This window comes from Poecilia reticulata, linkage group LG23 (genome assembly GCF_000633615.1).
Source record: "Poecilia reticulata strain Guanapo linkage group LG23, Guppy_female_1.0+MT, whole genome shotgun sequence".
Lineage (NCBI taxonomy): Eukaryota > Metazoa > Chordata > Actinopteri > Cyprinodontiformes > Poeciliidae > Poecilia > Poecilia reticulata.
The window spans coordinates 17,571,423-17,624,072 of record NC_024353.1 but is presented as its reverse complement, the minus strand read 5'-3'; the positions used below and the strand labels follow the sequence as shown (position 1 = coordinate 17,624,072).

At 38.4% G+C, this 52,650-nt stretch overlaps 1 protein-coding gene across 2 annotated transcripts; it reads right to left on the bottom strand.

Annotated features, from left to right (window-relative positions):
- Positions 1-3,516: 3,516 nt before the first annotated feature.
- On the bottom strand, positions 3,517-41,170 carry lmo3 (LIM domain only 3). 2 transcript variants are annotated; one of them, XM_008401543.2, is made up of 4 exons: positions 40,873-41,170; positions 36,324-36,537; positions 11,249-11,374; positions 3,517-5,571 (listed from the first exon to the last, which is right to left on the bottom strand). In XM_008401543.2, exons 2-4 carry the CDS (start codon positions 36,527-36,529, stop codon positions 5,466-5,468), a joined length of 438 nt encoding a protein of 145 aa, XP_008399765.1. In that variant the 5' UTR covers positions 36,530-36,537; positions 40,873-41,170; the 3' UTR covers positions 3,517-5,465. The 2 variants fall into 2 exon arrangements, with proteins under 2 accessions (XP_008399765.1, XP_008399764.1); XM_008401542.2 differs by lacking the exon at positions 40,873-41,170 and adding an exon at positions 39,057-39,494.
- Positions 41,171-52,650: the final 11,480 nt, after the last annotated feature.

The window sequence follows — 52,650 nt, the reverse complement described above, 5'->3', positions numbered from 1 at the left end:
TGCGTCGAGGTGAGGCCGACTATTTCTAGCCGGAACCTCTCAGCCTCGCACACTAGCTCCGGCTCCTTCCCCACCAGAGAGGTGACGTTCCACGTCCCGAGAGCCATCTTCGTTTTTTCCTCTACAAAACAAAATTATAAATTTTTCTACTTCACATTGTCTAAGTTTTCTCCACCTTCTTTTTACATATCTTTTCATTTGCCAGATTGTGAGTTATCTTGTTTTTAGATCCGCTAAATGTAATTTCTGTATTGTATTGACCACTACAAGTACTTTGTAGTATAGCTTTGTAAATATTTTTATCTATATAAACCTTTCAATGGCAATTCTTGGTCATCACATAAATTATAAACCTGATTGCAGAGAAAACCATTATGTTCAGTAGACATTAATATTGGTCAGTCATGTGGGAAAAAATTCCAGTTGTGCGAAACTGAGAGGATTAAACTCACAAATCCTTCATCAAGTAATAACACACAGCTTGGACAAAAGAAAATTCATCCTATGGCTCAGTTAGTTTCTTTAATTAGATCTCCAATTAAGAAATAACAAAGAACATTCAATAGCATTAACTAGATCAAACACTTTCCCTCTCCTCTTTGTGTCGAACACAAAGAAATTCAATTAGCTTAATTAGCTTGGGTATTTTGCTCTTAATACAATTTAAGAATTACTTTCAACAAGTTGACAGTAAAACATCAATCAGAATAGAGCCGTAACGATTTGTTCCTCATGTTCTGTTTGAATCAAAGATCAAGCTACAGTCAGCAGGTTAGAACTGAGTTGCTGTAAGGACCGGTCCAGTTTGGGTGTAACATCACACACAACAAATCAGCCATGGGAATACAAATGACTGGATTTACAGGCAGCAGAGGTTATAATGGCAGCAGTTGTGGTGTGATCAGACACTTTGGAGTTTTAGGGTTAGCTCTCTCAAACTTCATCAGGTGGAGCCAATTCTGCTATTGGGACTTAACTGGTGCTAGAACCAACTAAAGAACAGTTCTTTGTATTTCTAAAACACTAGCTGTCCCAGAGCTCAGAGCCAGCCAGAGGACAGAGCTGCTGCAGTCAGGAGCTGCAGCACAGCAGCCAATCAGCAGCAGCCAAAGACATATAAAAAGCAATCAGCCCTTTGCAGGTGAGTCTTGCATTGTATATGTTCAAAGGTCTCCATAAGGTTTATGTCAGCTTAATTTAGTGTGAGAGAAAAGGTTTTGATAAACACAAAAATCATCTCTATGGAGTCAATTTCCAAATCCAGGCTGTTCTAAAAACGCAGCCCAGGGATCTTCTAGAAGTTTTTCCTCTGGTATTCAATAACTCCCACTCTTTTCCTTCTCATTTTGGCTGTTGGCTTCTAACAGCCAAAACACTCGACCCATTAGTAAAGTTTTTGACCAACTTGAAAACATCTGGGGCCTCATGCATAAAAGACTGCGCAGTTTTGACACTAAAACTTGGAGTACGGAAAAATGAAGAAAAGTGCGCCGCACAAAAAAATAAAAATAAATAAATAAAAAAATCGGATGCATAAAGCCATGCGCACTCACGGCTTTGTGCATCATTTCCTTTATAAATCCTAATTTAATAATAGAGCACAACTGCTGGTCCGCCCTGTCGCCACCCATAAATACATATGTAAATTTGTATAAATACCCGGAAGTCTGCCACCACGTGAAGCAATAACCATGGCAACGTCCTTGTTTGAAGCAGTATAAGTATTTACAATAATAATAATTATATATTTCATTTAAAAGGTGCTTTGAGGGCACATAATGTCACCTCACAAAAATAAAAATTAATTTTAAATAAAAAAAATAAAATAAAAAATTTTAAATAAAATAAAGAGATCGTGCCTGTCTGAACAGTAGCGCGTTCAGCCAGGATTTAAAGACAGACAGAGTCAGAGAGTCCTTTGAGTGGGAAAAGTGGACGTTTATTCTAACTAGTAGAATCGTGTGTATATGTTGTACATTTACAGAATAATATGGTTTATGTCCATAAGGCGCATTCACAAAGCGGGCGGCTCAGCTGAAGGATGACTGCAGCTGGACCGGTACCGCACGCCTTCTTTAAGCTTTACTCAGAGGTCCAGGATGATCAGTTTGAGCAATCTAAACGCTAATAAACCATCATCAACATTTCCCAGCAGATCAATATGATCTCTGAACAAATGCTCCCTCTGAATCTTCCATTGGGGATGTTCTCCATCAGAGCCAAAAGGCTCCAAAATTACGCGGCACACCTTTGCGCAGCTACTTCTACGTGTGATTGCATTCACACCTTGATCACCTTAAAAATAATCAAACCTGTTGATTATTTTTAATCAGCAGGTTTGAGTTAATCTGCTGATCCAATCCCGTTTTCTTTTTTTTAGTGAGAATGAAATTACCCCGCAGATGCAATTCATGTGCTTCGGCTCACGGACCAACGTATTACATCTTTATGAGACAAAAACTGAGAAAAAGTATATTTACATTCGAGCGAGGTTTCCACAAACTTCTATTTTTATTTTCTTTATTTTGTGTGCGTGTTAGCTTATTGTCTGAGGATAAATGCGCGGCTCAGTTTAATCGTTTACGCTTAAGCAATAAAATATTAAAAATAATGAAAAACATCGGCTTGGTGCTGCTTCTTGGTCTAAATAACACCGAATGTAGTCAGACTTCAGTGTATTTAGGGGAGTTTTGACGCTTTATGGAGCTTTAGCGGAAGTTCAGGCTGGAAGACTCCGCCCCCTTCGTTCGCCCATCGACGTCATGCTCATCTCTGACCTCAGCGCTGGACCTCACCCGGTGCGTTCAATCAGCAATCAGGCTCTGCATAAAAGGATCCACACCCAAACCGTCAGCTGCTTCCCAGCTGCGTTCAACCCACCACCTCCCCTTCTCCACCCACATCCTTCGGCTCTAGGATGGCACCCTTTCCCGACCACCACCACCACCACCAGTGTCGGGCCCCGGGAGAGAGAGCATCCCTAATCAGTTATCGGGATGTTCATCGAGTTCACATCAAATCTCAGCTCAAATTAGCTGCCGGGGTCTGAGCGCCAAAGAACTGTTATTCATTCCTGTCATTAAATCTTTTAATTGTTCCCCTTTGTCCGTCTGATGGAAGTATGGTTTTATATCGTCCACAGAAAACGTTTGCTTGGCTGCCGCACATTTTCACGCCAGCGAAAAAGTGTGCGTATATTTACGCAAACCTTGACGCAAAGTTAATTTTTATACATGCCGATTTTTGCATAAAATATGGGACTTTTTTGTGCGCACGCACGCTTTATGCATTAGGCCCCTGGTTAACTCCTACACCCAGAGGCCATAAACGCATAGATGCAGTGGTAATTGTACAGATTTAATGAACACAATGCTTTGCTTTACCCTGTTCTGTAAACATATTTGACTGTTAAAACGTTAAAAGTTTCTTTACCAGTCAGTTACTAAATCTGGCGTTGATGAAAAAGGAGAAAATGAAAAATCACAAACTATTGAAATGAATGATAATAAACTCAGCCTTTCTTCAGATGCCTTTAATATTATGTTTTACTGCCTGTAAAAAGAATTCACCTCTTAGATGTTTTACTTTTACAAATTGACAAACTTTTAATGTCAAAGTGAAAAGTGATTTCTGACAACAGAAGAAGTGATTGCATTAATATCCACCCTCTGTGTGTATTTATCAGCTGGCTCTCTGTGTGGTTCGCTCTCAGGCTGCACTTCTTCTCCATTCTTCCAGATAAACTGCTCCAGCTGTCAGCTTGGTGATCAAACTTTTTAAACACCTGCCACTAGTTTTCTATGGGACACATCTGGGCTTTGACTGGGCCTTTACAAGGACAAGTCTGCTGCCAAGAAGTATCCCCACAGCATGATTCTGCCACCACCATGCGTCACAGTGGGGACAGTGTGTTTGTGGTGAACTTCCTTCCATTTGGCCATGCAGTCTCCCCCATGTCTTTGGCAAGCCCTGACTTTTCTTCAGTAGTGTCTTTCTTATTGGAACTTCCAGAAAGCTCTGACTGGTGAAGAACCAACAGTCAGCGTAGTCATGGTAACCTGGTGTCCCTCTCACTAGTGTCATATCCCTTCTTGATTTAATTTTCTTATGTCCAAGCATGACAAAACAATGGCTTCCTTTAAATTGAACTTCTTCACATGTAAACGGATGTGAGAGGAGCAGTCTGTTTTTGATATTTTGAGAGTATGGATGTGATGACGTGTTTTTAATTTTTTGCATGATTTTTACAAATTTTGTTAATGCATGTTTTTAGTATTTTTACAGTGTTTGCATCCACTGTGGACTCAAAGGAGACAGAAATGACAATTTCCCTGAAGGAGAATCCCAAAGGCATTCAAAACATTTCCATCTATACCAATATTTTTTTTTTATTAATATAGCTGTTTCAAAGATATTACAAAGACGGCTAATAGTCTGTCTTTGTGAATTATTTTGAAAATACAGATGTTGTACTAGCGCAACTTCCTGTTGGAGTGGTGTGATTTCTGAAGACCGACTGGACTTGTTGTGGCTTCCGAATCCGTTTTCATTTTGAATGCAGTGTAACTGCTGTCACTGCCTGTGATGGGTGTGTATTCACTGCTGAGGCCGAGCCGGGGTGGAGCCGAGCCGGACGCAGTGTAAATTAGAAACAAGCCACATCTGCTCAGGGCCTATATGTGCTCCTGCACTGTATATTTGCTGGTGTTTTTAGTTATGTTATTTGCAGAAATCAGTTTTCACTTTGACATTGGAGGATTTATTTATTTTATTTATAATGACCGATTTGTAGGAACAATAAAGGGGTAACACATCCAAAGGAGTGAAAAGTTTTAGTAGGTATTCTATTTAATGTTTTCAGAGTCTTACCAAAACAATATTTGACAGCTAGTAAAAATTTGACTTGAACTTTCTCAGGAGGATTATAGACAGCAGCCTGAGACAGGAGCAGGATGATAAGGTCAGCTTATGTCAACTTATTAAAGGATCACAGTGAATGAACCACAAAGAGTGTTTAGTCGTGAAGTTTTTAAAAATAAATAGCTGTGATTTAGGTTTGTATAAACTAATCTTGGTGTCAAGTTTAAGTGTTTGAATCCTGCAGTCCGGCGGGATGCTGTCTGTTACAGAGTACAATGAAACCAGTAAACTTTGAACCAGGAACAGAACTTGGTTAGCGATCACTCTCAGGGCAAAGTTAGTTTATTCTTTGTCAGGTAAAGAGAGCCAGCATCCGTCAGAGAGAAATAATGAAATATACAAACGTGAATTTACACCAGCTTTTTTTTTTTTTCTTGCCACATTGTCTTTATGGCCATTCTGTACAGTAGAGTGAGTCCCAGTTTATGTACATGTTGGGTACAGAACCTGGACAGGAGGCAATAGTGCATTTTGTTGTGTGATTGCATGCTCTCCTTCAGTCTCTTCATTTCACTTCTGCTCTTCCTCCTCCTCTGATTGGACGATCAGCGGACTTGTGGAGCATAGCTCTCCTTCATCAGCCCCTCCTCATAATCAGTCTGGCAGAGAATCATGTTGTTCTTCAGGAAAAATTTGTCTCCCACACAAAACCTGCAAAGAAGCAGAGGACAGGTGGCACTTAGATGATCACCAAAGCTTGAGTCCCATCATTAATGCTCCACAGTGAACCTGAGTTACTGCTACATTAGTCAGACTGTGGTGCTAACTCAGTCTCAACTTTTGTGACCTTGATTGTAATCATCGTGTATGACTGGTATCATTATGATACCTTTCATATGTGACATTTTTACTTCTCTCTGCAGGTCAGTCATACCGTCACTTCTAATTCCAGCTTGCAGGAAATTTTTGGTTGTAGTCAGGCTCGCAGCCGAGCAAGGCAGAGAATTTCTCTGCTGTTTACACAGATCGACTGAGCACTTCTATTTCAGAGGGAACAAGAGTTGAATTTCTTTCTTTCTTGCAATGTCCATAAATCATGAATTTTATTTAATTAATTGTGATAGTAAAGACCTTTCAGTTTAAGGTTAGACATCTTTGTCAATGTTTGCACAAACCTACAGTGTACAGGAAGTTCCAGGAAATAATGAAGGCTTTAAAACTCTGATATACATTTATCCCTCTGATGCATCCCTGAAATATTTTTCTCTATAAGCCCTCTTGAGGAAAAAAAAAAAAAAAAAAAAGAAGAAAAAACATGTTTTTGTGTGCATAAAATTTTATCATTCAGGATTTCACAAAAATCTGATGAAATCTGATAAATATTAGAGCTAAAAACTTTAAATAAAAATGTCTGCTGAACATTCTAGGGTCCAAACCATTTTTTCCCCAACTTTATTGAATTTATTGAATTTGACATTCATTATTAATCATTAGGACAATGAAAACACAATGATCGCAAATAAGAGATACAGAGAGAAAAAAATGAAGCTGGTTTCTCTATAAACCCAACCCACCCTGAACACACCACGATCTGGGTCCAAGCACAAGACTAACAATTAGAGATCCAGTCCCTGGAACTACACACACACTAACACTACATACACCAACACACCCACACATGTTCCAAGAGAGACAGGATATAACAAAAGAAAAATAAATCAGCAGTAAATAAATGAAGGAAGGAATACTCAATAGAAATAAACAAATGCTAAAAGTTACGGAAAATTTATAATAATTAAAGAAATATAAATAATAAATAAATAGGATAAAAGGGCCCACAGATAATATAGTTTTCCTCCGTATTAAGGAGCAAAGTGATAGCGCCTACCAAAGACAGAAGTTGTTTCCAGGTCTCCATAATTTTGTGGGCAGAGCCGATGAGTGTCAGCTTCACACAGCTGTGAAAGCTTAAGTTTTTCCAGTAGAAAACTTCTCACCCAGTTGTTATAAAATGAAGCAATGCTTAGTTTCCAGATAAGTAAAATAAGTTTGAGTATAAAATTTCAGTCTGGGTTCCGTTCTGCTCACAGCACTGAGACCGCTTTGCTGAGAGTTACCAACGACGTCCTCATGGCAGCTGATACTGGTTCTACTTCTYTCCTTGTCCTCCTWGATCTTACTGMAGCCTTTGACACTGTGGACCATAATATCCTCCTACACCGTCTTCATGTGGAGGTCGGTCTCTGTGACACTGTTCTGGACTGGTTTAAATCTTTCCTCTCCAATCGGCTGGAATGTGTTAGCCTTGGCAAGATCAAGTCCCAGGCTGTCTCTGTCTCCTATGGTGTCCCACAAGGGTCAGTCCTGGGGCCCCTGCTATTTTCCCTCTACATGCTGCCTTTGGGTCAAATCATTAATCAGCACAACATCTCCTTCCACTGCTATGCCGACGATATACAACTTTACATTAGAACTGGAGCATCATCATCACCATTTTCAATCACTGCCTTCACCACCTGCCTGGAAGAGATAAGGACGTGGATGAATCAGAACTTTCTTCAGTTAAACTGCTCCAAAACTGAGGCCACGTTAGTCGGAACACCTCACCAAGTTCAATCTTCAACTTTGACGACTATTTTCTTTTCTGGACAAGACATCCCCCTTTCCACTACAGTTACAAATCTTGGAGTTAGAATGGATTCTCATCTTACATTTGAAAATCATATCAAGCATCTATTTAAAACCTGTTTCGTTCATCTTCGTAATATCTCCAAAATTCGCCCATCTCTCTCTTTCTCTGGTGCCAAGACTCTGGTCCATGCCTTTGTCTCCTCCAGGCTCGACTACTGCAACTCTGTTCATTGGAATCCATAAAAAACATCTTCAGAAGCTTCAATACATTCAAAACAGCGCAGCCAGGATTCTATTGAGAGTCCGGAAATCTGCCCATATTACACCGACTCTGCATGATCTTCACTGGCTTCCTGTCACCTACAGAATTCAGTACAAAATTGCTCTCATTACCCATCAATGTTTAAACAGAACTTCACCGGATTATCTGAAGGACCTTCTCATTCCACATTCATCCACCAGATCTCTACGATCACAAGACTGTAACTTCCTCCACCTTCCTCGATCCAGATTAAGGACCATGGGAGATCGGGCATTCGCTGTGGCTGCCCCCCGTCTCTGGAACTCTCTTCCGGATTATTTGAGAGCTCCGCAACCACTGGATGACTTCAAAAGAGGCTTAAAGACTTTTTTATTTAAGCAAGCCCACTGTGCCTCCACATGATTTTTATGTTGATTTTATCTACGATTTTAGTTGAACTGTGTAGCACTTTGAGATTTTTTCTAATGAAAAGTGCGGTACAAATTACATTTATTATTATAGTTTTCCTCTGTATTAAGGAGCAAAGTGATAGCGCCTACCAAAGACAGAAATTGTTTCCAGGTCTCCATAAATTTGTGGGCAGAGCCGATGAGTGTCATCTTCACACAGCTGTGAAAGCTAAAGTTTTTCCAGTAGAAAACTTCTCACCCAGTTGTTATAAGACGAAGCAATGCTTAGTTTCCAGATAAGTAAAATAAGTTTGAGAACCAAAAGAGTGTTGACCAGACCATTTTTAGTCTAATAGGTAGAAGTAGAGTGTTTTTGTTGTCCATCCATTTATTATTTGTATCTTGATGTGGTGCCTTCTTTATCAAAAGCTTTCATCTTCTGACTCTCATATTATGTGCATGGTATTAATAAACCTGACAGTGATTTTTACCTGACACTGTTTGGCAATCAATATTTCCCCCCACAAGACTTTCAACTAGTGTATGGACAACATCATCCCAACTATGAAGTGTTTAACAGCTGAATGTCAATGACAGGCTTTAAAATCTTAGACTGCACTGTACATATGTCACAGTTTAAAATATATTCTTTTTTAATGTTACTAGCTGTTGTTTACCTTTTCTTCTTTTAAACCCCCAGCATTCCTAATTCCTGACAAACAGCACATGTTGTGTTCAACAGAATTAGTGTGAGGATCCAAGTTGTCCGATGTGAGGTTTTCCCGTCATCAACACTGACCTTTCCCTTCTGCTGTCACCCAGCTGGGTTTCCTGTGCCGCCATCTACACTGACCTTGACCCTCCAGCTCTTCCGGGGCCTCCGGTTCTTCAGGGCTGGATGATGAGGCTGGGCGACAGCTTCATCGATTAGCTGTTCCCAGGGCTGATCTGTGGCTAACTGGAGGCAGCAGATATGAGGATCTGCTGCCTCCACCCTGTCCTCTATCGCCTCAATATGCCGTCTATGTTTGAATGTAAGAATGCAGGAGTTCAACTTTTAATGCTTAGATAGAGAATGCTCAGATTCTGGAGAATTTAAAAACAAAAGTAACAGATATAATAAAGTAAGACATAGGTCCACTGTACATTATATTTTTACAAATATGAGTCATCCTTCCTAATGTTATGGACAAAGTGGGGAAAATGAATTGAAAATTGGGTCTCTTCTGCACAAGAAATGAAACAACTGTTGAAGCTTTTCCTTCTCTCTTCTCTTTGAAGCTGGCTTATCTGAAAATGTTTTGTCCAAAGGGGCCAGCAGAGGGAAGCCTGATAGCTTTAACTGCTAATAAATGTTAACATTCTTAATGCTTGACTGGTGGAAGAAGAGTTGATGAAATCAGATAATTAACAACATAAGGTTTCCATTACACATTTGAAAAACTGACATGTTCATTCATACACCTGTCACCACTAAAGAAATTGTGTCTGTCATATATTGTTTATATTCTATTGTTTCTGTTTTCTTTGTAGTAATAATTTTGTGTCTTCTTGATGTGTCAGGTTCTGTTAAGTCCAACATTTGTCCTTACCAAATGTGTGTCTTACACACTTGTATTGTTTTTATAAAATCACTACCTGGGGAACAGAGGTAAAAAAAAATAGGTAACACTTTATTTGAAGGGGTGTGCATAAGATAGGGTTGCCATCCGTCCCATAAAATACGGAACCGTCCCGTAATTGGCTGTTAAATGTAGCGTCCCGTATTGAACCAATACGGGATGCGATTTTTTCCCTATTCTACAAATGTATATGTGTAATAATAAAGAAGTGGTCCCCAAGTATTTTATATAGTAGGCTGCCCCGGTCATTGTTTGACTCACGGTGTTGGTGTTGCGATATTGTGCCCAACTGCTTTCTGGGTAACACACACTAACCGACACGCTGCCGCCACAGCCCCCTCCGCTTTACATATATTATATTACATATATTATACATATACGTATATACATATATCAACTGGTTCCTTATTTTAATTTCTGAAAGGTGGCAACCCTAGCATAAGACTGACATGACACTGTCATAAACATGACATAACATCTGTCATGAACATAAAGAAGTCTTTGTGAATGTTTATGACAGTTGTCATGAAGTGCCATTTGGTAAATAATGACACTTTTAATGCAAAGTTGTTCTAAAAGTTGCATTAAGAGTCCATTAAAATGCCAACTTTGCATTAAATTGTCATAATTTACAAAATCATGCAAAGTTGGCACTTTTAATGGACTTTTAATGCAACTTTTGGAGTAACTTTGCATTAAAAGTGTTATTATTTACCGAATGACACTTCATGACAACTGTCATAAACATTCATAAAGACTTCTTCATGTTCATGACAGGTGTTATGTCATGTTTATGACAGTGTCATGTCAGTCTTATGGACACCCCTTCAAATAAAATGTTACCAAAAAAATAGCTTTTTGGCTAATTCTGGCTTTTTAAAGTCATGAACTATCACAGATTTTATTAAATGACGCTGACCCTTTTTCCCCTTTCAAATAAATAAACCACATCAAATCAAGAATATTAAATAGTGAATGTCTTGTTTCTAAATTATGGCCTTCCATTAAACAAACCTTTTCTCTCTATAATCCTGGTTCAACACCTTAGATTCATTAATATCAGTATATTTCTGGCAATAATATTTCTAGAAATCAGCCTTAAATGATCCGAAACAGACACACAACTTCCAGACGCAACTCTTAGACTTTTGGCTGAGAGCCTATGAAGATCCATCAACACAATCCAGCCCTCACTGATGACATCACAGATGTTGATTTAGAAATAAAATACATGTTTCATGCTTCCTGTCCTTCTATACACTGCGAGCAAATAAGAACTGTAAGAATGAACAGTTCAAATGTAATTTAAATAATTTGTTATCAGATGTTGTCATTGTGGAGAGAATATCTGGTAATAGAAAAAACAACTGAATGAATTGAATTCGATCTGTCCTCCTGGTTTGTTCATTGGTGCCCAAGTTCTTCCTGGTCCCCATCAGCATGTGAGGATGGGTGGGAGGAACACACTCCATGGTGCAACTTACCTTTGATTGCAGAGCTGGCATGCAAAGCAGTCCAGGTGATAGACATTTTCTTTTGCCCTCATCACCATCTCGAAGGCTGGAATCAGCTTGCTGCAGGCTGCGCAGTTTCCTGTTACACCAAATAACCTGAACCACAAAGACAAACAAGATATGATTTAATCCAAAACAATACAAAATACAGAAAACATTAGAAATGTCTTAATTATTCCAAGACGGAAAGAGCATTATCAGATAAGTTTCAAAGCTGACTAATCATGTGGAAAAAAAACTGAATTCATCACAAGATCAATTAGAATTAATTAAACAATCACTTGTAATGATTAAGTGGTTATCTTCTTGAATAATCATTCAACATACATCTGGAACATGTGCATAGCGCTTCACTTTTTTCACATTTTGTTTTGCAACAGCCTTTTTCCAAATTGTAATGAATGAATTTCTTTCCTCACATTTCTACTTACAAATGATCCATCATGACAATATGAAAAAAAAATACATTTTCAGTCTTTTGGAAATTTACTAAAAGCAGAAAACAGAAGAAATCACATTTATATAAATATTCACAGACTTTACTTAAATTGAGCCGTTTTCACTGATCATCCCTGAGATGTTCCTACAGTTTAAATGGAATCCATCTGCGGTAAATTCAGTTGATTCAACTTAACCTGTAAAGATTCACACCTGTCTCTATAAGGCCCCACAATTTACAGAGCAGCAGGAAGTGTTAGTCAGAATGGATAAAAAGTTGAATGCAGCAATGGAGACTTCCTGAATGAAAACCTGCTGCAGAGCGTCTTGACCTCAGACTGGAATGACGCTTCATTTGTTCAGCAGAACAACCCAAAGGAGAGGCGTCAGAACCTCTCTGTGGTCATCCTGGAAGGCCAAGCCAAAGTCCAGACTGGGATCTGACTGAAAATCTCTGAAGAGATCTGAAGACGTCGACCATCCAACCTGATGGAGCTTCAGAAGAACTGCAGAGGAGAACGGACCAAACTGCTTAAACAGAGGTGAGCTGAGCTGCTGGCATCAGATTCAAAAAGCTGCCAAAGGGAGATCAACACAGTATTAAGCAAAGACTAAGAATATGTTCATAAATGTGACTTTTTGATTTTCTATTTTCAATAAATTTGCAAAACACTCAAAAAAATCCACACTGTCACAATGGAGTATTTAAGAGTAGAATTTTAAGGAAAGAGATTCATTTAATACAATTTGGAATAGACCACTGGAGATATGCACGAGCTCTCCTCACAACTTGCAAGGATAAATGTGTTCACATGATGGATGGATGGATGGATGGATGGTATTTTGAATAAGGCTGCAACATAATAAAATGAGGAAAAGTGTGAATATGTCCAGATGTACTGTAACTTAATGTTTAACCAGGTGATTTTCTGGTAACTTCTAGATTAAAAACAATCAACCGTAGCTTGTGTTAATTGATGCTGAAGCATTCCTTCCAAAAAAATTCAACAGTGTTTTCCCACAGTTCATATTTTCTTCATAATAATAGCTGTAAAAACACATTTTCAAAAGTGTCTTTTTTATTTATTTCAAAACAATAAATGCACCACTCAAAACTGGCATACATCAAGACTTTAGTAGGAAACAATTAAGAATATCTTACATCATTTGAAATTGTCTTATGTTTTAGGCCCCAATTAAACATGATTTTTATTCACAGACCACAACACACCAAATGGAATCCTATTATTATTATTATTATTATTATTATTAGTAGTAGTAGTAGTATTCTTTGAGTGTGTGAGCTACAGCTGGCATCATAGAAGAAGATGGAACATTGCTTTCACTGCTTCATGCACATTGTGAACATTCACTGACTACTGGGGCCTGTTACTAAACAGCAACCTGGATCCAGCAGCCAGTGGCAGAAATAACATAACAAAATCATAAAGCAAAATAAGTTATTAAGCAAAGTTCTTGAGGCTCTTTTCACAGCCTGTGTTAAAATGACAAAACTGCATGCAGCTCTGAGAGCCTGTAGAGAACACCAGTTGATAAATGATCTCAGGATGTGGGATAGTCAGGCCTGGTTATTAACCTCCAGAGAGGATGTAACCTAGAGGCTGGAGAGGAGATGGATTTTATCTTCAGAAATCCAGACACAATTATCATTGTTAGCAAAACTCAATACAATATGGGACAAATATTCAGACACGGGTGGATGGCAAAAGTAGTTCAATAATTCAATGGTAAAATTAACAGGTAAAAATGTAACTTATGTACTTGCATAAATTATAGATTTTTATTCAATATATAAATGCAAAAAACTCTGAGAACAAGAGGTGGCCAGTTGTAAATTTATTTACAACTGGCCACAACTCTACAACTGGCCAGTTATATTATTTAACTTTTATATCAAATGTAAAATAAAATAAAATAGGAGGTCATTCAGCCATTCAGTTCAGGTAAGTTGGACCACAGGTGGCCCAACTTACCCTGGCTTCCCCTAGATCCGTACTGAGGGACTCTGCAGTGTGTTGCTTAGTAACATCCACAGTTTAGGACTTTCCAAGCAGAAAGGAGAAGTGGTGACTCCTCATAGTTCAAATCTCTTCTGTAATTGACAAAACAGCTTGACAAAGCTGAGATATATTTAAGGGTTTCTGTAGCGGCACTCACCAGTGGCAAATTAAGCTGTAATGTACAATGCCTTCTGGGCCATTTTCTATTCATACCTACTTACAGTTCAACGCTCTTTTAGATTTGGAAGCACATTCACCAAACTCACTCAGAAAGCCACTCAAGGTTTTGTGTCTTGCTCATACAGGGAAGCTGGAATCAAACCCACAAACTTCACATTACCAGATGCCTTCTCTTCCCAGTGAACCACGGCTGCCCATGCTTCTATGTCTTGCGTGCTGCATCACAATCTGCATTTATTTACCTTTAGCATGGTGATTTGAAAACAGAATACATCTTAATCATTGTGATTTAGCAAAATAAGAAACAAATACAGATTATTGGACAATCTTTAACAAAAAGGGCCAATCAGTGAAGACTTATGTGTGAACTGCTCAGACAGAAGCAGAAGCTGGAGAAAGAAGAAGGTCTGCTGGAAGCTGCGTGATCCGTTTCTTTTGCCCAGCCCTCACCTCCTGTCTTTCCTGCCACATAAATTGCTCCAGCCTCGGCATGCATTCATCAGCTTCTGTATTAGAATTTGTTTCCTCACAAACCATTGATCATCGTCCTATTACTAGGCAAATGACAGTTAATTACCCACTACATTAACCACCAGGACCCAGGGACTGACTCCCTGTGCCATCAGTCAACATGATGAATGTGGCAAGTTCAGTAATGCATGACCATTCTCCCGTCTGCCCGGCACGCAGAGAACAAGCCCCAGATCACACTTTAAAGCATCAAGGGAAAATCTATGGCAATTTGCATAATTACAGACTCAGGGTTAATAACAGACAAATGATTTGTCACATCTCTCATCTGCTTTTTTAATGGAACTATTGTGTTATTAACCATGCTTGGAACAATGCTGGTGTTCTACATGGAAAGTAGAGAAGGCTTAGCCTGTCCATCTGTAAAAAGATCCAGAAGCAATATAGCAGAACAGATAGGAGCAGCATTACATTAGAATTTGATCTAAGACCAGATAGTCATGTTGTTAAGGGAGGTTGTGGAGGGGGGAGGGGCAGATGTAATTAGTCCCTCTCCACCATTCATGAGATTGTCCATGATTAAACAACTCAAGAGTCAAAGTTATTTCAATTACCACAGACATGACCTGGGAATTGTCACTGGGATACGATTTTTCTGCCTTCACTTATGAGGCTGCCAGATCTACCAGCCCTCATCTACACCCAAACACCAATCCAGGAATTATGGGATCCATTATGAGAAGAAGGTGATAATAATATAGGGAAGTACATCAATTATTTTTCCTATCAATGTTTTAGTGAAACTCACTCGTGAGAATATACACACAAAGGCAGCACAGCAGTAAAATGTTTCACTTAAATATCAGTTAGAAGGTTTTTCCCCAACCTGTTTATGGCTACTTCTAGTTAGCTAGTTTTTGTCCCTTATTCAAGATTTTAATCCAAAAGGGTGAAACCAGAAAACAGTCCCAAAAACAGCGCAAATATGTGCCCACCCCTTTCTTATATTTCTATGTAGCGGGTTTCCATTACTGATGATTAAACAGACGTCTTCCGCCGCTCAGAGAAAACTATGTCTTGGAGCACAGCGTGCGAGTGAAAGGGGGAGGCGACGGGTGACAGCAGAAACGCGTAATTAGTAAATCACGTTATTGCTTGGATTTTAATCGGTACGTTTTGCATCCAGTGAAAACAAGGACGTTAACAAATAAACTGGACAATATGCTGGAAATTTGGTGATATTTCCACAGTTGTGGGCTCGATCGGTCACAAATAAAATCCCTCAATGCCCGAGACCAAGACAAGACCAAGACCATCAAAAAGTGGTCTTGAGTACTACAACACTAGGGAGAATCAAAGCAACACTTCACCTAAGTTATTGATAAGGGAATAATATAACATGATAACATGATCAAAAAAGTAGATTTTAGTTGATTAGACAAATATATTCTGTGTCTGAGGAATTGACACTGAGTATGTTTACTTTAGTGACTTGTAAAGTGTAAAATTAGCAGAAAATCACAAGAAATTAATTTTTTTGATCTTGTCACATTCCTTGCAGTGTTTCATCTTTGCTACCAAGATGTTCAAAGGCTTCTTTATGTAGAAATCAAAAACACAATGCAAAAAACAAAAACAGTTACATTTATGGGCTTTTTAAAAACCTTTTAAAAAGGTTTTTAAAAAACCTTTTTAAAAGGCTTGCCTACATGCACCAGAGCAGTTTTGCTCTACAGATGGATTGCTAATTGCTTGACTGACTTTATGAAATCAGAGAATGTGCCCATGTGCAAACTCAAAATTTTCAAAACAACTGACACTTTAAGAAAAAAACAAATAAACAAAAAACACCTTCAAAAGAAAAACCAAGCCAACAGGAAGGTTCTAACAGTGACACAGGTAACCCTGTTATTCCACATGTTATATTCAGAACTGGGACCTCTCATCACCTCAGTGCAACCTGTCAAATGACTATTTTCATCAATCATGCTGCTGTCACTCACTGGTTTGAAAATGCTGATTTCGCAAATGACTTAAAGTGAGGACTCCCTGTTAGGGAAGGCCCAGTTAACAATAGTAGAAAGAAGATGAGCACATACCAGAATTACTATGGTGTGAGATGCACAAGTACTCTCGTGCAAAAGTGCAGATGTTTATCTTACTGTGGATTATTGGATAGGGAAAACTTCTGTCATAGTATTTTATTTTCAAGTCCGAGCTAAAGATCTCGGTCAGCACCGTTCACTGCAGAGACCTGGCAGGTAACAGAGCAGCTGGATAGCAGTGGGTGGGTGTAAAACAGAGTCTCACTGTTCCACTACGCTGCCCACTAATTCAGAAGTCATTGAGTGGCTCAGCTCAGGCCTCATAACTCCGCCAATACCATCAATATAAACAGCTGTAAGCAGGACTGACACCAACCAATCAGGATTTTAACATACTGTTTTCTACATTCTGTCCTGCCCCGTCTGCACTGCATGGTGCAGCAGGTCCAGTCAGTCCCTCTCCCAGGTTGAGACGTGTTTTTAGCTAATTTGTTCCTGAACCTTATCGGCATTTTGCTTCATTAACCAGAGATACTAATGAAGGCCTGGCTGAAGCTGCCCCATTCACAGAGACATCGAGCTAGTAGACGAGTTCAGATGATGAAAATCATGTCACCTGGGCAGCAGGATCAGGAGGTATGAATTATGCTTAAAGATTTTCTCTGAGTTATGTTTTTTATCACCACACAGATATGAACAGGAATAAATAAGAAGGGACATCTGTAGGGTTTGGAGGAGTTTGGGTAAAGATAATTGGGTCAATTAAACTTGACTGCATTGCTTGGATGTATGACTGGATTGAATTAACTTTACTATAAAGTGCCTTGAGATGATGTGTTGTAAATTGGTGCAATAAATATAAATTGAATTTAATAGAATTTAATTTGACTCCAATGGCTTCATCAGGGTCTTCTTATATTAACAAAGAAGGTCAACAGACATTCACTGACAGAGTTCAGGAGCAAACTGTAAAATGGCTGCTGCTCCAGGAGTTTCAACAATACTGATTTTATTAACATATCATTCCAACATCAACTCCCTCATATGTCAGATAGTGTTAACATCTTCATAATCAGTCTTAGTCTGTCTTAATTTTTTTTTCAATATTCTGGCTGCAGTTCTCAACATTGCTATTGTTTTAGCGTAATGTTGTTGGGCTATCTTCCTTCTGCTATGCTGCCTCATGTTAGTGACCTTACATGAGTGTTCATCTACTTCAGTTTCCCGATCAAATATGTAATTTTTTTTAGGATTAGGGTTTTACTGGTTTTCTTGTGTCAAAACCTTATTATTTATTTACAAACACCCAAAACCTTGAAAGAGGTACATTGGAGAGACAAGGCATTTCAGGTTGCTAGTTTCATATATCTCTGCGTCAGCCAGAGATATATGAAACTATACCCCCCCACCCCGTCACACTGAGCAGGATATGTTGAGCATAGAAAATCTAGTGATGCATAAATAGTTAGGATGCAGCTGTTTTAACCTCTCTCATGTCACAATACCAAACTAAGCATGAGGATTTTTGTGTTCCTTTGTTTTCGTCTTTGTTACCACACACTGGCTCTGTGTGTGTGTGTCAGTATATTGGTTTAAGACCAGATAACTGTGAAACCAGACCAAACCAGTGTTTGGCAAAGATTGTTAGGCTGAGAGGGGCCGATACTGCACCTCGATGTGTGTCTCACAGCAGGGTTTCTGTTATCATCCTCTCACATGCCTGCAGAATGGAAGTGAAAGCCAAATATGTGGCGGTCCTGCAGCCCCAGAGTGTTTCAGGCAACACATGTCGCCCATTCTCAACAAGCAGTGACTGCGGAGGGACATAAGCACATCAAACAAAACGAAAAGCAAAGAAAATGCCAAGCTCTTTTTACTGTTGCTACAGAAAGCCTCCTGTTCCTATTTTGAGTAAGAAGTTCTGTTCAAACTAAAACCTTTTTAGACTTTAAGGTCTTCAAGTTGCATTTGCAACAACTTCTCAAATATTATCCTATTGATATAAAACTTATACCAGCAGTTCTTGGAACTACTCTGCTTATGTAGAAAAAGTTACTTCACTCTTAACTCTTTATTTCTCAAAGTTAGCACAGGGATGCGTTTTTGGGCAATATGCATTTCCAGCCTGCCATGATATGCATCCAGTGGCGCAAAAAGTGGGTATGCAGGATATGCAACGCATAGGGACGCAGCACCAGAGGGGGCGCCAAAACCCCGTCTGAAGGGGGCGGCGCACCGATGATGTTTTCCCATACACTTCAGTGCGCCTTACGCTCCTTCACCTCGCGCACATAACGAGGTAAATGTAGCGAGTTTTGCCCTTTACGTATCGTCGTGAAGGGTAAAACTCTGCCGCTTTTTAAATTGTTGAATTTAAAAAGTGATGTCATATTTATGTAAGACCAAATTAAAAATTATTTGTACATGCTATACATTTAGCAAGGTTGCATATCAAATTTACTTCCTTCAGTATCTTTGCAATAGTGATAATAAAGAAATGCCTTTTTCTACATAACCAGAATAGTTCCATGAACTGCTGGTATAAATTTTAAATCAGTAGGATAATATTTGAGGAGAATAGAGAGGGGATGCATATTTTGGCAGGCTCAAAATCCATATTGCCAAAAAATGCATCCCTGTGCCAACTTGGAGAAATAAAGAGTTAAGAGAGAAATAACTTTTTCTACATAATCAGAGTAGTTCCATGAACTGCTGGTATAAGTTTTAAATCACTATAATAATATTTGAGGAAAATAGAGAAGGCATGCATATTTTGGCAGGCTCAAAATCCATATTGCCAAAAAATGCATCCCTGTGCTAATTGGGGGAAATAAAGAGCCGAAAGGATTTCACATTTTCTACGTAATGACATTTGTTCTCTGAGCTAATGCTATAAGTTTAATATCAGCAAGACGGATGCCAATATTTTCAGGCTCATAAATTAAAAKGCATTCCCTCCTACATTAACAGACTAGAAAGTTAAGCATGATATAAAATGTTCTACATAATGGGCCTGTGTTTTGTAATGCTTTTAAGCTACTATGGTATCAAAAGACAAAGCAGAGAATTTCAAATCATTTGCGGAGAACATTTACAACAGTCACGGACTAAAAAAAAGTTTGTGTCAATAAAGGTGTAAAAACCATATTTATTTCAAGTAATTTGAGAAATAAAACCCACTGTTTTAGGGATGTGTTTTAAAACAAAAATTTCGACAACTTTTTCCAATATAAGACATACCCCGAAAGTAAGACATAGTGGGGCTTTTGGGGATAAAAAGAAAGTAAGACACTGTCTTACTTTCGGGGAAACACGGTATTAAAGATCTGCATCCTGATTCTGACTTTCTGAATGTTGTTGTCTTGGTTACTGTGATGCCATTGAATAGAAAGATGAACTCACTTAAGTTTAGAGAAAGTGTCTTGTGCTTCTGTCTGATTGGAAAACGAGTCTTTGTTACAAGAGCACATTTATCACTGAGAGTTGAGTTTTAACAACTTCAACTTACTTTATTTGGTTAATTTTGTTTTACTTTGGCTTTATATGATCTCTTATCTATTTCTATGCTTTAAATTCAAGTCAAATTTTTTAAAGGTGCTAATATCCATCTCTTTTTGTCAGAATTTTATCTATACACTAAAACATTTTCTCTTTTCTGTACCTTGTAGCAGATTAAAAATTTGTCATACTCAAGGCCCAAACCTAATCTGGAAATCCTTGTGAATGAGAAGAGGAGAGGTTAGGTAAGCCATTAATATATGCATAGAAATGACCTCCAGGACATACAAAAAAAGAGTGTGTGGCAAAAGGTTGAATAATCTTTAAACTGCACTTAAATTTAATTAAAACTTACAAAACAGGTACAATTGCCTTTTGGTGAGATCATGTTTTTCTTCAACAGTACACCTAAGCAACAATTTCTGTCCTTTTGATGTCAATTAAAACCCTCTGATTAAAGTCACAAAGGTTAATCTGGAAGGATAGATTATATCAAATGTGATGGAAAGAAGCCAATGCAGCGACCCTGTGCTGATTAGAGGTAGGGACGTGATGAAGCTGAAGCTCTTGGGTCTTTATAAATTTAAAACACTTTTTCAAGAGTTACTGAAATAATGCCAACACTCATTACAACAGAGACTGCGTAGTTGTAAATAATTCAAAATTAGCAAGAATAACTGATTTGCAATTTCAACTTTTCTTAGAACATGAGAAATGTGACCATCCAAAGAAACACATCAGGAATGTTTTTATTAAACGTTTTGATATGCTCAGGACACTAAAGCCATCATTTAATATATTTACTTCTCCTCATAGCACTGCCGTCTTATCCACGATCCGTCTCATTCATTCATTACAAAGAACTGTGTGGCGCTGCATTCCAGAGGTTCAGTCTGCTTCAAATACAGTAAGTGGATCCCTGGACTGTTGATTAAAGGCATTTGTAATTTCTGAGTCTATACATTTTAAAAACAACTCATGTTTAGAATGGATTTATGTGACATCTGCTGCTTAATATTTTATGAATTAATATGAAAACAGTGTTGAGAAAGCAAATGAGACTTTGACAAACCTGATCTGTCGAAAGAATATGCTGATAATAATGGTATCTGCATTATCATCAACCTTAAATTATTTGCTCTTCCACTGTGAGTTTACCTTAAAGCTGCAGCATGTAACTTTATCCATCAATTCAGTATGAGACCTGAAAAGTCCCCTGCAAATCTCATCCATCTGTTCTGGCTGTGCCCCCGGCTCAGTACCTTTAGGATGGAGATATTTTCTGCTGTATCTAATGTGGTTGGGAGGAAAATTGACCCAAACCATCTAAATGCCTTGTTTGGGGTCTTTTGTGGAATTACCCCTTAACTCTATCTCAGGGAAATTCTCTAGCTTTTATGACCATTATTTCTAGGAGAGTATTATTACTCACATAGAAAATTCCTCAACCACAGTCCTTCTTCCACTGGCTTAGAGATATTCTTTACCTTCTTAAACTCTTCTGAGCAATTTACACACTGGGTCACCACTAGTAGTGCTGGCTAGACGAACTCACTTTCCCTCTGAACCAGACTAGGTGCCATTATACTTTTTTTAATTTACTCGTAATGCATTTCTAGTAACATTTTTTGATTACTTATTCATTCCTGGAGGTTCCCCTCTCCAGCCTTTTTCTATCTTTTGTTTTACACATATTTGAAAAAGTGGTGGTTATTTTATCTTATTTACTAATTTTTTTTGTCATGTTACCTTAATGTGAGTGGAGTCTGCTTGTCTCTTTGTTTAGTTCATTTTTATAACTAACAAATTATTTTTTTTTTTAGGAATTTGAACAGTTTGTTTTATATGTGCAATATGATAATAGTCATATAACTGTATAAAAAAACAAATAAATAAAAAAAACAGTCGGTGTTAACTCTTTAGATTCCAGTACAGAATGAACCCAAATGCTTCATCAGCCCAGCATGCATTGCACAGGTGAAAAAATGGCGATGTCCAATGTCGCAAAAGCTTTGTAAAAACTCTTAATTACTTCAAAACAATTATCACGAACATATTTTTTTTTGTTAATATTAAAATCACAACATTTAGCCTAACATGTTCAACTAAACATGTTAGTTGAACATGTTCTCTAAGGACATGTTAAAAGCTGCAAGATATTAAAACTTTTCACAAGGAACACATGAAAGACCCTGCAACCAATAGCAGACTTGAGTCTGCGTTCTTGTCTGTCATGTACTGTTTAAACTTAACATTTAATAACATAAAGTTACCTAATTTTTAAAGTGTAATCAGTAATACTTTTATAACAAATTTATATCAGTAATGATTTCTTGGTTAATGTCAAGTTGTCACAACAAAGACATTTTGAATAATGTCAACTTTGTATTAAAAGTGTCACAATTTACCGAATGACGCTTTATGACAACAGTCATAAATATTCATGAAGGTTTATTCATGTTCATGACAGGTGTTATGTCATGTTTATGATAGTGTCATGTCAGTCTTATTCACCCCCTTCAAATAAAGTGTTACCACTTTGGTAGCAAAATGCGCAAAAAAAATGCATCTTAATTTTTAATGCATTTTAATTCTAATCTAATTCCATATTTATTCCTATTAAATGAATTCCGGTATATTGAGGCACATTTCAAATCAATATAATTATTTTGTAAAGTTGTTCACATAGTATTTCCATTCATGAAAAATTATATTCATAAAACGGTAAAACGTTGTACTTTTTACTTTTTTGTCTGGCATTTGCCGGATAAAACTCTGGTAAATGCCAAATTAAAACCTTTGCTGTATTTTATGTGCACAAAGAAAAAAAACAAAAAAAAAACCCAGAAAAAAGGCAAGCAGTAGATTTCAGACTTTTACTGAAAAATTTAAATATGAAGAGAACATGAGAGCTGCATGAGGAGGATCAGATCATTTCATTCCTTGGATCAAATGAAATTACTCATATGGCTGTGTGCCTCAATAAAACCAATTTTATTTAGAAGATATTGGCAGAACAAATTGCACCATGAGCTGGAGTTTGATACACACTGACTAAGGTTTAACCTAACTTGATGAAAAGCTTGCAGCTTTCCTCCGCTCTCAGTGCTTTGGCAGGCAGATGAAGTAGTAGGACTCTGGGTTGTGAAGAACTGATGCACTGCTTCCAGTCTCAATGCATGCACTCCAACTTGACTTACAAGCTACATGTTAAACTTTTGTTATGCCATTGCCAATGACTTTTGCACAAATTATAGGATTCTTGAAACTTTAACTTATTTTTTATGATTACAAAATGCATTATGGCATTTACCTTGCTCCCGGCAGTACTCTTATTTCTCTCTATCTTTTTTTAAATGAAGAATAACTCCTCTGACATAAAGGAGGCATTATTTCAATAAACAGCTTCATTTTAGTCATTTTATAGATGTATCATGAAATAAGATATTTCTCAGTCAGGTATCAATAATATCTAACTCAAAGGAGTAGTTGACATTACTTTGTCTGGCTTCATGAAGGTAGACCGGCGTGTTTAGACAGGGGAATAGAACGGCTTCTTGTGGGGTGTGGTGCATGGAAGCTTGTGTGTAATTACAATCCAGTGGTCATCTACCACTTCTCTTAAGTGATGCAGAGCCTAATTAGCAGCATCAAAGACTGCCATGGGATTGAGACCAAAGAGGATAGTGAGGAGAGAAGGGAGTGTTTTGGTGTGTTTGTGAAGGATGAAAGAATAAAAAGGTATAAAGTGGCAAGGATGACAGGACTGAGTGCCTCATTCTCCTTCCTCAAGTCTCCCTAAAAGCTTAAACAGGAGAGCCTTTATGGATGCCAAGTGCTCTATTGTAATAACAAGCTGCAGAGATGGGATTCAGTTGGGACTGGGACTGGCAAAACCAACACAATCTCTTCTTTAAGGTATTCAACAAGACAGCATAGCTTAGACTTCAGCAAATGGTTTACTTGCTAAAGATAAAAGCAAAATGTATATTTTTTACATTTAATGTTCCTAATTTAAAAATACAAGCCTAAAAAATATAAATGGTCTTTTACTTCAGTACTTTAAAACGGTTTTATTAAGTTGAATGGTGTGTAAAGTTTTATTTCTGGATGAGGCCTTTAATTGTTATGGTTGATTGAATACAGTATTTAATCTGAGTTTAATCATTCTGACCACAAACATCCAAGCCAAATGCTTCCTCAGCTTTAGCTGCTAGGTGGAGGAGAGGGTTGCTCCACTAATCTCCCTCTACAGAGGACAAAATATCTTCAGAAAGTCTCCCTTTCATGGCAGTAAAGTCTACAGTACAGCTAACACTTTCTAATGTTCAGACTTCTGAACCAAAGATCTTGGGGTGATAAAGGAAGAAGCTAGATTTCTGTTGCTATGCTAGTTTTCATGTTTAATGAGCTATTATTTTGATTAAAAGGTTTTTCCTTGATCCTGTGAAAAACATGTTTCCCATTTCACAAGATAAGCTGAGTTGGTACTCAAAACTCAATTTGTCCTTTATGACACACATCCAGTGTGCATCATCTGCTGGTTGATTGGCCCTTCTAGATGTGATGCGATTTTTTGAGAAAAGGGAGAAGAAATAGTTTATCAGCAAGACGCACATATTTCTGAGTTCAGGGCTCCAAGACAACAGTGCTTCCTGTGTTTCCCGTAAGGTATAATTAGAAATTCTACTGATGGTTTGTGAAAGTCAGTAGACCAAGTTCAGCCTGAAGTGTTCACAGTTTCTTCAGCCGCAAAGGCGGGATTATTTATGGTATTGATCAGTTAGTATTTAAGACACAAGAAGTACTCTTGGATCTATTCTTCCTGCCCTCTGGTCCACACTTCATGAAAAGATAACTAGGTGTCAGATAAGCAAAGCAGAGTCTTTTCTAGACAGGATGATGGGAAAAGTCAGATAAAAATCTTGGAGCTTTTAGAGCCTACAACGGTTGAATGATTAATTGGAGTACATCATTCCTGATTCTAGCCAAAGTCCTATTAATTCTGATCAGTAGAAGTAAATTGTTCTTTGCTGTTTGTCAGATCCGGTTTCTAATACAGTTTCTCATCAGAATATACTTAGAAATATAGATTTGAATTTTTATTTTTTATTTTAGTCCATAGATAATGAAAATCTCTGGTGAAAACAAATTACTTTGCTAAGAAAAAAAAAAACATTTTTGGATGGATGGATGGATGGATGGATGGATGGATGGATGGATGGATGGATGGATGGATGGATGGATGGATGGATGGATGGATGGATGGATGATACACTACTGACAGTGGAAAATAACTTGTGTTAAATTTATAATTACACTTTTAATGTAAATGCAAAATACATGACGATGGTTTAGTTAAACTTAGTTTATTATTCCACTAACGTGACTATTACTTACTGCATTTCAACAAAGACTATGTAATAGCTTTCTGGATCTTAATTCAATTCTATTCAGTTTATTTTTAAAGTGCTGATTCATAACAAATGTATCAAGGCACTTCACAAAAAAAATTAAAATAAAAATTATTTTGTTTCAATCAGACGTTCCATATGATCCTAGTTATCATCTTAAAGCATTAGTGGGAGTTTCTGAATTGTTTAAGTGAAGTACAGAACATGTGGTTGCAGAGCCTGTAATAGAGGTGCCAAGTAAAAATCAAGCTCTGGGCTTATTGACTATGAGCCTGGTGCCCTTCACTGTGAGGGAGACCGTAGACACAGCAGAGCTGGCCTGAATGTCTCAGACAGGAGAGAAGATGACAAACTACAGCAGCTTCAATCAGACCTCCAGAGCAGCTACTGGGCCAGAGCTGGGTAGAGTTCAGTGAACACAGCTGCCTTTAGCTCTTGGTGCAGCTTTTGATTTTAAAACTTTAGCTTCTTGTAACTGAAGTAACTAGTCCCCTCTGCATCCAGGAGACTGCGAATGATTCAAGTTTGGTAGAACAATACATCCTGAGCCTCGGAATGGTTTTGCTATTTAACTACAGATCTTGTGTTGGATCTGGGAAAACTCTTGGTCACTCCTCAGACTCCTGAGTCAGAAACCTTGTTAGAAGTACCAAGTACTTAACTTAATCATGCAAATTAAGTTATTTTCTCTTTTGGGTAATAACGCCAGCAGTGCTCATTGTGAAGTTCAGGAACATGCCTGTAAGCAGTGCTGTCAGTAGCCAATGTTTTGTTTAACCCATCATGAAATACTTTTAGCGATTTACCTTCGTTAGTTATTAATTATGACTTACCTAGCTGACACTGGAAGGACCAGGTTTCTGGCTGCTGTAGGCTTTTTCTTCCCCCTATTATTTTTTTCTTCATGTGTTCTATGATTTATTCCTTTTGCCATTCCATTTTAATTCTTTGTATGTGCGGATTACTCGAGCTGCTCCCATCATCAGATGTAAAATTAATATCAAATTTCCCATTAGAGTTATATTTACTGAACAAAAACGGATGTGTCCAGTACTTATTTTCCATACTGTATAGATTGCAACAGGAATAATTATCATTCTTGAAAAGATCAAGAAGACCAAGGTGTTGCTGTAGTTTAATTAATTAAACTGTCATTCAGGTTTTGAACAAATGATAAACAACAAATATGCCATCAAGTGAAAGTGTTACCCAGTGTATTATTGTGGAATATCACCTCTGCTGCCCAGAAGGTCAGGTGTTAGGATGTCATGACTGACATACAGCAACGATCTTCAGTCAGAGGCCTCTTCACATTAATTGAAACACTGATTGCTACCTGAGATCCTTCCTGCCCACAGCATCAAAATCCAGAACAGAAGATACTTTCAGGATGTGAGTTACAACAAGATCTAATTTTCCTTTTGGGATAATTAAATTATTTTCAAATTGTATTTACATTTTTATTTGCTGCTATGTCATAAAACTTGTCAAAAGAAGAGAAAAAGAGAAACAAAAATGTGAGGATTTGAGTTTTTCTGTTTATCTAGGTTCTGTTTCTATGAGTCTCTGCTGTCCTGTTTTGATTGTTCCCAGGTGTGTCTCGTCTTCTGTGATTGCCCCCTGTGTATTTAAGTCCACCTGTTGTCTTTGTCTCTTGTTGGATCCTTGTCTTGTGTCATAGTCAGTCAGTCAGTCAGTCAGTCAGTCAGTCAGTTGTGTCGTTTGTCACGTTTTGTTGTATCAGTTAGTTGTCACAGTTGTACTGATAGGTCCTGTGTTGGCTTTAGCTCTCGTAAGTCAGTATTGATACTGTTAGCTACCGGTGCTGAGCCTTAGCTTCCGCTCTGCCGTGCAGCCTGTAATCTGGACTGTCTGAGCCACATTTTCATCATTAAATCACCATTCATGTTATACCTGGGTCGCAGCGTTCATTCTCACCATCACCTCCACATCATGACAAAAAAACAACTAAGAATACTACACAACAGTGATGTAATATGGAAAGAAAGAAAATCATTTCTATTAATAAACAGGGCCATAAGATGGATGCAGATTACAAAGTTGATTCTAAGAGAAAATAAGAACATTTCCTACAGTGAACCATGCTGTTGTCTGTTAGAGGTGGCTGGCTTTCCAAACCGTTATTAAATCCAGTGGTGTTTCTGGGGAGCTTGCTTACATTCACAATTTTAGTAAAAGCAGCGTAGAGGAAAATTGAAGTTGAATGAATAGATTGAAATAAAGTGAGTTTCTTTTTTTCAAATGCTGCCTTCAAAATGGGTTTTTGGACTTTACAGTTTTCCATTAAAACTGATGGTCAACAGCTTTGTCAAGCCTCCACCTGGAATAAAGTCGGGCATTGCATTGTGCAGGTTGCAGTACTGCTGTCTCCTTTTTCTTAGCAAATTTCAACCTAAATGTGTCATCCAGACTACTGTCCTCCTCCATATTACAAACATTATTAGTTTGGACTTTTCAAATTACATAAACAGTGGAATCCCACCATCATCAGCATAGTGAGTGGAGGCTCTGCTTCAGATGGATCATGAACTGATAGGATGATCTTAGTTGATGACTTTCAGAGACAGCAGAGGACAAATCAAACTCTGAGACATCAAACCTGTAATTATGTTTGGAGTTACATGCCTATGAAGGGATATCTTGGCACACACACGCAGGCACCCCCCAACACACACACACACACACACACACACACACACGTAAAACATTCCTCTTTGAACATCTCACTCAAACAGGAATTGCAGCAGCAATTCCTGTGTGCATCCAGTTAGTTTTTTTCCTGTTTTGTGCCCATGTTGTGATGCAGGATTACCATTTGGCTGCTGGCTGGATCACATCACTCAGGCCAGAGGACCCCTGAAGAATTCTATTAACCCTGGTTATGTCACACCTTATAACATGCCATCCTGCTAAGCAGCGTGAGGCTGACTAGGAGTATAGATTAAAGTATATAATGAATGCCCATCACATTTATTTTTCCAGTACACTCTGCAAATCAACTAAACCTAATATATTTCCCTTTCTCAATAAGTAAAAATAACAACCGTGGTTGCTTCTGGGATACTAACATTGGCAGACATTTCTATATGTGGGAGAGACAAGAAAATGTTAAATAGAAAGGGCCAAAGATGATTAGAATGAGGAACTATGGCCATATGGTGTTCAGGTGCATCTCAATAAATGGGAATATCACTACAAAATATATTTTTTTCCTTCTGAAATTCAGTTCAGTTGAATTAATTTGAATGTGAGGCTAATTAAATAGGTTCGTTTCACAAACAACAATTCTGATGATGATATCTTGCAGCTATCAAAAACAAAAGTAATAATATCCAAAACATTAAATGAAATGTTATGTCATACCTTACACAATTTTTAAGCCACAACACTGACTTGACTTTTGTTCAGCAGATAATCACCGACATCCTCCACAAAGTCCATCACAAAGGGTCTTTGCTGAAGAAGCTAAATGTTGTAGTCAAGCACATTAGTGGAAAGTTAAGTGGAACTTTATAAAATAACGTCACTGTCTTAAAGTGATTGTTCTTTGCATCACAAACAGCAAAGACAAAAATTGTTGAACTGTTGACACCTAATGAATCATCTACTATCTTACTTTTGTCTGTTCCGTTGCTCATCTTTTGTGTGTTTGTAGAGAGGCTATTAGTAAATGGTAAACACCCTCTACTAGAATAACACTTTAACTAATCCACAGCACTCCAAAGTACTATCACTAGTTACTATCTTGCCGGAGCTGGATGATGATCTGACCTAAATACAGAATAGCTTCACACACACTTAGGCCAACCAGTAGATAAGCAGAACCCAGGCAACAAAAAGGATTTCTGTGGTTGTGGTATTAAAATATTTTAAGTGTTGTATTTGTTCTTACCAGGGTTGAAAATAGTTTTAAATTTGTGCTGCTACTATGACGAAAATATTCAGTGGCTCATTGTATGATCCAAAACAAATAAAATCATAACATTTTACTGTACTGTAGGGTCCCTGTATGGATAACACAGAAAGTAGAAGTACTTCACAATGCGGAAAAAATATATATAGTGGAAAGTAATTAGTTACTAACCAAACCTTACATGTACATTTGTTACTGTAATCACAATTTGTCTAATTACTACCTTAATTTGTCTACGAAACCCTAACTATTACTTGAATTTGTTTGAGTAAAGTTAGTCAGTTAAATTTGAAATTGTATCCATTAATGAGTAAAAATATAACATGAGAATACACCAGAAAAAACAGCACTCATCTTTCAGCTGGGTTTGCATCAATGGGAAGACAGAGAAGCAAAACCTATCAAGTTTAGTTCAAGATAACATCTGAGAAAATGAAAAGCCCTTTACTGCATCAGTTTAACTGTAAGTACAGGCAACAGCTTTATCATAGATTATAAAATGGAATAATATTTTAACAATTAAAAATGTCAATTTTATCAGATATTTGTGATTATGATTTGTATTGATTTGTATATACCCTTGAAAACAGAAAATCAGGTGCTTAGTTTGGAGTCAGTTATTTAAAACTGCTAACAAACAGCAGCTGTCATAAGATAATACAAAAATAATGTCCCAATGAAAATACACAAAATATTTTGTGTTGCTTTTTTATTTATAAATTTGCTCTGTGAAATAAAAACAGTTTGAGACTAACGTTCTCATTTCCTTTGTGATGAGCTGAACTTTGTTTTGCTCATCACAAAGTAACCAACATAAAATTTTAATGAGGTACTTGTTACTTTTGATGTTAGTAACTTTACTTGTATTTATGTGCACATTTTATTTTATCAAAAATAACTGTAGTTTTACTTGAGTAGCCTAATATTTTGTACTCTTTCCACCTCTGCTGGCATGTATAAACATAGCCTGAAAAAATTTGAGAAACACTGCATTAGATGGTTATTAATATAGAGTGAGTTTCCACTGCAGACATTTTTAGGAGCAGGGGTAGTTTCATCTTCTCATCATTTCCACTGCAGAAATGATGGGATTTCTAGAATGGCCTTGGTAGGGAGGCAGCACCTGGAGAACACACTCACCTCAGAGGGATGCTGCAAAGCTAGTCACTCGATGCAAGATGTTCTTAGACAGGAAAACTTCTACCAATAATAAAATGTACTTTAAAATTGCTTCAAGATTAAATTTGCTGTTCACAGGAAAACTGAATTGAAGTTAAGTTTGAGCTTTGAGCTAAACATTTCACATTCGTAACATTTTGTTTCAGTGTACTCCCAATTTACATTCCTCTGATGCTCATGTTTACTGCTTCAATTATTAAAATCTCTTTTCTTCTCTCAACATAGAGTTGAGAGTCAGCTCTAGCTACAGATTCTCCAAGTTCAAATTGCTATTAATCTGAACTTTGGTGCTTTAAAGAGATTCTTAAGTCTGAACAGTGGGAATTATGTCTGAGCATGAATCACTGAGTTGATTATACAATTTTTCTAAAGCCTGAAGTTGTTTTAGGACATTTTAAGCATCCTGGTAGATTGTCACTTTGTTCCCCACTCAGACTCACACAAGCACAGAAGCAGTTGTTGTTTAGGCACAACAGCCAAAACTCTCACAAGTCAACAGAAGTGTTGCTGCTTGTATTTTTCTCTTCGCCTCAGTTGGTATGAAATATACAGATGCTTTTCTTTGCAGATAAATGCATGCTTTGTTTTGACTGAATCCTAAAATAAACCATCTCCTTTCAGTTTGACACCATCAAATGGATGTTTGGCCTTCTCCCAACTCTGAGTCAGACTCCAGCACCAATCCCAGTGCATACTTTGTTTGTCATAACATTTTTTGTTATATTGTTGTTTATATCACTCCTTCATGTACAAGGCCAACAAGAAATTGCAAGTATTTTTCTGCAGACTTGTTCACATATCACCCAAACCCAAGAAGTCACAATTGCTGCAAATTTAAGCTGTTTTCCCACTTGATAGTCCAGTTAACTTGGTTTGATTGGTGACCAAAATTGGAACAATTGTTCCACTTTCAGCTGCTGTGGTTCTCTTTCACACTGCATTGCATCAAACTAACCAAACCTTTTTTCTGTGCCTATCTTTGCCACATAAAATCTTCATGTTTTTTTTATGAAAATGACTTGGAACTATCCCAGTCACATTTCTACTGTTTTATTGTAAGAAAGCAAAAAGAAGTCTGAAATGTAGAACTAAAAAACAGACTTCATCTGTCACTTTGAAAGCACCATGGATTTTGGAGCTGCACTGACTTTATCTTGCAATCCGCGGATAAAGCCTGCAATTGAGTATTATCGATTGATTAAGTTTATTTGTATGGCGTATGCAGAGGCAAGGCAGTTCAAAGTGCTCTACATCATAAAACCACAAAAATACACAGTCATTAAAAACACCAATCAGTCAAAAATTGAGAAAACGAGAAACAAACATTACATTTTGATGGAGTGCCATCATCACAATCATCAAAAGACATTGAATGTGTTGGTCAGTGCTTCATTTTTATAAGACGTCTGCACTGTAACGGCTCTCATCACTAATGACGTCAAATTGCCACAGCAGCCATATTCAGTCAGGACAACGGCAGCGGTAAAGTCTGTGTGGAGAACAAGACGAATCCAATTCTCAACAGAATTATGGTAGCAACAAAACATTGCTGTTTAAGCCTGAGGGAATCACGATATGGTGATTGGGAGAATATGAATGGAATTTTTTTTTTTATTCCATTTTTAAAACCCCAAAGGAACATGGAGGAATATCAATGCTAGATATGAACTTGTAAGTGAGGAGTTTACCGTAGAAATGCAGCCTAACTCACCACTATATATTTTACATTTCATCGGTGTAAAGGAGCTAGACCAACACCAGCAACTGCAACATCTTTGCAGGTACATGACTTTTCTCAGCAGGATGAAAATATAAATGTACAATACATGATCCCATCCATCCATCCATTTTCTGTACACCCTTGTCCCTTATTGGGGTCAGGAGGGTTGCTGGTGCCAGTCTGTTGCAGGACAACAGATAGACAGGACAAACAACCATGTACACTCACACCTAGGGAGAATTTGGAGAGGCCAATTAACCTAACAGTCATGTTTTTGGACTGTGGGAGGAAGCTGGAGTACCCGGAGAAAACCCGCACATGCACAGGGAGAACATGCAAGTCTCCAGAAAGACTCCGGGCCGGGAATTGAACCCAGAACCTTCTTGCTCCAAGGCAACAGCTCTTCCAACTGTGCCACTGTGCAGCCCATGACATGATCCCTTATCTTTAAAATGTAAACACACCACAACACAGAACATTCAAACACTCACAAGTTTACCTCAGCAGCCAGTGGCACTTTCTCAATAAGAGTATCAAAGCCACTGTATGTCCTTATTTTACTATCATCACTATTATTTTTACCATTAAAAAACCCCACCAAGACAGAAGTAGAGTAACTGCATGCTGGCATCTATAAAAACACAATGGGTTGATCAGCATATTTATATGGTGTTTAAATAACCCATATTCTAATTTGAAGGATGGTAACACCTGTATGTTATATCAAATATTATCTTTCTGTATTTCCTGTAATTGTATGTGGATTCAGTTCATGTTTGATGGCGGTGTGAGAGTGACATTTTTAAAACAACAGCTAGTGATAAATCTAAAAACTCTGTGTTGTCATGACAAAGCTCTGCAGCTGAGCTTCAGCCTGACTGTCCTGAGCTAGCAGTGAGAGCAGCCATTAGCCTCTCCTCCTTCCTCAGCCTGATGGTAATCAGTTCAATACCAAACCTTCACCAACAGTCAGAGCAGAGCAGGCCCATTCCACTCTGTGTCCACATTGCAAATAAATCACACACTTGTAAAGCTGAGGAAAGCTTTCGATCAATGTTCACCAGATGCCATGACAACGCTAGCTACTCCAACTCCAGAAGTGAGACGGTTTTAGGCAAACTAAGCAAACTGCACAAAAATGTCAAACTTTGCACAGAAATATAAAAATAGAACCCTAAACAACCTGTTTAGACAGTTTATCACCAAAACAAAAAGTTGTTTTAGGATTAAGTTTCACTATGTTGATTTACACCATGTTTCTGCATTGAAGCATGTTGAAATGGAGCTCTTCAGACGTCATCATGTTTTAGGGTTATAGGCATTCCAGATGTTGCCATTGTGTCTGTACTCTGTCCAAACATCTGGGCAACAAGCCCACTTATGAATAGTAATAAGCGATCTATGCCTTTAGACTGACATGTATGATGGACAGAAAATTCAGATCCGAGGTGGTATTAAAAAAAAAAGAAAAGAAAACACTTGTGACATTTTTCTGAATAAAAAAACGTCCAGAATAGGATAAATGTTCAATCACAATGAATCGCACTCAGTTCAAGCTCTTGATGTAAAGCAGCCCTGTTAGGTTCAAGTTGTTGGGCAAAGTTAATATTCTTATAGGCATAGATTTAAATGTTATAACACAGCAATCTTGTCTCATCTCATTCAGTTCAACCTGTTAAATCCAAAAAATAAATAAACTCTTGACATAATTTCATTTTACATAGTAGTTTTTCTCTACCAGAAAAACATCAGAAAATTATCTTGAGAACTTTGCAGCCTCAGTTTGTGTCACTTATAATTTCACTTTTAACTTTGTTTACATCCACCGCAAATAAGTTAAGCTTTCAAATTAATTGATTCCCCATCATCTGTTTATTAATCCGACTTTCGACCAGGTTAGCTTTAAATGCCTGCAGAAATCATTCCATAGTTTATCACTCTTTGGATTCATCTTGGTTTTCTTCATTTCTCACCGTTTTCTTTAATCCCGTGGACACGTCTTATTAAAATGAGACATTTTAAACTGAAAGCATTCAGCACAATGTGTGAGCAGGCAGAAGAGTTCAAATAATGCAGATAACAATATTACTTAATTAAGACAAGACAATATGAATGCTCATATAACTCACTGCCAAAATTTTAAAAGCAGTATTTAAGCTCCATTTTTTAGAGTGAATTTCTATCATTTATGCTGTTTATAATTTATGGATAGTTTATTGATAAAAGTGATAAAAACAAGGTTTGACTTACTGTAACAAAAAATGTATTAAAGAAAAAAAAAACATGCTCCAAAGTAGGCCTGTCGCGATAAACGATAAATCAATTAATCGCACGATAAATTAAACCTATCGACCTCATTTTAATTATCGGCTTTATCATCTCTTCCTGTCCAGTTAACTAATGTTAAAATCTGGCATTAATCAATGCTTTACTAGAATCTACCTATGATGCATGTGGCTAGAGTCAGCGTAAAGTCCTGACTGAATGAAAATCATTAGAACCTATTTATGTCACGTTAACAAAGAACAGCTGAAAACTTACCGGGTTTATCAACTGAGGTAGCAAYTTGGCTCCARTTCCTCCCCTTGTCATTTCTATATTCTTTGCACGAAATGTTGAATAAATATTAATTTTGTTTCCACATATCATCTCCAATGCTGGACTTCGGGTTGCGCCGTGTCAGCTGTTTGGGATTCCCCTCTAATTTCCCCTCAGAAAGCCAATCAGGTAGCTTTCTGATTGGCTACCTGTCACATTCAACAGGCTGCGTTAAGCTCCCAGTAGGGGAAAAACCCTGATTTAGATCGTAGTGGCCACGACGATCTACCGTAACCCTCCACACACTGCAGGATGATCGGTTACGAAATCACCAGCGACAATCTTAGATCGGCCAACGATCTAAGATTGTCGTAAGGGGAAAATAGGGGCAAAAAACCGTGTAGTGTGAACTATTGCATTAGGTAGTCAGATGTGCCCATCTTCTCTATTTAAATCTAGTGATTAGGGGCAATATAGTACACAGACTTCATAATCTCCATTGTTTTGGTTGAATGCAGTATTTATTTCCACTTTGACTTTATGTTGTTTAGTTTTTATTCCAAGTACGTTTTTTGTTAATGGAGACTGAGAATCCATTTTATTTTTGTTTTTGGTTGTTTTATTTATTTAGTTTATCAGTTCCAGTGTTATGTGCTCTTTTGAAAATAACATGTATCTATGTATGGCAGGAAATTGCAAGCATTATTAGTCATTTCCATTAAATCACTGTCAAAAGGTCTTGAAACAATATTATCGTTTATCGCAATCATTTTTAAGACAATTAATCGTCCAGCAAAATTTGTTATCGTGACAGGTCTATTCCAAAGACTAAATCACGCAACATTTCCCTCAAATGCATTAACAATGTGTTTATGTTGCCGTTTCAGGGAGTTCCTGTCTCCTTCTGGGGCTGCTGTTTTAACTGCTATTTCATCACACATTAATAAAAATCTACATTTTTTAATTCTAATTGCTAGTTGTGCCAACACAGACACATAGTTACAATCTCCGGTTTTGTTGCAGGGAAGAGGAGTGCAGGCTGTGTTAATGAGCACTCCAAATTAAGATAGGTAACAATGCTTACAATGCTTATGTTTTGAATAATAATAAAGCATTATTTTGGTTCAGACTTATTGTTAAAAGTGACATATTTTTGCAATTTTGGTGGTATTTGGAGCTTCTTGTGGTGAGTTTTGTCAGTTTGACCTAATTTCGAGATTTAAATATTTATACTAATATCACAAAACTACAAAGAAATACTTAGACCAAAAGAAAAATGATTCCTACAAAAATAACAAACACAGACCACAAATTAATATAGAAAGCAACATCAGATTTTCAAAGATTTTCTAAGCAACTAAACACAAATCAGTTTCACTGATCAAATATCTGAAAAGAGCAACCAAAATCATGTCACCGCAGTAGCACGGCAGACTAGTCTAGGAAAATTTAAACCTGTTTTGTAAGAAGCATCTTCATGTTCTTCAATGTGCACATTTAAAAACCTAAATTCTAAATAAGTGGAAAATAATTTCAGTGAATTTGTGTTTGTGTGCTGTTTCGAACCGTAAGGTGTAGAGCGGTCAGAAGACATCGGCGTTTCTTACCGGAGGTAGTCTCTCCGGCACAGGATGAGGTTGGCTTTGGTGTAGAGCGTGGAGCCCACCTCACCCAGCCTGCAGTCACAGCAGGCACACTTCAGGCAATCCTCATGCCAATATTTATCAAGAGCCTTCAGCAGGTAGCGGTCCTTGATCTTCCGGTTGCAGCCGGCACAGCCTTTTGGCTTTGCGTCCGGCTGGACAGTGAGCATTTGTATACCTGGAAGCACAGAAACACTCATTAAACACTGAAACACTGGTGCGCTCTAGAATACCACATCGCTATTTATTTGTATTTTATTTCAGTTTGTTCATTAGTTCTGTTGTTTTGATCCATTTCTTAAAACACACAGCAAAAACACTGAGCAGAATTAAAGTCCAGTAGCCGGAGTGTAAAATATTGTTTAAATTTAACAAATTGTTTAACAAAAAATAAGTTTATGAAATTTTACTGAAGTTACAGCTAAAATACAGCCGCTGTCTTCAGACATTTTGACATGCGGGGTGCTGTGGTTTTGCACACATGAATATACAATCGACATTCGATTTTAATACAATATTAAAAAGCAGCATATTAATAGAAGGCTTCTTTTAACAAAAAAAATACAATAACTGGTTATACTTAAGTATAGTGAAATACTATATAATTCATAATAAATCATCTGCTGGGCTAACATAAGTTCAGTTACAGTTGAATTTGTAAGACTAAAATGAAAACTGTATAACAGATTTTGACTTTATTTTCACTTGGATGTTTTCTGATCAATCTGATCAACTGGCAAAAATAAAAATGTCTTTAATGACCAGTTAATTTAACACCAAAAAGTGATTTAATTCATTTATCTCTTGTAAAATCATTCTGTTCTCTGAGTGGAGTAACAGACTAAATGTGTTCCTGCTGGAGGAACTGATCTGTTTAAATCAATCCAAACTCGTCCTGTATGGTTTACATTAACACAGCCTTATTGTCTGCATTCTGACTGATTTTTTTGGGTCACTTAGCTCATCCTGAGATTCACTGCTTTTCCTCCATACAGCAGTTTTTTTGTTTTTGTTTGTTGCCGACTCCACGACTGCAGCTTTACTCCAGGTGAAAGATTGTTGTGTGAGAGGAACTATTGATCTCAGTGCATAAAGACTGAATTAGAAAATCTAAAACACACACAAACTGTTTCAGCGTGAGTAAACTGAGTGTGCTGAACACTGAAACATAAGATCATTACAAACAAACTCACAGCTCTGTTTAAACTGCTTTTGAGACCAACAGGCACACACACAAAGCCACCACCTCCAATTTGGCCCATTTTAACTTGACCTGATGTGTGTGGGTGTGTGTGAGTGTGTGTGTGGGTGTGTGTGTGTGTGCGCGTGTGTGTGTAAGTGTAAAGAGGCGTGGTTCCAGGCAGTGCTGTGTATTGTTTGGCCTCAGCTCACTGTGGAGAGCCTTTGTTGGCCCTGTGGGTGCTAGGAGCCGCCTCACAATGAGGCTTTAAATTAGTATTCTCCTTCCATTCCCTGAGGAGCACCACAGCCTCACTCCTCTTTGTCCCCCATCACACACACACACACACACACGCACACACACACACACACACACACACACACACACACACACACACACGCACACACGCGCACAAACACACACACACACACACAACTTGTTTCTTCTTTAAAATGAAGTAGGGTAGTTTGGGTCACTTTTAATTACACAAATGTAAGGAAGTGTTAGCCAAAATTTCCCCTCAATTTTGGGGATTTCTTGGAGCAAGTGACTGACGCTAATTTCCCTGCAGGAAACAAGTTGCTCATGTGGCATCTGGTTGATGATGTGTGTGAAGCAACTTTAATCTGAAAATCACGCAAACAGGATCGGGCTGCTTCTCTGTTGTTAACTATAAAAGGTGCAGAGCATGCTGCTGCTCCAGGTTGTTCAGAGTTCTTCTCTACCGCCTAAAGAAAGTCCACTGCAGGCTGCAGATCTGAATAAAACAAATGTGCAGAGGATCAAAGAAGTGTGCAACAGGATTTTCAGCTCATTTGTTCCGGTGCTGGCTGCTGATTTGTTAATTGGTTGGATTTAGACAGCAATGCGCCTCGGCTGCTGTCCACTAAGCACCGCTGATCCGTCCGCCCTCGTTAGCACTAAGTCCTGCTGCTCGTTACCAACGCAAAGGGAGAAGGAGTCTGCGCCCTCCTCTTTGCTTTGCGATCAGGAGAGAGTGAGAGAGCCATGGGCTGGATTTGTTCACTTGGCTTTTAGGATAGGAAGGGGAAGTTTGTAATAAAGTGAGACAGAGCAGCCGGAGTCCGGTGGTTCCGGGTTGTGGTGCTGCTGGCTCCGGGTTCTGCCCGACACGTCTGCTCCAAGAGCGGACATCCAGCTGCCGGCCGATCGGTGGCAAGACGCTGACATACCACTCACTTTAATTACTGTTGCTATGGTAGCCCACGCAGTAAATGAAGCCCAATATCATGGCGATTGCAATCGGACAAAATTTATGTTAAAATCAAACACAGCGAACCCCTTATCACAGGTATCAGAACACCAACATCTCGTGTGTGTGGTGTTGTATACATGGAGGGCAGCCGGTGGATGTGAGGCGGAGGGTCGGAGCAGCAGCAGAGGCAGGTCACGTCACCTTCCAGAGACACGCTGGGAATTCCTCCCAGAAAAACACCGAAACACGCGAAGCGCAGCGCCGGCGCCCGTTCAATTCAAAGCCAAAGAAAGCGTCTTACCGAAACTTTGCTCCCTTTTCTGCATTTGCTGAGCAACTGGAGCACCACCATTCAACCCGAAGCCACCGAGTTCCGAGAGCAGCTGTCTGCGAGCAGCCTGAGACCGGGCTTTGTTAGACACAGAACAATCCAGCACGGCGGCGGAGAGAGGAGGAGAGGCGAATAGAGGCAAGCAGCGGCCGACGGATCAGCAGGCGCAGGAGCTGGAGGCGAGGCTGCCGCTGCTCTACGCTCACATGGCGTGTGTGAGCACGTTTATCACTGATCGCAGATGCAGCCTGTGCGCAGAGAAGAGCTGGCCACAAATGACAGGATGACAAAGAGTTGCTTCCCCCCACCCCCTGCGATGCAGAGACCATCTGATCCGGCAGCCAGCCTAATCACAGCGGCTCCTGCTGCACGCCGCTTCGCCAATCGGCGCTTTCAACGCGCCACAAGGCAGGGAGGCAGGCTGGGTCTCCCATCCCAATCTTCATCATTTAAACACGCTCTGCCTTTACTTTGTTCTCATTTGCATACAGGCTACCATTCGTGCCTTGCCATCTAAATTAGGAAGCCGGATATTTTAATTTAAAGCAACTTTTTTTTTCAGTCACCATTAAATTAGTCAACTGAACATGAACAGGACGCGGTGACGAAGTATTGAGGACTCGTTCTGAAACAATGAAGACTACATTGCCTCCAGCAAATCTTCAAACTCCTGAAATAATTACCAGAACATTTCCAGTATCATACAATGACCAACAATGAACCTAAAAGTGTTGGAACCAAAGTCTTTTCTGTTTTGGCTGGTCATAAGCAGGTCATACTACTGCTGCACACTGTGCAGCCTGTCTTCTGTTTCCATTCAAAGGAACGCATTGCTGTGCTTTTTAAAGGGCTTCTCAGAAAGTGGGAGTTCCATTCTAATAAAATCATCCCAGTTGTTTTTACACAAAAACAACTGATGAGAAAATAATGTTAAACTTATTCATTCCATTCCAAGAAGTGATACTTATCAATATCACTTCTTTCTGAGATCATCATTCTTCATTCATGGAGATAGAGGATTAAGTAGTTCTTTGCTTTTTAAAAAATCTGCTATTCCTCACCCATTAGTAGCCCAGTTTTGACTATAATGCCGGTGCTGAGGCACTCGCCCACCTCAGTAGCCTCCTGGCTTCCTTTTGCACACCCATGGTGTTCTAATGCCCTGATAAATGCTGGTTGTTCTCTTAACGCTCCAGCACAGAGAAGGAGGAGGAGACGGCAGTAGGAGGAGACACAAGTCAATAGTTGGCATGGGGCTTGAGCCTAAACTGCAGCGGTAATAAGATGGGTCATAAAATGCTCTCTGCATGCTGTGATGAGTGATGACATGCATTAAAGCTGACAGGGTATTACCTGCCAGTAATTAGGTTTTGTCATGGATTGAATTATTTTAAGACTGCCTATCTCGGTAATCATGCAATTTGCTGAGGTGTGTGTGTGCGTGGGAGAGTGGGCTCCCACACCTCTCCCGTTTCCCTTCCACCCTCAATTAGCCAAGTCATCCTCTTCGTGAATGGAAGACGGAGACAGAAGGCGACATCAATTGGAAACACCAGCATCCTGCCAGCCACTCAGAGAGAGAGGGAGGTATGTTTTGTAGGCTAAAAATGTTCATGACCCCAGCTCTTCTCTGTGTCCTAATAGGTCACCAAACCTTACATTCGTTCTGGGGAAACGGATGATGAAGACAGTTCCTGGTCAAGCCAGGTGTAATTTTAGGTTAATACGGAGGAGTAGTGGTGTCCTGTCTGTGTCCTTGCACTGAGAAAAGGGCAGAGACTCCTACCTTGAAATGGGATGCAGCCAGGGGAGCCTAGGGATGCTGCTGCGGATGTTCCTAACTTGGAGACAAACTGTCCACGAGGCAACTTTCTCAAATTGAGTGAATTCCTGATCTTCTAGAGAAAACCTAGCTACCAAACTTAGAAGATGGTTTGAAAATCAGCCAAGCAGACTAGAAAGCACCCTATCAAACAGTGCAGATCCTGGATTTTGCTCACAGTCGTTCCATTCCCCTTTTGCTGCCTTCTCTCCTTCTCCCTGCCCTGTATCTCTGTGTCTCTTTGGTTTTCTGACAGGAAAAGCGGTACAATGTTGAGCCTCCCCTTCTATTTAAGCCCCTCTACCAGGTCCCCAGTCGGCAGCACACTCCAGCTCATCCAAGAAGCTGACAAGCACCGTTAGGGAAGGCAGCGCATGTTGCTCTAATGGACCTCATTAAGCACTACTTACAGATGTTCTCTTAACATAATTGATCTGCAGTGAGTTGAGAGGACGGCAACCTATTCCCCAGCCCCCAATTATGGCCCGGTAATTAGATCCCCAACCTCCTGTTCTCCACATTCACCCTTCTAACATTCCGAAATATCAAAGTATCTCTTTCTCTCAAAGCAACCGCCCCCTCCCTCCACCATTTCACCTCCATGTCTCCTCCTTCCTTCCCTCCCACCCACAAGATACTATTGACAGTCAGATGTGCTAACCTTTGTAGTGTAGCCAGACTTGGCAACAAGCTACACTCACTCAAACAGAACTCACTCACTTCTCTTTACCTTCTTTCTCTCTTTGCCTTCTCTCTCCACTGGGACAGAAACAGAGGGAATGAGTGGCAATGATGGAGAAAGAGAAAGAGAAAGAGAGAGAGAGACCAAAGGAAAAGTTAGTACTTTCCATATAGGACTGACGTGATAATATTCGTCAGGGGAGAACATTTTTTGACAATCATATCTTTCATTTTAAACAAGGCCTCTGATAGAAATGACACGTCTGAACAGAATGAAGGCCGGGCTGGGCAGAGTGGCACTGCGAACTACTGAGGTTAGTCCTCATTAGTTCCACCCATCTCCAGTCTAGCTGCAGTTCTAAGGCTGAAAACCCTCTGGAAGACAGTAATGTTATGTTTATAAACTACTTCCACTCTACCTTCATGTCAAACCCTCCATAACTCTGACCATAACCCACTGACCCCTCCAAAGCCACTACCACCACTCTCTCATAATTTAACCTGGGTTAGAGGTCAGAGAGCCCATCACCATCCAGTGTATCAATACATGTATTTGTACTGAAAACATCTGGTACAGCCGTGTTGTTTCGGTACACTCGTACTACCAAACAAATGCATCATTGTTATGCCTGAACACATGCAGAATGTTCCTGTGCTGAATTAAGTACATAATGCAACATTCTGCAGTGTAACTTTACAAAGTGACACCACCCTTACAAAAACATCCCACGAATTTCACATGTGGTTCCCATTTTCCACATGTGATAAAGAATTTTGTTCAAATGATCCATGGTTTATTCAACATGTGATCACTGATCACATGTTTCCCACATGTGCACCACATATGATCAGATTTTTTCTATGCAAACATCTGGTGATTGTACTGAAATGTGTAAAACAAAAACAGCCTTATTATTTTACATGCAAAAATCACATCTGAAAATGATGTGCCACATAAAAAAGGCACATGTGGTTCATGCAAATTCTCACATGTGAATGATGTGAGACACATGTAAAAGCACATGTATTGTGTGATTTTGGAATGCTTCGTGGTAAAAACCCATGTTTTCACATCGGATTCACGTGTATCACATGTGTATCACCCATGTGTATTACATGTGATACACATGGATTTCACATATTTTATATATCACTTGCATCATATTTTACTGTCTTAACTGTTTGATTCCATCTTCCTCCTGCCACATGTCAATGTGCCCCTGGACAAGGCACTTAAGCTCAAATTGCCTACTGATCTACATATCAGTGTATAAATGTGTATTTCTGAGTGTGAATGGGTGAATGACACTGTTAAGCACTTTGAGTGGTCAAAATGATTGGAAAAGCGCTTATATAAGTTCAGACCATTTATGCGTTTATATGTGTATTACATATACACCATGTCATACACATGTTTTATGTGATACACATGTAAAAACATTTGATACACATGTGCATCACATGTATATCACATATTTTATATGTGTCACACATGGAATACACATGTGAAAACATGATTCCCATGCGATCACATTGGTTTTTACCATGAAGCATTCCAGAATCAGATGTATACATGTGCTTTTACATGTGTCTCACACATCTTTCACATGTCATTCACATGTGAACATTAGTATGAACCATGTGTGGTTGTAATGTGGTACATGAGTTTTACATGTGAATTTCATGAGATTTTTTTGTAAGGAACAGAATAAAGCACAGAGGATTCTTTGCTGTCATTGATCTCTGCTGTTTGGGACTCTTCAGGTTTCGCATGCAGCTACAGTGGAGGAAGAAAGGTGGACAGAACCAGAACTTTCTCTTAGTGTTTTTCAACAACACAGAATTGGCTTTGCACTTAACAACTCACCTGAAACAACGTCAAGCTGAACGTAAGCATCACTGGTACTGAAGACACATCAGCTAGTCACTCTACTCCGCCGAGCTCCATAATCTGAAAACGGAAAAACTATAACTGAAAACTGAAACTGAAGTTTGGCTGTTGTCTATCAATATTTGTGATTCTTTCTTTCCATAAATGTAAGACTCTGGAGAAACTCTCCTATACAGATAGTGAAAGACAAAAATGACCACAAAAAACAGCTGGCAGAGGACTACAAAATAATGAGTCACCCTACTAACACTATCCATCTTCAGCCCACTAGGTGAGTAAGTGGAGAACTCTGGCAGAAATATTTTACCAGGATGAAAATTGAGATACTTATTATGCAAGCAGTGAGAGTGTCGACATGCATTGAATATACTTTCTTCCACACACCCCATGCATTTGATAACTGGAAAGAGGTTTGTTGCTCTCTCTCTCCCCCTGTGCCTCAATATTGGCACACAATAAGAGTAATTATTTCAAGAGAACAAATTTTACCCCTTGGGCTCCAATTATTTTCATACATTCCTTTGTTTTTCAGTGTTTGATTTGTTTCTAATTGTGACAAAAACATGTTCTACTTTTATTGTGAGTGTATAAACAGCACCCTACTAATTGGTGCTCCAGGAGGTTAGGTCACAGATGTAAGATATGTACATTTTGTTTCACTTTTACTCACCTAAACTGACAAAATACAATTAAAACTAATGCAATTCCTTAGCTACACACATGAACATACAGAATAGGAGGAATTTATTGTTAAAATGTATGTTCTGATAAGTAGTCGGAAAAATGTGCATTATTGCCACCTATTGGTCTGGGGTTTAAAGATGAAGATTGATGTTTGAACCTTGAAAAACAGCTGAATCAAAATATTGTGTCTGCAAGGTTGCAATGAATTTTTGTGTAGAGAGTTTTGTACAGACAAGACATAAAACTCCTCTGAATATCCCAAACTCCAATAACACCAAAAATTTAATTCGTTTGATGTTGGAACAAAGGGGAGAGAATGTAGTCAGGAATTTCAGTCATGTCTTATTTTCAAGCTTCACATGTGATTTTGTCATATTTTATTTTTTCTAAAGAAAAAAAAATCACAAAACCCTCTTCAGGCCCAGTTGATATTTTCCCAACCTTTTTGTTCCTGAGAGGTTTTGACCTTGATGTTCCCTTTGTAGAGGACACTATAAACCTGTCTTTTTTTAAACTTGCTGATGTCAAACCTATTATTTATGAACCCAGCTTGGACTCATCTTAGCCAAATAATCATAAGTCTAGTTTTAAAAAACATAAAAAACATTTTAAAAAAAGCTAAACTAAACATTTAACAGAAACTGTTTTGCTTAAAGAGTTTGTGACATCATGATGGCTGCAGACTGGAGAACTTATTGTTTTTGTAACAGACTGTAATTTATTCAAAAATGAATTGTGTAAATGATCTAAGATGTTTTTCTAAATTGTTTAGATTGTTTATAGATGTTTGTTTTGATTAACACTGTGCTGGTTGTTTGCAAACATTTTGTTTTGATTTAATATTTGCAGTTTTCAATTAGATGTTTTTGTTTATTTTGTACTTCACAGGATGCCATAGTTAATCAGGTCAGGCCTGGCAGCGATCAGTTGTTCAATGAATAGCTGGAAAACAACAGCAGAATTCAAATGTTTGATGCGTAAAAGAAACGAAAGACAAAAGCTTTTCCTTTTGTGGCAGTGTAAAAGTTTGCGACCCCTCCTCCAGGCTGGAAGAGCTGCAGACGTCCAGTGCAAAAGGTTCTGCTGACGGCCAGAGGATTTAAATAAACTGAAGGAAATTGCTTGTCAGTAAAACACAACAACCCTCAAAGTTTCAGCCCTGTCCCTGTAAAAAGTAAGGCTGAAAGAATTTTTGAATGGATTGAAAGATTTAATTACAACATTATCCAATATGTTGCAATTAAACATATTGGATAATATGCAACATCTTTTGAATAAAAGCTTTTCAAAAGATGCTGCAAATGTTCTGACTACTAATGTCAAGAAAAATATAAATAGCTTCCTCACTATTATTTCCCGTTGACACCTTTCATTCTTGTTCACCTATTTCCTTTATACAGACTGGATATATAATAATAGCCAAGTTAGTGAGTAGCCGTTTCATGTTTAAATTAAAAGCAGCACAGATTACTTCAGCCAAGTTTCATATAAGACAAAGGAAATTAGTCACAACAAACTGGCAGCAACAAGAAAAGGTGTTGAGCATTAGTAGTAGGAAAACACAACCATCCTTTTTTCATTTTTTGTTTTCCTCACTGCAAAAAGAAAGACTTCTGCTAATTAAAGATAAAAGATTTCTATAAGTCCCAGGTTGATTGACGATCACTGAGATGTATGACACCTCTCAACTTGTCATAGAGGAGTTATTTGTACTCCGCTGCGATCCATTCTGTGAGGAAAGACCAGATGTCCCATCTTAATTAGGCCAGCAGTAATGTTTTAATGACTTCTGGCTCATTACAGATGACAGAGGAGTTTTCAGATCTTCCTCTTGTCACTTCTGTGGACCTGTGCAGATCTTTTAGCAGGAGTTTTGACACATTTACATCCTCCAACGACAGACCGAGTGAGACAAAGCACCGCTCTTGTACAGACATGCTCATTGAAATGTGAGACAGAGACAAAGACAAAGTGGAATCACATGGACATGATTCCACCTCCCATGGTATGTGCTCCAAGTTGATCGCTTCATTTATGGGGATGTAGAGACGTACTATTGTATGTATTTTACTCATGGTATGTATAGTGAAAAAAGTAGGTCATCATAGTTGAGACTTTCTACAGTGTGTGCGCTTCTTAAATAATAGTACAAAGGATTAGGGGGGTTGCTCTCCAAGGTATTTGTGTAGTTCTCTCTAAGGTTTTGAGTCAGACAACACCTTCTTTTCTTTTTCTCCCCTACTCCTTTTGTTCGGTGTCTTTTCTCTTTAGTTATTCTCTTCTACATTGCCTCATTTTTTTCTTTGTCTTTTGTGGCAGATAAAATGTTATAACATGCACAGAAAATCATTTTTTCTCCTACTTCTTATTATTTGTCATGGCTTGACAGAAAGGCAACAGCAGAAAGCAGCAGGTCAAATATAACAGCTGTTGGATGATGGTTCATCCAGCAGCATGGAGGAACAATGTCGTCTACAGAGAACCTTCACGCTTCATACATCCAGCATAGGAACAACCTCAAGGTAAAAGAAAAAGTTTCTGAACAAATGTTGTTGCTTCCCATAATGAGAGTGTAAAATGTTATTAATATTTTAAAACAAGCCCTATTTTTCATCTCTGAAAGCCACTGTGGGGCTTCTTTTCAAAGGGTTTCAGTCAAAACCCAATGGGAGATCCAATTGACTTTAATCTTGCATTCGTTTGAAAATTTGAGCCCATTAGTTAACTTTGCCATCTATATGCCGTTTTCACTGCATTTCAATGAAGCCGCTTTCCTGTGGTGTTAAAACACTAATAGTTGCTTCAAATAGCAAATAAAGGAGATGGAGTACAAGCTTAAGAGAGAATAGGAAAGAAGCAGAAAACGAGGAAACTGCTAAAACAGCCAAGTCCTGTTACAAATCACCAATTCTGATTTGAAAGTGAACATTTCGTATCACTGGGGAGAAGAAAATTCAGATTTATTGCTGTAAGGAATACTTATCATCGACAACTTACTAACTGATCTAATGTAATGAGAACCGATTAATGTTTTGTCAAACCAGCAATAGCAACTGTTTAAACATATTGTTAGTGCAAAGGTGCATAATGAGAATATAAGAAAATAAAAGATAGAAATGTAAACTAATCCTCAAAAAAATTTGTTTGGCTTTGATGGTCAGACTGACTCTTCATAAAGGTTCCCTACAGTTTCTCTTGACTTTCAGGTCTCTATGAATGTCTTCTTTTAACCTAATTTATACATTTATAATTTCAGCAGTCCATTGTCTAAACACTAAATTCACGTTACTCTCCTCTGGATTGGACTTTTAACTCTTACACCAATCACAGTTGCCACATCATTGATTTAAACACAGGGTTAATTTTATGCTTCTTAGCTCCTATCCTTAAGCTGTTTGCCACATGGTTACTAGCAAGAAAAAATATTTAGCTTCCAGAATTGCTTAGTTGTTACACAGCATTTGGTGCCACTTTGTTCATTAATTAAAGTGACACTGACACCAATAAAAATGGGTCAAGATCAGAGTTATGATCCAAGATCTCCCACCCACTGATCATCCCTTGGGCCAACCATGAAATGAAGGAAAACAGAGAATTCTCTCTGGTGCACATAAGTATTCACAAATGGAAAAGGACAAGAAAAACTGCTGTCTGGAAGTACAGGTATTAGGACCAGGTTACTTATCAGACTGGATCCTAAAATATATACAATTTACTGTTTATGTCTAGTAATTGTACTATGTTGCCACAGATGATTATGGCAAAACCTTAATAACAATAACAGAAAGAGTTGAAGTGATCAGAAAACTAACACCAAGGAAAAGCAAAACTCAAACAGCTGTGGACAGATTTTGTTATGGCTCTTAGTTTTATCCCAGCATGTTTCAATCACTATAAATATGATTTTAAATGCTGTTGCTGAGAAATCATAGAGTTTAGGGAGATGCTTAAACTGTTTTTAGATAAACCTATCATTGCTCTGATGTTCTGTGATGGAAGCATATGATCAGAAAGTCCAATCAAATATTTCCTATTTTACACACTATGAAGCAGGTGGGATTTATTATAAAACTTGGTCATTCAAATCAGCAGTTTTGAAGAGCTATGCATCTTTTCAACTCCATATTTTCTGGTGTGTTTGTGCTGTTTTTGCATATTTATGTATAAGCAGGACTTCATTATATTTGTATGAACTGAGTCTACCTATGTGTGCTTGAAGATTTAGTCAAATAACTTGATGGAAAGGAAAATGAAGGAAAAGGCACAGGGCGAAGTTGTGGTGTGGGGGTCTGTATCAAACCTGGGCCATCTCCCAATGATCCCTGCTGCATCCAATTTCTGCACCAACGCTTCCTGTTAAACCCCATCAAACAGACACACAGAGGTACAAAGGAAAACCTCATCTCCTCAGGAAACTAATCCGTTGGAATACGCTGTAAGCCTGTCAGTTTTTTTTTCCTCTTTTTTTTGAAAGAAGTCATCACTCATTTCAGTAAAGATTAAAAGTATGGCTAAATTGAGAAAATCCGCTTATGAATTGTAAATTTAAATAGTGAAATGGAGGGGCAGGTAGTAGGGAAACCAAGCAAAGCTTGTGGTGAGCAGACGCAGGTATGGGAGGTAAGATAAATTGCAAATATATATGTTTTTTATTTGGATTTCTCATAACCATCAGACTGAGACGGGTATGAGGAAGAAGAGGGTGGAGGAGAGCTGCAGGCTCCCTTCTTCACACAGCAGCAGTACGACATGAGAGGACCTCACCTCTTGATGCACTGATTTCAGCTACAGAGAGACAGCTGTGAAATATTTTCACAAATATAAATCATATATACACATCCAGAACGTTATTTAAAGATTACATATTTTATTTTAAGATATGTAGCACATGGTAATGGGTACAATTTAATTTATCAGTGATAAGACATAGGTTAGGTAAGAGGTCAGCTGTGGCACAGCAGGCACCACAGTTAAGCAACCTTTGAGGAGGACACCCTCAGTGAACGGCTCTAGTCTGCAGCTCAGTGAGGAGTTAACAATGGAAGGGGCCAACGCTCAGCTGAGGGCCCAAAGCAGCGGCTGTTGTCAGGCATGTTGGTCGTCAGCTGTGTTGCTGATGTGAAAGGACCCTTAAGAAGAACCTGTCAAACAAATTTAGTAAGGACTGACCCAACAACTTGTCCAGGAGGTTGCAAAAGAACCCATAAGGTCAGGATTCTGTATCTTGGAGTTATTTCATGCACTGACAGGAAAGCCTGTGTCTTAGGTGATAATTATGTCAGCTTCCAGACCAAATAATGTATTATTTATTTAGCTGTAACTCGCCTCCCCTTCTCTCTCTAACTGCTGGCTGAGCTTTGTGCCCCTGGAGTGGTCATTAATCTGATATCTGGCTGGCCTGGGTGCAGCCCTGTGATCCTGACCCAATCTCACATCCTAATCCAAGGAGGAAGAGGACTGCAGGCCAAGATTTGGAAGTCTAGGCTATCTCCTTGTCTATGATTGATAGGTTTTAGGTGATTATACGCTTCAAGTGATTACAATCTATAACGATCTATTGACTGGACTGGGATGCATTCACCAGGCTGTTTTCATTCCATAGACACTTACATGGCTGCTGTGTTATTTATTATCTTTTTATTTTTCCTTGTTTGGAGCTGTTCTGGACTTTAAAATATGGATGACATGTATGCATGCACACACTCACTCTCATATGCATGCACATACACATGCATACACACACACAGGCCGCTATTCTGGATGGAAAAGTGTCTTTGGCACATCCTTTAGTTGGTTTTTATCAAACCAGTTGCACTGCATTAAATTGGTTTGATGTGATTCAAGACAACATCCTTCCTATATACATGCTCATTTCTTGTCAGTGAACCTGAAAAATACTAAAGAAGATAATACACAAGTCACAACAATAAAACGTCAGGTAACCATTTCTGTTAAATAGGATCTTTAAGTTTCATCTATTTAACTTGGAAGCTCAAAAACAGACATCTTCCAAAAGCAAAAAAACATCATGCTATTACAACATTACTGGGATTTTTTATGTGATTAGAACACCATGTGTTATTATAAAAATAAACTGCTTATGTCTCCATTCACACTGACCAAAATTAGAACAACAATAACAAACAAAAATCTATCTTAAATCACAAAGCTGCTGCCACTCTCATTTACTCTGGGTTTTGTTTAGTGGTGTGTTTGGTATTTTGGAGCCAGTCTTACATTTTAGAATTGTGGCTCAAAAATCACATTTTGCTTTCATCAGACATTAACAAAATCCCAATCCCTTATAAGATACTACTGTATTTCACAGTGTTGTAGTACTTGAAATCGGTCTTGGTCTCGAGACCATTATTTGATGGTCTCAGACTCGACCGCATTTGGTCTCGGTCTTGTCTCGGTCTCGGGCGCTGAGGACTCGGCATTTTATTTCAAGACCAGTCGAGACCGCAACTGTGAAAATATCACTGAACATGCAGCATACTATCCAGTTTATCTGTTAACATCTTTGTTTTCAGCAGTGGTGGGAAGAACGAAGTACAAGTACTTTGTTACTGTACTTAAGTACAATTTTTGTGTATCTGTACTTTACTTAAGTAGATACTTTTACTCCACTACATTTTACAGTAAGTATCTGTACTTTCTACTTCACTACATTTTTACAAAAGTGTCTCCACTTTTACTCGTTACATCCAAGCATTGGTCTTTTTTTCCGTTAAAATGTGAAGTTCAGGGACTTAAGGTAGTGCCGTAAAATCCGAGCAATAACGTGACTTATGTGTATTTCATGTTGTCGCCCATCGCCTCCCCCTTTACTCGCACGCGAAGCTCCAAGACATGTGCAGTAGTTTCCTCTGAGCGGGAGGCGATGTCTGTCTACTCGTCAGTAATATAATAGCGCTGCATAAATTGATATAACGACATGGAAAATCAGCAGCGCTTCGCTTTCACAGACGGTGGGGACTTCGTCCAACTTTTAGTGTCACTTGGAAGGAAAGCTTAAAGAAAGGTAATCTCTGTGGACGTGATGCTAGCAAAGCTAGCTGTACAGAGACACATGATGCATCTGTGATGAAAAAAAGTTGTCACTCATGCGCTGAATTATTGTGTGGAGGCGTTGACTGAGGTGTCGCAGATATGGGACAACGCTGTGACCAAAGTCTGCATTGATATGACATTCAGGAACGATCCGATTCTTCTGGACGGATCTTTACTGATTAAATTTATTTCAGCTCTATGTATTTAATATCTAGTTTTTTTATGGGAATGTGGATCTTTCAGATCAATTTGAGAAGTACTTTTGATAGGTAAAAGTTAATTTTTTTGTGTCACGTAGTGCTGGTCTTGACTTGGTCTTGGGTAAGTGGTCTTGACTACAACACTGCTACTGGCTCCTTGGTTGCATGTCCTCTCCCACCCACCTTCTTTCCATCCCCTTTCTGGTGGATTTAAAAAAATAAATAAATGCGACTAGTGGCAAAAAAAAGTGAAGTTCATGTTATGTTAGGACAGGAGACAAGATGTTTCCATCCCTGAAATTATGATGCATAGAATCACATATCTAAGTCTAAACTATGTTACAGAGTAAACACAATAAAAACATGCTTTATCTGTGGTATTGTTCATTAAAATGGCACATTTCTAATGTATTAAAATTAAATAAGACCGGTACACATAACGATTAGGTAATCCATTCAGCAAGTACTTTTACTTTTAATACTTAAGTATTTTTAAAAGCCAGTACTTTTTTACTTTTACATAAGTACAAATGTTAATGTGGTAGTTTTACTTTTACTTGAGTACATTTTTGTCTGTGTATTTGTACTTTTACTTAAATACATTTTTTGAGTACTTTCTCCACCACTGGTTTTCAGTGGATGCAAAACGCACCGATTAAAATCCAAGCAATTACGTGACTTGCCAATTACGTGTGTATGTTACTCCCATCCCTTCCCCTCCCCCCTCACCTTTCACTCGCACGGGAAGCCGTTTGGATGAAAACGAAAAACAAAAAAACATGAACGCTGTATGCGCTGGGTTTTTACCTTAGAATGGCCAAGTCTGTGTTATTCCTCTGTCAATTTGATACAGTAGGTGCTTCCACACTTCCTATATGTGTCCTCTGTCACTTTTATGAGCAGTTAAACCTAGAGATGTGCCGATCAGGTTTTTTCCTGCCGATACCGATACCGAACAGCCATGAGGGCCTATCACCAATACCGGTCACCAATACCGATCACATAATTATTATTATTTATTTTTTTAATCATAAACACTACCGGTTACATTATGTGGAAAAAKGAACCATGAATTCACCTTAATTTAGACAAAAACTTGTTTTTAATAACTTTTTCCAAGAAGAAAACTAAACAAAACAGGCATTCTGCAAATTGTACTGCTATCAGTAATACTATCTATAATAGACTGATAACATATGAAGGCTCTGAAGAGGCTAAATAATGCAAAGAGCC

Bases quoted from the DNA above. Each gene is read 5' to 3' on its own strand.
- lmo3 (XM_008401542.2), bottom strand. From the start codon at position 39,081: ATGCAGAAAAGGGAGCAAAGTTTCG. The intron at 36,538-39,056 runs GTAAGACGCTTT...CTGTGCTTCCAG, and splicing joins GAAAAGGGAGCAAAGTTTCG to GTATACAAATGCTCACTGTC. The intron at 11,375-36,323 runs GTAAGAAACGCC...TTTGTGGTTCAG, and splicing joins TGCCGGAGAGACTACCTCCG to GTTATTTGGTGTAACAGGAA.